Here is a 72,089-nt window from a genome sequence, read left to right as displayed (position 1 = left end):
ACTAATCCACAATCCAATCTGACCAGAAGTTGCAGCCAGTCATTCCCTGCTTTGCCACAGGTGGCGCTGTGGAGCTCCCCAAAGCCAGCAAGTTACTTGAACTGACGAAAATGTCCCCTTTTCCGCTCTAATCGCTGTTAACCACCCCATAAAAAGTTACACCTTGTTGGAATCGGTATAACCGGGGTTTTAACAACGTATTGACTGCTGAACAACCGTTCTGGCCCTGAAAAACTAAATTTGGAATGTCAAATTTCCACATTATGATAAAAATTACTCGAATTTTAAAATAATAAAAATCTATATATTTTCAAAGTTTGTTTGTGATATTTCAGCTTCTACCTTAATCCCATGTGCATGTCCAAATCTTTATTTCACTCGCTGTAAAATATGAATCAGTGCTTTTATTTCCTGGTTTGTAGTCTGTGAGAATTCTACAATGTGATTGGCTGCTTGGTGACACCAGTGCTGCTGTATGCTGGAGACTCCCTATAGACTGCGCTATAATCAAATCAACATCGAGAAAGCTAAAGTTTTTGCCACAGTGATTGCGAGGTCTTTGTGGGCAGTATTCTTCGAGGTCAGCGGCGATTGCTGTTGCTTTCACCGTTGACCGCAGATTCTGGGTCTATATAGGGCAGATACAGGCCACTCAGCCCAACAGGTTCACGCCCACGCAAGTCTCATAAGAAATAGGAGCAGGAGTAGGCCATACGGCCCCTCGAGCCTGCTCCGCCATTCAGTACAATGATGGCTGATCTGATCATGGACTCAGCTCCACTTCCCCGCCTGTTCCCCATAACCTCTCATCCTACTTCATCCAACACCATCTGAACCTGCTACTGCAAGCCAATTAGAACCCTTGGTTTTCAGAAACCACAGGGCTGTGATCAGCTAGCCTCACGAAACAAACAAGAGTTGTAAGCAGGGGTGGCTAACCCTCCAGAATGGCCCTGGTGTCTCCAGGGATTGAAGATTAATCTTCAGGACATGGGCTGGGAGAAACTCTGGAGAAACAACAGAGTTTTTGTTTTAAGAAATGTTTTTGTTCTCATTTTCTTTGAACACTTTTTATTCTTTTAGTTCTAACAATATTGGAGAGATGGAAAAGGCTGTTTGACTGACAGTCCAGAACCATCCAATCGAGGAACAAAGTGTCTTTTTGCTCTCCGATCGACACAGGAAGGCGGGGCACCGTGAGGATGGGTTGCTGCTGCCTCTTGAACAAGGGCTCAGGGAGAGAAGACGTGCAATTTAAGGAATCGATTGCCTTCTCCCCACAACCACCTGTGGCTCCAGGCATGGGAGGAAGTGAGCAAAATAAACCAGGCGACATCAGTCGGCCACTGCAATCTGCGTTGTAACCAATGAGAAATAAATGGTCAGCGCAGCGGTGAAGTCAAGTGTAGGGTATTTATTTCCTCTAGAATAAGGGGCCGCCCATTTAGAACTGAGATGAGAAATTTCTTCTCTCAGAGGGTTGTAAATCTGTAGAATTCTCTGCCCCAGAGAGTCATTGAATATATTTAAGGTGGAGATAGATAGATTTTTGAACGATAAGGCAGTCAGGGGTTATGGGGAGTGGGCAGGGAAGTGGAGTTGAGGCCAAGATCAGATCAGCCATGATCTTATTGAATGGCGGAACAGACTCGAGGGGCCGAATGGCCGACTCCTGCTCCTATTTCTTATTTTCTTATGTTGTTCTTATAATAATTGTGGTGTGTTAACAAACTTGAATATAAGTTAGATCGCGTGTAGCAATCAGCCTCGACGCCGCTGAAAGCCTTGTACATACCCTTGTCACGCCCCGAATTGACTGTTCCAACTCCCTCCTTGCTGGCCTCCTCTTTCCATAAACTCCAAATTGTCCAAAGCACTTGCTCGTGTCCTGTCTTGCACTGACAGGCTATGAAGGCTTATGATAAATGTCAGGTTCATCATGCAACAGAGAATCAAACTGAATGCTTAAAGTGCAGAGGACAGAGTGGAAAACAAGGGGCCAAGAGAGTGTATGAGAATAGATTAGCGGGTAACATAAAAGGGAACATTAAAGTCTTTTATAAAGATAGAAAGTAAACGGATCATCCAAGGGAAGGGTGGGGCCAATTAGGGACTATAACGAAAATTGTCTTGTCATAGTTGAGGCACTGAATGAGTACTTTACATCTGCGGTGAGGATGCTCACAGGTTTGTAGAGCTCTTGCCCGATACACTCGCGGCCTTCTGCCGGAGGGACTGGAATGCATCATCACCCCCGGAAACCAAATTTGAACTTGATCCATTAATGTTAAAAGTTTAATTTGTTTAATTTGTCAGTTTTAGTGCCCCTGTAAAAAGGGGGCACTTGAATTATGGTTTGACAAAATCGTGTACAGCTGTTGCATTGTGAGTGGCTTAGCCAGTCACGTGGTGTTCACAAGACTCAATAAAACCCCAGCCAGTTGGGTCGAGGTCATTCGCGATGAGGTATGCAGTTATGAGCCGAGTGGATGAACTGGTAATGTGTCGTGTGATTGTTAAACCTTTGTTAATAAACCAACTAGTTCTTAATAGCAATGTGTTGCTAGGAATTCTTAAGCAAAGAACCCATGAAGCTGCCAATGCCACAGTAAAGGAGGAGACAGTAGAGAAATTGGGTAGGATAAAAGTAGATAGAGAGGGTGTACTTAAAAGGTCGGCAGTGCTCAAAGTAGAAAAGTCACCTGGTCCGGCTGGGCTGCATCCTAGGTTTCTGAGGGAAGTAAGTGTAAAATTAACGGAGACTCTGGTCACAATCTTCCAACCCTCCTTTGATATGGGAGTGGTGCCAGAGGATTGGAGGGTTGCAAATGTTATTCAAAAATGGGAGAGGCATAAACCACGCAACTACAGGCCAGTCAGCCTAACATCGGAGGTGGGAAAACAGATTGTCAGTTGGAAAAACATAAGTTAATCAATGGCAGCCAGCATGGATTTGTTGAAGACAAATCGTGTTTGACTAACTTGATTGAGTTCTGGGATGAAGAGAAGGTTGATGTGGGTAATGCAGTTAATATTGCAAATATGGACTTTCAAAAGGCGTTTGAAATAACAGATTTGTTAGCAAAATTGAAGCCTATGGGATTAAAGTCTTGGCTCAGAGGCAGAAAGCAGAGGGTGGTGCTGAATAGTAGCTTTTCCAGACTGGAGGGAAATGTCCCGGAGTGTTCCCCAGGACTCGATATTAAAACCATTACACTTTGATATATATTACTGACCTGGGTCTTGGTATACAGGGCATCATTTCAGATGATAGGGGAGATTTAATAGAAGCATTTAAACTCATGAAGGGCGGGGAAGTGGAGCTGAGGCCAGGATCAGATCAGCCATGATCTTATTGAATGGCGGAGCAGGCTCGAGGGGCCGAATGGCCTACTCCTGCTCCTATTTCTTATGTTAGAGTAAATGAGGAGAGACTGGCAGAAGGGTCGGTAACCAAAAAAATGGTTTTAAAAAAATTTTCTTTAATAAACACTTCTGTTTATTAGTTATAACCATATTGGAGGTGGGAACAAGCTGTTCGACTGACAGTGAAGAATCATCCATTTGAGTAAAGAAGGGTCTGTTCGCTCAAAGATCGGAGGCCAGGGAGGGGGGGGTTCAGAGGCTGGGGAGGAGGGGGGTCAGAGGCCGGGAGGGGGGGTCAGAGGCCGGGAAAGGGGGTCGGAGGCAGGGGAGGGAGGTCGGGAGATGGGGAGGGAGGTCGGAGGCCGGGGAGGGAGGTCGGGGGATGGGGAGGGAGGTCGGAGGCCGGGGAGGGAGGTCGAGGGATGGGGAGGGAGGTCGGGGGATGGGGAGGGAGGCCGGGGGCCGGGGAGGGAGGTCGGAGGCCAGGGACGGGGGGGGTGGGGGGGGGAGGGAGTTGGAGGCCGGGGAGGGAGGTCGGGGGCCGGGGAGGGGAGGTCTGGGGCTGGGGAGGGAGGCCGGGGGCCGGGGAGGGGGGGTTGGAGGCCGGGGAAGGGGGGGGGGGTTGGAGGCCGGGGAGGGGGGGTTGGAGGCTGGGGAGGGAGGTCGGGGGCCGGTGAGGGAGGTCGGGGGCCGGGGAGGTGGGGGGGGGGGTTGGAGGCCGGGGAGGGAGGTCGGGGGCCGGGGAGGGGAGGTTGGAGGCCGGGGAGGGAGGTTTGGGGCTGGGGAGGGAGGTCGGGGGCCGGGGAGGGAGGCCGGGGGCCGGGGAGGGAGATGGGAGGCCAAGGAGGGGTGGAGGGGAAATCGGAGGGTGGGCTGGGGTGCGGGGGGCGGGGGGGGGGGTTAACGCTGGCAATCGGGGGGGGGGAGGGGGAACAATTTAAATGTGGGATCAGGAGGGTCACTCCTGCTCCTCTCAGCTCCACAATCAGGTAAGGATATGTCAAAACCTGACCTTATGGGTTGCAGTTGATCCCACAGTCCGGTTTTACTGAATGCAGCCGGCCCGGCCAACCAATCGTACAGCGGGGGAGGGGGGGGGGGGTGGGGGCAGGGGGAGGGGGGGGGAGGGGGGGGCCCCAAACGGGCGTCAGCCTCTTGACTTACATGTGCCAGGGGCCTAATATGGCGAGTGGCGTACTTCCAGCCAGAAATGTGCGAGCACTTCCGGCTCAGTTTATTGGGGGCTTCGTAGATGGGATCACACCCGAGAAATAGAGGTCTGCACAGCCAGATGCAAGGCCAATGAACTCCTTCACGCCAAGCGAGCCCCAGGTGGGCAAAGGAAATGTTTCAAGGGCACCCTCAAAGCCTCCCTGATAAACTGCAACATCCCCACCGACACCTGGGAGTCCCTGGCCAAAGACCGCCCTGAGTGGAGGAAGTGCATCCGGGAGGGCGCTGAGCACCTCGAGTCTCGTCGCCGAGAGCCATCATCGTAGGCAGTACCTCGGAATCGAGGAAGACTTGCTTCCACTCTTAAAACGAGACCTTAGGTGGCCGAACAGTCCAATACGAGAACCACAGTCCCTGTCACAGGTGGGACAGATAGTCGTTGAGGGAAAGGGAGGGTGGGACTGGTTTGCCGCACGTTCCTTCCGCTGCCTGCGCTTGTTTTCTGCATGCTCTGGGCGACGAGACTCGAGGTGCTCAGCACCCTCCTGGATGCACTTCCTCCACTCAGGGCGATCTTTGGCCAGGGACTCCCAGACATCGGTGGTGATGTTGCACTGTATCAGGGAGGCTTTGAGGGTGTCCTTGAAACATTTCCTCTGCCCACCTGGGGCTCGCTTGCCGCGAAGGAGTTCCGAATAGAGCGCTTGCTTTGGGAGACCTGTATGGGACTGTTCAGTCACCAAAGAATTTACTTTTCGAGTGGAAGCAAGTCTTCCTCGATTCCGAGGGACTGCCTATGATGATGACAATGTGCCTGAGAACTTCACAACTGGCCCGAAGAGCAGCTGGCATTTCAATTCTGCCCTAATCTGCGAGACTGCCTCTGTGTCAGCTGGAAGCAGTCCAGTTGTAGCTTCTGCTTTGGCAATGTTTGGGGTTTTGGTGCCGTCTGCTGTCGTTGCAAGGGGCCTTCCAAGTGGCTGGCCATGAGGTAACAGTTGAATGGGTGCCTGTAAAAATAAAAAAAAAAGGGAAAGAGAGGAGGAGGAAGTAGTTACATTTCTTACGAGGTGAAGTGGCGGAGAGAGTTCCGTCACATGAAGCCACTCTCATTGAATCTGCTCTGCAGGATCCAGTAAAATCCTGCTGCCCAAGCCTACAGTGTTTAGACTGTGCCCAACACCCCAGAACAAAGGATGCAAGGTCACAGCGCTGGCAAGGCAAGCTCACAAGCTGTGTGCCTTTCTTCTGCGATCCAGGTTAAGTCAGAACCGCCGTCGACAGATCCAAGTCAAATTAGCACACCGCTCCCCGTAGTGAGAACCTTTTTTTTCCCTCCACACACAATGAGTTACTAGAGCTTGGGACACTTTGCTTCTGAGGCTCAGGCTGTCACATCGTTTCAAAGGGTATTTGTAGAAGTAGTTGAAAAGGAAGAATATAAAAGAGCAAGGGGGGGGGGGGGGGGAGAATGGCAGGGAAATGAGATGAGGCAGCTCTAGTTGATTGCTGTCCTGGGGCCAATATTCATTCGTCAACTAACATCACTGAAACACATTATCTGGCCATTATCACATTGCTGTTTGAGGGAGCTTGCTGTGCGCAAAATTGACTGCTGCGTTTTCTACCTTACAACAGTGACTGCGCTCCTAAAGTACTTCATTAGATGTAAAGAACTTTACGATGTTCTGAGATTTTGAAAGGTGCTATATAATGCTCTTTCTTCCCTTCCCTTCCCTTCTCTTCCTGTTTCTTTCTATTAGATCACGGCTGATCCGTATCTTAACTCTATTTGCCTGCCTTGGGTCCGTAACTTTTGCTTAACACAAATTTATCAATCTCACTTTTGAAATTTGCAATTGACCCTCCAGCCTCAACATCTTTTTGAGGGACAGAGTTCCAAAAACCCCACCCCCGAACGGCCTGGCTCTAATTTTAAGGTTATGCCCCCTTGTTGTGGACTCTCCCCCACTAAAGGAAATAGTTTCTCTCTCTCTTCCCTATCATACGACATTCTTCATTGCTGTAAATTCAGTGATTCTACTGGGGAGAAATTCGACTGCTTTGCACCTCCCGTTAGCACCTGCAGGGGGCAGTAACGGGCAGCTAAGGGCTTACCGACCGGACGTGGCAAAATCACCGACAGCCCCCAACCTCCCTGGCGGTTTTGTGCCGGTGCTAACACTTACCACCTCGCTCTCTTGCGCTCATGACGTCATCCGTTGTGTTACTGCCCCGGATGTGATATTCGGTCAGCGGCAGGTGACGTGGTCACCTCGGCCGGCTGCTTGGGGAGCGCTAGTTAAAGGCAGCGGCGGCCAGGTAGGGCAAACTTTATTACTCGCCCCGGACTGGTGCCTTCTGATGTCTTTTGCCCCCGCGATGGCTCAGCCCTGCACTCTCTCGGAGTGCTTGGGTCTGCTGTGCACGTAACACAGGTCCTGTGCTACCCCGCCCCGCCCCCCCGACAGAGCATGAAGATTGATTGAAACCAACACTGGCCCTTCCCTTTAAGCGAGGGAATGGGGAGAAATTACAACATGCTGTGGTGCAGAGGGACCTGGGGGTCCTTGTGCATGAATCCCAAAAGGTTAGTTTGCAGGTGCAGCAGGTAATCAGGAAGGCGAATGGAATGTTGGCCTTCATTGCGAGAGGGATGGAGTACAAAAGCAGGGAGGTCCTGCTGCAACTGTACAGGGTATTGGTGAGGCCGCACCTGGAGTACTGCGTGCAGTTTTGGTCACCTTTCTTAAGGAAGGATATACTAGCTTTGGAGGGGGTACAGAGACGATTCACTAGGCTGATTCCGGAGATGAGGGGGTTACCTTATGATGATAGATTGAGTAGACTGGGTCTTTACTCGTTGGAGTTCAGAAGGATGAGGGGTGATCTTATAGAAACATTTAAAATAATGAAAGGGATAGACAAGATAGAGGCAGAGAGGTTGTTTCCACTGGTCGGGGAGACTAGAACTAGGGGGCACAGCCTCAAAATACGGGGGAGCCAATTTAAAACCGAGTTGAGAAGGAATTTCTTCTCCCAGAGGGTTGTGAATCTGTGGAATTCTCTGCCCAGGGAAGCAGTTGAGGCTAGCTCATTGAATGTATTCAAGTCACAGATAGATAGATTTTTAACCAATAAGAGAATTAAGGGTTACGGGGAGCGGGCGGGTAAGTGGAGCTGAGTCCACGGCCAGATCAGCCATGATCTTGTTGAATGGTGGAGCAGGCTCGAGGGGCTAGATGGCCTACTCCTGTTCCTAATTCTTATATTCTTATGTTCTTTGTTGTAACAGCCTCTAAAGATGTTAGCGCTGCATGGAACATTGCTCAGCACTCTGCCGCTCTCCTCCCCTCGCACACTTTAGCGCTCTAAGGGAAGTGCTTAGCGCCTGATTTAGCCCTGCACTTCCCTCTTGGAGCGTTAAAGCTGAAGTCCCCGGGAGCAGAACATCGATGTCGGCCGCCGTTAATTTTGAGCTCCTTGAAAAGTTATTGCCCCGAAACAGGACTCGACTCAATTTCCCGCCCTCTATGTCTATTATTGATGCACTTTTAACATGTTCAGAAACATGGAAAATCATCAAGGACATGACGTCAGTGCCCAGAAAAGCTCCGGGTACTGAGAGCACCATCATTGCATGCGATCAAACGCTCCTTCTGAAGGCAGGCCCTCACTTTGAAGGCAGCATGTATGTAACCAAACATTTCCAACATTTGAATTGTTACTTGCTTTGTGAAACTTTAATCTCCGTCTTTGTCACAAAGTGTAAAGATAAAGTTTTGAGTGCCAGGGTGAAATTGATCTTCACATAGTTCTTCATGAAGATCACACTTTTCATGATAGCCTTTAGATGTTGCTGCTTCTAATTAAAAAACATTTCTATACCGGGGAATGATATTGGGGCTGAGAGGGTTAAATGATGAGACCAGGATGCATAAACGTGGCTTGTATTCCCTTGAGTTAGGAGATTGAAGGGAGATCTGATCGAGGTGTTTAAAGGATTCGATCGGGTAGATAAAGATAAACTATCACCTCTGGCGGGGGCAGCCCAGAACAAGGGTATATGATCTTAAAGCTCGAGACAGGCCATTCAGGTGCCACATCAAGAAGCACTTTTTCACATAAAGGATAGTAGATTTTTCCCAAAAAGACTGGGGAGCCGGGGGGGGGGGGGGGGGGGAGTGGGGAATTATTCTTTTTTATAGCCCTGTTCGCACCTCCGGGGAGTGGAGACTGTTGTAGGAGGTAGGCACCTTTAGAATATACCAGAATACTAGGCATTAGGCACCTGCTAGATATATCTAAACGCATATAAGTTTAAAGTGGCCACACATAAAATGGCTGCCCAGGCATGATGGGAAATCAGGTAGTCAAGCTGTGAACTGTTGAATGTTCAATGACCGAGCAATAACCCTGTGAGGCCCACTATAGGAATGCCTTGGATGCAGGATAAGAATAATGAGGAGAGAACCCATCTCCCGTATTCAAGGCCATAAACCAATTAATTCCCCAGGAAGAAAGAGATAAGAGAACCCATCTCCTGTAAACAAGGTTATAAACCAATTATTTCTCCAAGAAGAAAGAACTAGTGAGAGAACCTATATCAATCAGCCCAAGCTGACAAGAGACGAACACATGGTTCCTGAGACATAAGGGGAATTCTATTGGGTTAAAAGAACCTATATGTAATCTATAATCATTGTGATTGGCTTGTTTCCAGCCGTGATGGGCTGTGTAACTGTAGTAAACTGTTTGTAACTGTTGTGAAACATATAAAAGTGAATGTAACCCTTTGTTCTGTGGAGAGAAGCCTGGACTCAGTCTTGTGATTTCCTCCCCGCTAAGCGTAATAAAGGCCGCATTAGCATTGGAACCGACTCTGAGTGTTGAGTGATTCTTCTGAGAAAACACTAACGCTAACAATGGCGTAGTCGACGGGATTTCCCGGAGTCGCTGGACGTCCTTGGAAAAACCCGGGTGAGTATAAAAAAAAACGATTTTTAAGTATAAAGGGTGCGGAAGGTGGAAGCTGGTTGATCGACACGAGGAGACGGTCTAATATCTCAAACGCCTAGCCTGAGCCTGAATTAAGAGGACTTTTGTCCCACGTGACGGCCAGGAACCAAGTAGGCGTAGGGAACACACACTTAGACCGTGGGATCGTGATACCGAGAGACATCTTCCGGACCCAGTAGTGTAATTTGAAATACCCCGGGGGTAGTACAGCGGCTAACGGAATCCAAACCTGTGAACAGGGTCGGACCAACGGGCCGAGCGGTGGTAGGTAGTCGTTAAGGATACGTAGAGCACTTCGGGAATTGCTTAAACGCGTTTTTAAGAATTGTATAAGTTTGTGTAACAGCAGAACTTGTGACCTGACAGTAGCCAAGAGACAGTTTACTACAAGTCGCGCTAGAAAGAAAGCGGACCTCTGAGAGTAGATTCCTAACGGTACTAGTCCTACCCAGGAATGGCCATGAAAACAAGTAAACTCGAGTGGGGACCAGAAGGGTCGCTTACCCGCCACCTGGCGGAAAAACAAAAGAAGCTCATTGAAAAAATGATTAAAGCAGGGTGGAATCCTCAGGAACTAGTTATGTGAGGAATTATTTAGATAAAACCACGAATTCCCTGAAAGGTCATGGATCCAAAAATAGAGCCGGCCAAAACAAGAAGAGAGATTGTTGTAAATGTCTGATCGTTGAGTGAGAAGTGTCTGTGTGATTTTTGACTGCAGAATGAATTTTTTTATGTTTTCATGTTCCGAAAGCCTGGTTGGAAGAGGAATGCAAGTGTCTGTTTATTTTAGAAACAGAGTGAAAGTCTTTTTTTAACCCTTTGTAATGTTGTCCTGTATGTGGGAAGTTTTAAGACATTTAAGTTAGAAACACAGGTGTGGATTTATTCGGATGATAAGTTACGGAGCTAGGAAAATAAACAAATAAAGGATAGGTTTGTTGAGCAAAAGATTTATTTGACACGCTCACTTACTTGCCGAAAGAAAACATGCAATGATTGATTGGGTTGAAAGACATAAATTTAGTCTCGGAATGAGATAAAGAATGCTTTAAAAAAAAAGAGCTTCTAGCAAAAAAAAAAAAGTTTTAAATAAAGATTGAAATTACAAAGTTTGAATTGGGATTTTGAGATATTCAGAGAAGGCACAGAAAATACTGAGGTGGATTCCAAAAAAAAAAATTATTAAATTAAATCTGATCAGGTCAAACTTCTGGGCGAGTGGCGAGCTATCTGCGAAGGTGTAAAAGGGACTTTTGGAAAATGTTAAAAACAGCAAGCTTTAGTAACGACTTTGAAACTAGAGCATTTTGAGATAACGAAAGGCAGCCCTCAAACTCTCAAAGCTGGACTCCATTCCAGTTATGGAGAAAAAGAAAAAGATAAAGACGCCACTTTGAAAGTAAACAAATGATTTTAAATTAACAACTTTATGGAGTTACGAACCCTCCGTGTAAAATACAAAACCTAATTTGAAGAAAGAAAAAAAAGATGTAATGGACTAAATGGAAAAAGACATAACTTACTAAATACTAGTTGATGTTTGCTGTGAAAAAGATATTGGTTTAATTAGAAGAAAAAAAAATTGGAATAAGTAAAAAACACTCTACATGGATTCGAATTTTAAATTATGAAAAAGTTTCAATGCAGTTTGAAAAGATTTCCAAAATGGACAGTGTTTATCAAAAAAAGTCCCGAACAGTTTAAACAAGCAGGAGGGTTTTGAAGATAACGAGGAGAAAGAGAGAAATAAAAAAAAACAGAATTGAATTTCAGTAAACAAAATTGCTATTGTATGTGTGGTCTTGTTTTAAAACAATTTAAAAAAAAATTCTTTGGCAAGTACTTGAATTAGAAGTTAAGAAAACATTGGAGTTTACTCTAATGATTTATGCTGTTTTTAACGGAGCCAGTTTTGAAGGCACAAAGACTTTTTTTCAGATGATTACGTGAAGTCACGTAATGACATCGGGTCTTCTTACAAACCTGGAAAGGAGTTAACCCTTTCCATTGACAGCCGTTTTATACTGAACATTATTAATTTGGATTTCTTAATAGGAAAAAAAAGACTCACCTAACAGAGGAAACAAAAATAAAATCAGAACTAGCTTATGTAATAATACTTGCCTGATACAATAAAGAAATAGATACTCAATAAAACAAATTGAAGAGTTAAAAGCTAAGATAAACAGGCTGGAAGAGATAACGGGACTAGACGGATAGTGCAGTGTGCAGCCATAGCACCATCACCTCTGGCAATAGAGCCAATGTACCCCACGGTGGGTAGGTGTAGTCCACAAACCCAATCTAACGGTAAAGCAGACAGCGATGTTTGGAGGAATAGCTTTGGCCTTGGTCATAATAGGAGTTTGGGTAATATTTAAGTGGGTAAAGACATGGGCGCACGCCCTACAGATTCAGCTCGAAATGGTTCGATTATAACCTTGTGCTTCCGATTTTGCAGGGTGACAGGGACACTCGTAGAGCAAAAAACTTAACCCCTGGTGACGACCAGGCCGTCTGTTTAAAATTACAGATAATACTTACCGGAATGGGAATACGAAAGGCGCTACTCGTAATAGTCCTGCAACATGCACGTACCCTGGGCAACACCGACGGACAGCAGAGCACGCTGGAAATAAACAACTACATGAACTACGGACGGAATGTGCATCCCAGCAGCCAAGGACTGGAGCAAGGACAGGACTTATTTTAATGCATGGTTACAAGTGAATCCTAATAAGAATCCTAATAAGAATAAGAGTATGTGTACAGTGCTCCATGGGTATAAGGAGCAGATGCATTAAACGGAGGGATGTCAAAGGGCCTGATGAATGTACTTTCGGCATAATTTGCACGCCTCCGGGACAATCCCAGCAATCAGTCATCCGCAAGAAGGGAATGGGGCTGTGAGGGTATTACGAGGAGGCGGGGGCGGCTGCAATATCATTGTATGTATGTTTCTCACCCCCTCCGACACCGCGCCCCATAAGAATCACTACATTGCCCGAGGAACTGCCTTGCCCCATAACTACGAAGGGACCAGAGAATGGGATTGTAATGTACAACGAGGGGGAACTGTTGTATGATAATGTTAAACATGAAATTGTGCCTGTTCTGATCAATATTTCAGGCATCCAGATGCCGGAATACTGTACAGAACAGTCAAGGAAGATGTACAATGTATTAAGTAAAGTTGTAATGCAGCAGGCTGCCGATGCAATGGGTGCCAGTAGGTTCCGGGGACAGGGGTTAGCCCCCAGGATGAAGAGGGAAATAGTTAATGATGTTGCTACCGTTTTCAATACAGGGACCTCCGTAGTGAACTCGATAGACATACAAGGATTAAATGAGAGGGTGGAACAGTTCAGAGGGGTGATGAAGGGGTTATAGGAGAGGGTGGAGCAAAACCAGGAAGACCAAGCCAACCTAGGAAAGGAGGGTGCCAAAATCCAGCTGGATGGCATCTCAGTCCTGGAAGCTCACGCCAGTACCATCAATCTCCTCATTGATAGAGAACAGGAAGATACAGGGAAAGCAAAGACAGGGGCAACTCTGTCACGCTTATGGTCTGTGGATGGTGGGACAGATCCGCCACAATCTCGATCAGATCCAACGCGGGGAAGTACCCGAATGGATAGACAGTTCACATTTAGCTCAGTTGGCTAACCAAAGGGGGACACTGGATAATTGTACTCTGAAGGGACTGACCAGAGTATACCCAGCAATTCCAGATTGCCAGATGGGTAGGACTACCGGGATAGGGATAGTCCTGATGATCCCAAAGCCACGCCGGACTCAGGGCCGTTCCCCCTATACCAACGAGAGAATATCGGAATAATACGGGAAAATGTCTCCATACGCTACTACCTGACCACCACCTCTGCTGTTCGTCGAAACAACATACTTACCGGGATTTCCCTAGCAGATTGCAAGCAAAAGGGGGAAATCACAGTATGCCCTCACCCGGTGGGCCGAGGGGAGCTAGACGAGTGCGGGTTTAACCGAACCGACGGGTGTGTACTAGAAATAGTGCCCGCACACATGCACTTCGCGAGGGCAGGCTACGGAGGGAAGGGAAGATACTGCGTCTCTACTACTGAGCGTTCATTCCAGTATAATGACCTGCAGTGCCCTATACCACAGCCAAACTTTTGCTTTACACCACTACGACCTGTCGCGATCGGGCAAGCGCATATCACCCAGGTTAGGCGCCGGAAGTCCGAAGTTATTGAGGTAACCGATAGTCAGAGTAGGAATCGCAGGATAGCGCAGATGAATACGTGGCTTGAGCAGTGGTGCAACAGGGAGGGATTCAAATTCCTGGGGCATTGGAACCGGTTCTGGGGGAGGTGGGACCAGTACAAACCGGACGGTCTGCACCTGGGCAGGACCGGAACCAATGTCCTAGGGGGAGTGTTTGCTAGTGCTGTTGGGGAGGATTTAAACTGATATGGCAGGGGGATGGGAACCAATGCAGGGAGACAGAGGGAAACAAAAAGGAGGCAAAAGCAAAAGACAGAAAGGAGATGAGGAAAAGTGGAGGGCAGAGAAACCCAAGGCAAAGAACAAAAAGGGCCACTGTACAGCAAAATTCTAAAAGGACAAAGGGTGTTAAAAGAACAAGCCTGAAGGCTTTGTGTCTTAATGCAAGGAGTATCCGCAATAAAGTGGATGAATTAACTGTGCAAATAGATGTTAACAAATATGATGTGATTGGGATTACGGAGACGTGGCTCCAGGATGATCAGGGCTGGGAACTCAACATCCAGGGGTATTCAACATTCAGGAAAGATAGAATAAAAGGAAAAGGAGGTGGGGTAGCATTGCTGGTTAAGGAGCAAATTAAGGCAATAGTTCGGAAGGACATTAGCTTGGATGATGTGGAATCTATATGGGTAGAGCGGCAGAATATCAAAGGACAAAAAACGTTAGTGGGAGTTGTGTACAGACCTCCAAACAGTAGTAGTGATGTTGGGGAGGGCATCAAACATGAAATTAGGGGTGCGTGCAATAAAGGTGCAGCAGTTATAATGGGTGACTTTAATATGCACATAGATTGGGTTAACCAAACTGGAAGCAATACGGTAGAGGAGGATTTCCTGGAGTGCATAAGGGATGGTTTTTTAGACCAATATGTCGAGGAACCAACTAGGGGGGAGGCCATCTTAGACTGGGTGTTGTGTAATGAGAGAGGATTAATTAGCAATCTCGTTGTGCGAGGCCCCTTGGGGAAGAGTGACCATAATATGGTGGAATTCTGCATTAGGATGGAGAATGAAACAGTTAATTCAGAGACCATGGTCCAGAACTTAAAGAAGGGTAACTTTGAAGGTATGAGGCGTGAATTGGCTAGGATAGATTGGCGAATGATACTGAAGGGGTTGACTGTGGATGGGCAATGGCAGACATTTAGAGACCGCATGGATGAACTACAACAATTGTACATTCCTGTCTGTCGTAAAAATAAAAAAGGGAAGGTGGCTCAACCGTGGCTATCAAGGGAAATCAGGGATAGCATTAAAGCCAAGGAAGTGGCATACAAATTGGCCAGAAATAGCAGCGAACCCGGGGACTGGGAGAAATTTAGAACTCAGCAGAGGAGGACAAAGGGTTTGATTAGGGCAGGGAAAATGGAGTACGAGAAGAAACTTGCAGGGAACATTAAGACGGATTGCAAAAGTTTCTATAGATATGTAAAGAGAAAAAGGTTAGTAAAGACAAACGTAGGTCCCCTGCAGTCAGAATCAGGGGAAGTCATAACAGGGAACAAAGAAATGGCAGACCAATTGAACAAGTACTTTGGTTCGGTATTCACTGAGGAGGACACAAACAACCTTCCGGATATAAAAGGGGTCGGAGGGTCTAGTAAGGAGGAGGAACTGAGGGAAATCCTTATTAGTCGGGAAATTGTGTTGGGAAAATTGATGGGATTGAAGGCCGATAAATCCCCAGGGCCTGATGGACTGCATCCCAGAGTACTTAAGGAGGTGGCCTTGGAAATAGTGGATGCATTGACAGTCATTTTCCAACATTCCATTGACTCTGGATCAGTTCCTATGGAGTGGAGGGTAGCCAATGTAACCCCACTTTTTAAAAAAGGAGGGAGAGAGAAAACAGGGAATTACAGACCGGTCAGCCTGACATCGGTAGCGGGTAAAATGATGGAATCAATTATTAAGGATGTCATAGCAGTGCATTTGGAAAGAGGTAATAGGATAGGTCCAAGTCAGCATGGATTTGTGAAAGGGAAATCATGCTTGACAAATCTTCTGGAATTTTTTGAGGATGTTTCCAGTAGAGTGGACAAGAGAGAACCAGTTGATGTGGTATATTTGGACTTTCAGAAGGCTTTCGACAAGGTCCCACACAAGAGATTAATGTGCAAAGTTAAAGCACATGGGATTGGGGGTAGTGTGCTGACATGGATTGAGAACTGGTTGTCAGACAGGAAGCAAAGAGTAGGAGTAAATGGGTACTTTTCAGAATGGCAGGCAGTGACTAGTGGGGTACCGCAAGGTTCTGTGCTGGGGCCCCAGCTGTTTACACTGTACATTAATGATTTAGACGAGGGGATTAAATGTAGTATCTCCAAATTTGCGGATGACACTAAGTTGGGTGGCAGTGTGAGCTGCAAGGAGGATTCTATGAGGCTGCAGAGCGACTTGGATAGGTTAGGTGAGTGGGCAAATGCATGGCAGATGAAGTATAATGTGGATAAATGTGAGGTTATCCACTTTGGTGGTAAAAACAGAGAGACAGACTATTATCTGAATGGTGACAGATTAGGAAAAGGGGAGGTGCAAAGAGACCTGGGTGTCATGGTACATCAGTCATTGAAGGTTGGCATGCAGGTACAGCAGGCGGTTAAGAAAGCAAATGGCATGTTGGCCTTCATAGCGAGGGGATTTGAGTACAAGGGCAGGGAGGTGTTGCTACAATTGTACAGGGCCTTGGTGAGGCCACACCTGGAGTATTGTGTACAGTTTTGGTCTCCTAACCTGAGGAAGGACATTCTTGCTATTGAGGGAGTGCAGCGAAGGTTCACCAGACTGATTCCCGGGATGGCGGGACTGACCTATCAAGAAAGACTGGATCAACTGGGCTTGTATTCACTGGAGTTCAGAAGAATGAGAGGGGACCTCATAGAAACGTTTAAAATTCTGACGGGGTTAGACAGGTTAGATGCAGGAAGAATGTTCCCAATGTTGGGGAAGTCCAGAACCAGGGGACACAGTCTAAGGATAAGGGGGAAGCCATTTAGGACCGAGATGAGGAGGAATTTCTTCACCCAGAGAGTGGTGAACCTGTGGAATTCTCTACCACAGAAAGTTGTTGAGGCCAATTCACTAAATATATTCAAAAAGGAGTTAGATGAAGTCCTTACTACTAGGGGAATCAAGGGGTATGGTGAGAAAGCAGGAATGGGGTACTGAAGTTGCATGTTCAGCCATGAACTCATTGAATGGCGGTGCAGGCTAGAAGGGCCGAATGGCCTACTCCTGCACCTATTTTCTATGTTTCTATGTTTCTATGATCATTTACAGGATTATGACGAACCAGATCAGGTCCTTATCCCACATCTAACCAAAGTATTACGAGAGTTGAGGCTCAGAGTGGGTCAATCCATAAAGCTCTACCACCAACTACAAACTAAAATCAAAGTACTGGAAGAAGATACCGAGGTAGACTTACAAAGTCAGAGTTGGTGGAGAAAGGTCTGGGACTGGGGAATAAATGTGAACATCCACCCATGGATTCGAATAATTTCACATATACTGGTCGGGATACAATTGATCTTCGCAATAACATGGGGCATAATGGCCTGCCAGGCATGCAGACACCACGCACAATGAAGACGGACAAATCACCGTTCCCCGGATAATAAACAAGCCTGTTTTATAAGGGGGCAGGAGGATTTGGCCTTTGTCAATTCGATTTAAGCAACCGGGACTCCTGAAACAGCGTGACTGGCCAGCACGTTGAGGCAGGGAGTACCGGGCCGTGCACAAAATCTAATAAAGGTTGAATGGTCGGTTAAAAGGGGACTAGGACTAGTCCCTTTACCAAAAGGGGGAGTTGTTGTAGGAGGTAGGCACCTTTAGAATATACCAGAATACTAGGCATTAGGCACCTGCTAGATATATCTAAACGCATATAAGTTTAAAGTGACCACACATAAAATGGCTGCCCAGGCATGATGGGAAATCAGGTAGTCAAGCTGTGAACTGTTGAATGTTCAATGACCGAGCAATAACCCTGTGAGGCCCACTATAGGAATGCCTTGGATGCAGGATAAGAATAATGAGGAGAGAACCCATCTCCCGTATTCAAGGCCATAAACCAATTAATTCCCCAGGAAGAAAGAGATAAGAGAACCCATCTCCTGTAAACAAGGTTATAAACCAATTATTTCTCCAAGAAGAAAGAACTAGTGAGAGAACCTATATCAATCAGCCCAAGCTGACAAGAGACGAACACATGGTTCCTGAGACATAAGGGGAATTCTATTGGGTTAAAAGAACCTATATGTAATCTATAATCGTTGTGATTGGCTTGTGTCCAGCCGTGATGGGCTGTGTAACTGTAGTAAACTGTTTGTAACTGTTGTGAAACATATAAAAGTGAATGTAACCCTTTGTTCTGTGGAGAGAAGCCTGGACTCAGTCTTGTGATTTCCTCCCCGCTAAGCGTAATAAAGGCCGCATCAGCATTGGAACCGACTCTGAGTGTTGAGTGATTCTTCTGAGAAAACACTAATGCTAACAGAGACCCTGCAAGATTTAGCCCGGGGGAGGGGGTTGCAACCACCTCCTGGGAGATTGCCCAGTGGTTTGTAGAGACGCGACCCCGCCCTGCAGTTAGTGCCCCGGTTTATCGCGCAACCGTTGATGACGTCATCGGCGTGCGCGCCGACCCCTTACCGCCCTGCGGGGCAGATTGCCCCATGAGGCGTGAGGCTGGTGCCAGCAGATGTCAAGGCCAGCTTCGCCGGGTCTCAAATCTGACCCACCTCCGCTCCCGGGACGGTGCTTAAAGGGCAGTGCCCCGGGCCACCATCTTTGTAGGCCGGCCGACTCTCGGGTTGGCTCGACAATGCCGGCCCCAGCGTAGTCCGCACTGTCATTGTGCAGCCTGTCTCTCTGTCTTGGAGGCCGGGCTACAGACCCGGTCCCACGCTGCCCCTGGTGGTCCAGTGGAGACCATCAGAGGCCGAGCAGAGCGCGCAGCGGCCCTCCCCTTTAAGCGATCTGCAGCCCCCGCCCCGACCTCCCCCCCTCCCCCCTGACCTCCCCTCTGTAGTGTATCTGCTTCATGGGGGGTTCTTGAATTCACAGCTACACATTTGCTGTAAAGAACGGGCTGGTTTATTAGCAAAGGTTTAACAATCAAACTGCACCCCGACCAGTTCATCCACCAGGCTCACAACTGCCCGCCTCATTGTGGAGAACCTGAACTCAACTAGCCGGGGTTTTATTGAGTCTTGTGAACATTACGTGGCCGGCTGTGCCACTCACGGTGCAACAGCTCCACCGGCCTGTGAGCATGCTCACATGTGCGTACACCCTCCAATGATGCAGCCCCCCGAACTCCCCTCCAACAATCCTCACCAATGATGCAGCCTCCTCGATCTCCCCTCCAACAATCCTCATCAATGAACCAGCCCCCCCCTGACCTCCCCCTACCCCCACCCCCCCACCTCCCTCTGTGGCCCAGTCCCACAGGCTTACCCGCCCGACTATCAGCCAGCCTGCCTGTCCATCCGACGGGCTGTGGGCAGGAAACTGAGAATGAGAATGCTAATCAGGCCCTGCCGTTAGATTTGATAGGACCTGAGGGAATCCTGTTCTTCCAGGTTTCCCAACTGCTTTTCCAGCCCCCTCCCCACCCCCTCCGACCCTTGCACCTCCAAATTAAAATTCCAACCAATGGGCAGAGCTTGTGTGAGGTTTCTGTGGCTCCTGCTGCTCAGAATAACATTGTTTCTCCCTCCCTTTGGGGCTGGGCGTTAGAGAGTAATGTGACAAGGATGGCCCTTGTTCTTGCTCCTGTTTTTGATTGTGTCGGCGTGTTTGCCATTAAATCTTGTGTCTTTACACGAGGGTCATGAATTTAACATTTATTCAAAGCCTGCTGCTTCAGAATCATAAACCTTTGTCTCTTTTCTTTTCAAATTTGTATTGACTTATGTAAAATCTTAGGATGCAGCAAATCTTTTGCTGTGACTGGGGAAAGAACTGCTCTTGTTGCTATAAACATGTTCTCGAGGGGTCAGTCGTGGCTCAGTGGGCAGCACTCTCGCCTCTAAGACAGAAGGTTGTGGGTTCAAGTCCCACTCCAGGGATTTTGAGCACAAAATCTTGACTGACACTCCAGTGCAGTGCTGAGGGAGTGTGGCACTGTCTTTCACATTAAACTGAGGCTCTGTGGGCGAGCTCTGAGAGTTCTCACAGGTGGATGTAAAAGATCCCATGGCACTATTTGAAGAAGAGCAGTGGAGTTATGCCTGGTGTTCTGACCAATTCCTCAACCAACATCACAAAAACAGATTATCTGAACATTATCAATTTGCTGTTTGTGGGAGCTTGCTGTGTGCAAATTGGCTGCTGCGTTTCCTACACCATCATCATCATAGGCAGTCCCTTGGAACCGAGGAAGACTTGCTTCCACTCTCAAAGTGAGGTCTCAAGTGACTGAACAGTCCAATACAGGAATTACAGTCTCTGTCACAGGTGGGACAGACAGTGGTTGAAGGAAAGGGTGGGGAGTCTGGTTTGCTGCACGCTCCTTCCGCTGCCTGCGCTTGTTTTCTGCATTCTCTCGGCGACGAGACTCGAGGTGCTCAGCGCCCTCCCGGATGCACTTCCTCCACTTAGGGCGGTCTTTGGCCAGGGACTCCCAGGTGTCGGTGGGGATGTTGCACTTTATCAGGGAGGCTTTGAGGGTGTCCTTGTAACGTTTCCTCTGCCCACCTTTGGCTCGTTTGCCGTGAAGGAGTTCCGAATAGAGTGCATTACAACAGTGACAACGCTTCAAAACAAAAGGTACATTGGCTGTAAAACGCTTGGGGATATCTGGTGGTTGTGAAAGGCGCTATATAAATGCAAGTCTTGCTTTTAACATTCCTCCCTCAACCAGCACCGGCAAGGAACAGATTAATTGACCATCTATCTCATTAATAATAAATAAAAACAGAAAGTGCTGGAAATACCAGGTCAGGGAACACCTGTGGAGAGAGAAACAGAGTTAATATTTCAGGTCAATGATCTTTCATCAGAACTGGGAAAAAAAAATCTGAGATGTAACAGAATTTAAGCAAGTGCAGAGGCAGGGAAAAGGGGGGAGGGGAGGAGAGCACAAAAGGGAAGGTCTGTGATAGGGTGGCAGGCAGGAGAGATTAAATGACAAAAGGGATGATGGTGCGAGGCGAAAGGGAGTGGTAATGGGACAAGTGAAGAAACAAAAGATGAGTCTAGAGGAGCTGTAAATGGCAACAGCAGAACCATTTACCATCAGCGGCTGACGGAGATAATGAGAACAGAGGCCATGCTCTGAAATTGTGGAACTCGATGTTGAGCCCAGAAGGCTGTAAAGTGCCTAACCGAAAGATGAGGTGCTGTTCCTCGATCTTGCGTTGAGCTTCGTTGGAACAGTGAGGAGGCCGAGGACAGAGATATCAGAGTGGGAGTGGGGCGGGGAATTAAAGTGACAGGCGACCGAAAGCTCGGGGTCACGCTTACGGACCGAACGGAGGTGTTCCGCAAAGCGGTCGCCCAATCTACGCTCGGTCTCCCCAATGTAGAAGAGGCCACATTGTGAGCAGCGAATACAGTATACTGAATTGCAAGAAGTACAATTAAATCGCTGGGAGGAATGTTTGGGGCCCTGGACAGTGGGAAGGGAGGAGGTCTCTTCTATAAATCAGGAGCAAAACACTGCGGATGCTGGAATCTGAAATAAAAACAGAAAATGCTGGAACTCTCAGTGGATCAGGCAGCATCTGTGGAGAGAAAAACAGATTTAATCATAGAATCCTAGAAGTTTACAGCACGGAAGGAGGCCATTTTGGCCCATCGTGTCCGCGCCGGCCAACAAGAGGCTATCCAGCCTAACCCCACTTTCCAGCTCTCGGTCTGTAGCCCTGCAGGTTACGGCACTTCAAGTGCACATCCAAGTACTTTTTAAATGTGGTGAGGGTTTCTGCCTCTACCGCCCTTTCAGGCCGTGAGTTCCAGACCCCCACCACCCTCTGGGTGAAGAAATTTCCCCTCAAATCCCCTCTAAACCTTCTACCAATTACTTTACATTTATGCCTCTAGTTGTTCCACTCCAGCGGGGAGCTTGTTGATAGTGAGATGGAGCATTGCAGCGAGGAAGATCGAGAAGAGGGTTGGTGCAATGGCGCAGCCCTGCTTGACCCCGGTCCGGACGTGGATTGGGTCTGTGGTGGATCCATTGGTCAGGATCACGGCCTGCATGTCGTCATGGAGCAGGCGGAGTATGGTGAACAACTTTTGGGGGCAGCCGAAACGGAGGAGGACGCTCCATAGTCCCTCGCGGTTGACAGTGTCAAAGGCCTTTGTAAGGTCAAAGGCCATGTACAAGGGTTGGTGCTGTTCCTTGCATTTCTCTTGTAGTTGTCGCGCGGTGAAGCTCATGTCTGATGTACCCCTTACTGCAGGAATCCGCATTGCGACTCTGGGAGGAGCTCTTCAGCCACAGGGAGAAGGCGATTGAGGAGGATTCTTGCGATGACTTTCCCAGTGGCCGACAGCAGGGAGATTCCTCTGCAGTTACCGCAGTTGGACTTGTCCCCTTTCTTGAAAATGGTCACGATTACGGCATCTCCTGGCATGCTCTCCTCCTTCCAGATAAGAGAGATGAGGTCATGCATTCATGCCAATACTGCTTCTCCGCCATACTTTAGTGCCTCAGCGGGGATTCCATCTGCTCCTGATGCCTTGTTGTTCTTGAGCTGATGGATGACTGTTTGTACCTTGTGCAGGGCTGGGGTTTTGCTGAGATGGTAGTGGGTAGCATGTTGCGGGATGGAGTCGAGGACACTTGTGTCAAAGGCAGAGTCTCGGTTAAGGGTGGGGCCTCGGGTGTTTAGGCTCTAGGTGGCCTTGACTGCGCTGAAGAATCCTCGCACCTCATGGTTGTCGGCCAGTTGTTGTATCTCCTGTGCTTTCTCCACCCACCATCTATTCTTTAGGTCCCGGGTTTTTTGTTGGACCTAAGCCTTCACTGCCTGTAGAGGTGTTTTGCTGCTCCCGAGTTGGGTTATTGTTTTAAGTTCAGAAATGCCCTGCGCTTGCAATTTATTAGCTCCTGGATCTCCTGGTCATTCTCGTCAAACCAATCTTGGTGTTTCCTGGTTGAGTGACCGAGCTTCTCTTCGCAGGTGCTGGTTACGGTGGCCTGGAGGGCAGACCAGGTGCTGTGGGCACTCTGTGTCTTGGGATTATCGAGGGTCGCCAGGTTAGCAGTGAGGCGCTGGCTGTATAGGGCTCTCTTAGCTGGGTCTTTGAGTGCCCCGTCGTTGACTTTTCTGTGGCACTGTTTCTGTTGTCATCGCTGCTTTGAGGCTATATTGATGTTGATGATGGATTGGATTAGGCGGTGGTCCGTCCAGCAGTTGTCAGCTCCTGTCATGGCGCGGGTGATGCGCACGTCCTTGCGATCCCTCGCTCGGACCATGACGTAGTTGAGCAGGTGCCAGTGTTTGGAGCGAGGGTGTTGCCATGATGCCTTGTACTTGTCCCTATGGCGGAACAAGGTGTTGGTGATGATAAAGTTGTGTTCTAGATATTTTGTCAGGAGCAGGGTACCCCTGGAGTTGGTTTTCCCTACCCCCTCTCTGCCGATCACGCCACCCCAGAGGTCTGTGTCCTTACCGACCCTGGCGTTGAAGTCACCAGGGAGGATCAGTTTGTCGTCCGTAGGGACTTGGGACAGGGATTGTTCGAGGATGGAGTAGAATTCCTTTTTGGTCTCATCTGTTGCGTCGAGTGTTGGGACATACCCGCTGATAACTGTGGCGCACTGGTTCCGGGCTAAGGTGAGACGGACAGCCATGAGGTGATCACTTATCCCACAGGGGAGTCTCTGAGGTGGTTGACCAGCTCGTACTTGATGGCGAAGCCAACTCCTTGGAGGCAGCGTTCTTCTTCTGGTTTGCCTTTCCAGAAGAAGGTGTAATCATCACCTTGTTCTTTGAGCTGGCCTTCCTCCGACTGCCAGGTCTCGCTTAGGGCAGCGATGTCGACGTTGAAGTGTCTGAGTTCCCAGGCAACGATGGCGGCACGACATTCCGGTCTGTCACTGTTGGGGTTGTCCAGGAGGGTGCTGATGCTCCAGGTCCCAAACTTAATTTTGAAGGGTGGAAGATGCCTGTGCGTGAGTTCTTTTAACGTGGGGTGGCCGTTGCACACCAGCCACCACACGGGGCTTAGCAGAGCAAGTTCTTGGTCCAATGGCAAGGGGGGCCCGAGACAACTGGAGGCATCTATGAGCCTAGATACCTACGGTGGGATGTGGGCCGTAAGCTCGGCGCTGAGCAGTGCCTTCAGAAGAGCTGGTGAGGGACCCGAGGTGTGCAGAGTGAGGGTGGGACCTTGTTTGCTTTTGTTGGCTGCACCCCGCTTCTTGGTGAGCCGCTGGAGAGGACAAGAAGGCGGCCGACATTACCCACACCCACGTGCCAGGAGTTTCAGGCGGGCCGAAGGGAGTTCAAACCTGAGAGGTCCGTGAGCGGCCAGAGCTTCTTCCTGACCAGGGGATCTGGCTGGTGGGCTTCACGGGCACCTGGTGTAGATGGTGGGCGCGAGGAGGGAGATTGGGGGAGAGAGGGCCTGGGATGGTCTCGGCTGGACACGGGTGGAGATGGTCAGCGGAGCTCCCTGGGGAGCTGCCATCCCGGGTGCTATATCAGTGCATGGGTTTGAATGGCGGAATAATGATCAGATGCCATTGGAGACAAAGAGAAAAAAAACATAAGCTCGGGGGCTGGTAGGGGGTGGAAGGGAGCCAAAGATGTCTCTTCTATGTTGGTTATGGGATGTTACGAGTGTAGATCTTTGTTCCAAACAATCCCTGCACTTCAAAGTATTAAATTTGAGAAAGAAAGACTTACATTTATTTCGCGTCTTTCACAACCATTGGACATCTCAAAGTGCTTCCCAGCAAATGAAGTGTTGTAATGTGGGAAATGCAGCAGCCAATTTATGCACAGCAAGCTCCAATAAACAGCAATGTGATAATGTCCAGATGAATTGTTTTTGTTATGTTGATTGAGGGATAAATATTGGCCAGTCTTGAGGGCCTGGTCTTCAAACACTCTTCCTCAGGCGGCCGAAGGCTACACTGGCGCACTGGAGAGTGGTGTTGGTAATACCGTAGTAATACCCGTCCTCCTGTACGGCTCAGAGACGTGGACCATGTACAGTCGCTGGAGAAATACCACCCCAGCGATGTCTTCGCAAGATCCTGCAAATCCCCTGGGAGCACAGAAGCACAAACATTAGCGTCTTCGTCCAGGCCAACAACCCCAGCATCGAAGCACTGACCACACTTGATCAGCTCCGCTGGGCAGGCCACATCGTCCGCATGCCAGACACGAGACTCCCAAAGCAAGCGCTCTACTCGGAACGCGTCCACGGCAAACGAGCCAAAGGCGGGCAGAAGAAACGTTACAAGGACACCCTCAAAGCCTTCCTGATAAAATGCGACATCTTCACTGACACCTGGGAGTCCCTGGCCATAGACCGCCCGAAGTGGAGGAAGTGCATTCGGGAGGGCGCTGAGCTCCTCGAGAGCATGCAGGAATCAAGTGCAGGCAGCGGAAGGAGCGTGCGGCAAACCAGGCTCCCCACCCACCCTTTCCCTCAACGACTATCTGTCCCACCTGTGACAGGGACTGTGGTTCTCGTATTGGACTGTACAGTCACCTAAGAACTCATGCTAAGAGTGGAAGCAAGTCTTCCTCGATTCCGAGAGACTGCCTATGACGATGATGAAGTATTGGCCAGGACACCAGGGGTAACTCCCCTGCTCTTCTTCGAAATAGTACCATGGGATCGTTTACGTCCACCTGAGAGAGCGGACAGGGGCCTCGGTTTAACGTCTCATCCGAAAGACGGCACCTCCGACAGTGCGGCGCTCCCTCAGCACTGCACTGGGAGTGTCAGCCTGGATTTATGTGCTCCAGTCTCTGGAGTGGGACTTGAACCCACAACCTTCGGACTCCGAGGCGAGGGTGCTGCCCACTGAGCCACGGCTGACACTTTGAGAGGGAAACATGCACGCTATGGCAGGTGGATTTAATATGGATAAATGAAAGGAGATGAAAAGTAAATATGGCAGAGGTGGAAAAGGAAAAGAATTTGGGAGCGATGGTCGATCATCGGGTGTAAGTTACTCCTCAAAATAATAAAATGTAGGTTGTTCTTGGATTTATTTAGCATGCAATCAGGCAGGCTCTTACCTTCAAGGCCTCGCTTCTAATGATCGAACAAAGGAAACTTTTCTGCCTGTAAGAGTAACTGCTGAAAATACTCACTGGGTCAGGCAGCATATGTGGAGAGAGAAACAGAGTTAACGTTTCGGTCGATGACAGTTAAGGGAGTCAAGGGTTATGGGGAGCGGGCAGGAAAGTGGAGCTGAGTCCATGATCAGATCAGCCAATAAACATCCGCTTAACAACCAATACTTACCACATAAAGCCTTGTGGTTTTTAGACAGATAATTCAAACACATTACATTACAGTTCTCAGCTCAGTATACAGGTAGATCAGAACTTAATCGAATTCAAAGTATCTGTTCCAACGCCCACTTTTTATACCCTTTCTACGTGGCAAACCATTCGTTACTGCAGCATTACCCAACACAACACCATTCAACAACAACAACTTGTATTTATATAGCGTAGTGAAACGTCCCAAGGCACTTCACAGGAGTATTATGAGATAAAAATTTGCATTGAGCCGCATAAGTCGAAATTAGCACAGGTGACCAAAGTTGGTCAAAGAGATAGGTTTTAAGGAGCGTCTTGAAGGAGGAAAGAGAGATCGAGAGGTGGAGAGGTTTAGGCAGGGAGTTCCAGAGCTTGGGGCCTAGGCAACAGAAGGCATGGCCACCGATGGTTGAGCAGTTAAGGGAGTCAAGGGTTATGGGGAGTGGGCAGGGAAGTGGAGCTGAGTCCATGATCAGATCAGCCATGATCTTATTGAATGTCGGAGCAGGCTAGAGGGGCCAAATGACCTACTCCTGCTCCTATTTCTTATGTTCTTATGTAGTTCATTAGAATAACTGGAATGTCTATTAATTAGATTTATTTCAAAACTGACCATTCCTTTAAGGTTACTTTTAATTCAACAGTTCAGTGGTCACGGAATCTAATTTGACTTATACTTCCTCACTCAACAGGCCAAAGCTAAAGTATTATATTCCTACAACATGAAGCAAAATCAATAGCAGGATAACATTAACAGACTTTGAGACAGCCTGATTAACCCTTTCCTTCCAATACGCTGAATGGTCAATGTGATCAGTCATCAATAAGGGAAAATCAGGTTTCGATGGAGTGGAACGATATCTGGAGGGCATTGAATTACTGTCAGACCAAATAATACTGATATTGTGCAGATAATTGGAGAGGCCACTTCTGTGATCAGTTATGGTAACTGTAATGTTTTTGCTTAATGAGTTCTTTGCTTAAGAATTCATAGCAACACATTGCTATTAAGAACTAGTTGGTTTATTAACAAAGGTTTAACAATCACACTACACATTGCCAGTTTATCCACTAGGCTCACAACTGCATACCTCATCGTGGATGACCTAGACCCAACTGGCTGGGGTTTTATTGAGTCTTGTGAACATCACGTGACTGGCTAAGCCACTCACAATGCAACAGCTCTACAAACCTGTGAGCATACTCACAGGGGCATATATTCCAGTAACGTCACTCAAAAAGGGATTGTTTTGTGAGCTGAAGGAGTCCATTTTGCAAACAATTCGATTTTAGATTAAGCCCTACAAGTTAAAAGGCCTGCAGAGCTTTGCAGTCTCTACACAGAGGTCATCAACAATCTGCTGTCTCAGCCAAGCTACACATGGTTACATTCAGGCCTGTTCCTGATATGTCCTCACAATACAGTATAAATGCACACGAGGCCCATACTTGAGAGAAGGTCACTCTGTGACCAGTTACCTTTATTACCAAGACCTCAAGTGATGAAGGTGGGTGGAGCTTCCCCTTTTATACTTGAAAGTCCAGGTTAGGAGTGTCTCCTACAAGTTCACCACCTAGTGGTCATTGTTCTCACAGTGTACAACTTAGGTCAGCTTATACATGGGTTACAATGATAGTTGAATACATGACATCACCTCCCCCCCAAAGTCTGATTGGGATCACAGGTTAAGTGTCGCTGGTGGTTTACGCTCCCTTGTAGAACACCTGAGTTGGGGCTCCGGTTGTTGGGCGCTGGCCTGAGTGTCTGCTGTTTGCGGTGCCTCAGGTCTGTCCGGACTGCCCACAGTGACTGGGCTCTCCTCCACTTGGTTCCGGTGTTCGGTCACCTGTGGTAGAGTAAACTCTACATCGTGTTCTTCCTCTGCTTCTTCTATGGGGTTGCTGAACCTCCTCTTAGTTTGATCCACGTGTTTGCGGCAGATTTGACCATTGGTAAGTTTAACTACCAAAACCCTATTCCCCTCTTTGGCAAACTACAGTGCCTGCAAGCCATTTGGGCCCTGCAGCGTAATTAAGGACAAAAACAGGGTCATTGACATCAATACATCGCTCCCTCGCATTCCCGTCGTGGTAGTCACATTGTGACTGGCGCCTGCTCTCCACAATTTCTTTCATGGTGGGGTGTATAAGGGATAACCTGGTTTTGAGCGTCCTTTTCATTAGCAGCTCTGCGGGTGGAACCCCTGTGAGCGAGTGCGGTTGGGATCTATTGGCCAACAGGAGGCGTGATAAGCGGCTTTGTAGGGAACCCCCTTGGATTCTGAGCATCTCCTGTTTGATTATCAGCACTGCTCGTTCCGCCGGCTTGAACAGTGCCATTCTGACATGGTTGATTCCATTGCCTGCCATGAAGTCCTGGAATTCAGTGCTTGTGAAGCACGGGCCATTGTCGCTGACCAAGACATCCGGTAGACCTTGGGCGGCGAACATTGCCCATAAACTTTCTACCGTGGCAGAGGATGTGCTTCAATTTAAAATGGCACACTCAAAAACATTTTTCCCATGAAAGTACCTGCGTAGTCCACATGGATGCGTGACCATGGCTTGACAGGCCAGGACCAGGGGCTAAGGGGACTTCCCTGGGTGAGTTGCCCAGCTGAGCACACGTGTTGCACCTGCGAACACAAAGTTCCAGGTCTGCATCTATCCCTGGCCACCAAACGTGTGATCTGGCAATTGCCATAATCATGACAATGCCCGGGTGCTCATTGTGAAGTTCTCGGATAAACACCTCTCTGCCCTTCTGGGGCATGACTACTCGGTTTCCCCACAGTAGGCAATCGGCCTGAATCAAGAGTTCATCCTTGCGCATATGAAACGGTTTAAACTCCTCAGGGCATGCCCCATACATGGCTGCCCAGTCCCCATTCAGGACACATTTCTTAACTAAAGACAGTAGCAGGTCTTTATTTGTCCAGACTTTAATCTGACGGGCTGTCACAGGTGAGCCTTCGCTTTCGAAAGCTTCAACAGCCATGACCATCTCAGCATCGTGCTCAATTGCCCCCTCAGTGGTGGCTAGTGGGGGCCTGCCCAGTGCATCGGCACAATTTTCAGTGCCTGGTCTGTGACGAATTGTGTAGTCATAGGTGGCTAACAGAAGTGCCCACCTCTGTATGCGGGCCGTTGCATTCGCATTTATGGCCTTGTTGTCAGCCAAAAGGGACGTTAGGGGTTTGTGATCTGTTTCCAGCTCAAATTTCCTGCCAGACTGGTACTGGTGCATTTTTTTTACTGCATATACACATGCTAGTGCTTTCTTTTCTACCATCCCGTAGCCCCTTTCTGCCTGGGACAGACTTCTGGAGGCATAAGCTACCGGCTGTAACTGACCATTGGCATTCATATGCTGCAACACACACCCGACCCTATAGGACGACGCATAGCACGTTAAAACAAGTTTCTTACACGAGTCATATAACGTTAACAGTTTGTTGGAGCATAACAAGTTGTGTGCTCTATCAAAAGCACTTTCCTGGCTGTCCCCCCAGACCCAATCGTGACCTTTGTGTAGGAGCATGTGTAGCGGCTCTAACAGTGTGCTCAATTTGGGAAGAAAGTTACCAAAATAGATCAGGAGCCCCAGGAATGAACGCAGCTCCGTCGTGTTACGGGGTCTGGGTGCTTTCTGGATCGCTTCCGTTTTGGACGCAGTAGGTCTGATCCCGTCTGCTGCTACCCTCCTCCCCAGGAATTCTACCTCTGGAGATAAGAAGACGCACTTCACCTTTTTCAGTCGCAGCCCTACCCAGTCCAGTCTGCGTTGCACCTCCTCCAGGTTGTGGAGGTGTTCTTCAGTATCGCGACCCGTGATGAGGATGTCGTCTTGAAAAACCACCGTCCTTGGAATCAACTTGAGGAGGCTTTCCATATTTCATTGAAAGATCGCGGCAGCTAAACAAATCCGGAACGGACATCTGTTATACTCAAACAACCACTTGTGTGTCGTGATGGTGGTCAGCTTCTTCGACTCACTCGCCAGCTCCTGGATCATGTAAGCTGAGGTCAGGTCCAATTTTGAAAAATGTTTGCCACCGGATAGCGTCGCAAAGAGGTCCTCCGCTCTCGGTAGCGGGTACTGGTCTTGGAGTGACACCCGATTGATGGTGGCCTTGTAATCACCACATATCCTGACTGACCCATCCACCTTGAGCACCGGCACGATCGGGCTCGCCCAGTCACTGAATTCGACTGGCGAGATGATGCCTTCCCTCAGCAGGCGGTCCAATTCGCCTTCTATCTTTTCCCACATCACGTACGGCACCCCTCTGGCCTTGTGGTGTACTGGCCTGGCGTCCGGGTTTATGTGAATCACTACCTTGGCCCCCATGAAAGTGCCAATGCCGTGCTGAAATAGTGAGTCAAATTTGTCCAGGACCTGTGAGCATAATACTCGCTCCACAGAAGAAATTGCATTGACATCACCCCATTTCCAGTTCATGACAGCAAGCCAACTCTTCTCCAGTAGTGCGGGACCATCCCCCGGGACAATCCAGAGTGGCAACCTGTTCTCCGAATCTTTGTGGGTCATGACTACCGTAGCGCTGCCTAGCACCGGAATGATCTCCTTTATATATGTCTGTAGCTGTGCGTTAATCGGCAATAATTTTGGCCTCCTGGCCTTGGACATCCACAACCTTTTGAACTGTTTGATACTCATCAGGGACTGGCTGGCCCCCGTGTCTCGCTCCATTAATACTGGGATGCCATTAAGGAGCACTTTCATCATTACTGGTGGTGTCCTGGTGTATGAACTGTATATGTGCTCCACATGAACTCGCTGAACTTCAGCTTCCAGCGATTTCCCCCAGTATTCATTTGGCCTCGTAGGGCTTATATCGGGCCCGTCCTCCTCGTACATCAACCTGGCTGCAGGCTTCCTGCGCCAAGTGACCGCTGACGTTGCAGTTTCTGCAGGTATATTGCTGATACCTGCAAGCTCTGGCTGGGTGTTTGCCTCCACACCTCCAGCATGAGCTGGAGGCCCCGTTGTTGAAACAAAAGGTCCATTACCAGTCAATCGTCTCTGACTGTCTTTGTAACTGTCCTTAAGCGTACTATTAACAGGTGTTGATGGTCCCATTACTGGCCGCATTGTCCATTGCGATGGCATGAATCGCCGTTCAGCTAGCCATTGTCTCTGTTGAATTCCCCCTTTGGGTTCGACTACATGCTGGGGCATGTCCGATTGCCCTTGTGCCTAGAGAACTGTGTGTCGCGTTAACAATGTTGACTCCCTGGTCGTTTGTCGCATTTGAGCCAAGATTTTTGTCAAACATCATTCTGGTCTCTTCCTCCCCTGAGATAAATGTCTGGGCTATCAGAGCCTCCGCTTCCAAGGTCAAGTCTTTGGTCTCAATCAGTTTCTTGAAAACCCCAGCGTGCCCGATGCCCTCAATAAAAAAGTCTCGCAGCATCTCCGCTCTGCAGGCATCTGGGAACTTACATAGGCTCACCAGTCGCCGGAGGTCTGCCACGAAGTCTGGAACGCTTTGCCCTTCTCGCCGCCGGTGCATATAAAACCGGTGTCTCACCATGTGCATGCTGCTCGCCGGTTTCAGGTGTTCCCCGATCAACTTACTGAGCTCTTCGCATGTCTTGTCTGCCGGCTTCTCTGGCGCTAGAAGGTCCTTCATCAGGGAGTACGTTCTGGATCCACAAACCGTCAGGAGATGAGCCCTGCGTTTGTCGGCCGAATCCTGTCCCAACCATTCCTTAGTGACAATAATGTCGTCCCATACATCACCAACACAGCACCTCTCTTCTGTGCGGCTAGGCCATGCTTGCATGGTTTAAATCCCAGTTTCTCGTCGCCAATGATGTATTCTTACTATACAGTATAAATGCACACGAGGCCCATACTTGAGAGAAGGTCACTCTGTGACCAGTTACCTTTATTACCAAGACCTCAAGTGATGAAGATGGGTGGAGCTTCCCCTTTTATGCCTGAAAGTTCAGGTTAGGAGTGTCTCCCACAAATTCACCTCCTTGTGGTCAATGTTCTCAAGGTGTTCAACTTAGGTCAGCTTATACATGGGTTACAATGACAGTTGAGTACATGACAGTTCCTGTAAGGCTCGAGGCTAACTTATCTGTAGCAAGCCCAAAATTTGCTTTGCGGGGACTTAAATCCCCACGTGCCTTGGGACCGGAGACATGAGAGAGAGAGAGAGAGCCTTGGGTGATAGATGTTTAGAGAGCCTGGGACAGAGTAATAAAGACTGCTGGGAACTGGTGTGAAGTGCTTCAAGATCATGTGAAATAATGCCGTTAGAAAGATATAAAAATGGTGAAGTTGTAACGTGAGGTCGGATGAAGCGTGTGAGAGAGAGAGGAGAGAAGGTTGAGTTCAACTGGCTGCAGCGTGCGTTCTTCGATAGCAAAGCACCTTTTAACCCTTAATAAACCAGCAAGTGTTTGACTCCAGGGTGCAGCACCCTTATTTCTGGTAAATGGAGAAATACTGCAGCCTCTGACTATTTTATTACGAAAAGACGTTCCAAGAAGAAGATGACTTGTAATCCACTGGACATTTGTAAACATGTGTGGACAGAAACGTGTCTCGGGCGTTAGCGCTACGTAAGAACATAAGAAATAGGAGCAGGAGTCGGCCATTCGGCCCCTCGAGCCTGCTCCGCCATTCAATACGATCCTGGCTGATCCGATCTTGGCCTCAACTCCACTTTCCTGCCCGCTCCCCATAACCCTTGACTCCCTTATCGTTCAGGGGAGGAAGAGACCAGAATGATGGGCTGTATCGTATCAGACGCTCGCTAGATCCCTCCGTCCAATATTTAGTTCCACTGGGCCAGTCTTTCGGCTTCAATGTTGGCGATTTTCTCGGCGTTACAGCTGATTTTTTTGCCCGGCGAGAGTATGCACGCAAGTTTTTTCCTTGGTATCTGAAGTCGCCCGCCGGGAGCAGACCGCCAACGTGCAACGCCGAGAACCGCCAGGGCGTAAGTTTCGGCTCAACTGCCGACGTCCAGATCACCGAGAGACCCGCCCTGTAAAAGCTGCTTTTACAGGCCGGTAAGGGAGGGACCCTGCAAAGAAACGTAAGTGAAAGGTTATTCAATTATTTACTTAAAATTTTACCATGGCAATTAGGCTTAAAACTGTCTTGGGAATGCTTTGTATGTGTTTTTTTTAAATAATAATTTTTTCTTTAAGTTTTTCCCCCTCTATAGGCCCAACCGCAGCCTCGGCCTAAATTTTTGTACTTACCGTCCATTCCGGTAACGACGGGCCATTTGGTTAACTTTCCACTTACCCACTGAGAGACCGCCGAGAACCAGCGATCAGTTCCACACACCTCTACCCTCAAAATGGAAATTCTGGCCCGTTTTTTAGCGATCCTTCTCAGCGGGCAATCGGGCGTTGAGGGCCTTTCTGGAAAGTCTGGCCCATTGACTTTCGCAGGACTGAATATCGGGCTTCAAATAAGATGAGCAAACTGACATTCCATCTTTCGCAACAAGATTAAGCCACACAAGTTCACAGAAATACAAATGGGTTTCGTTAAACAACTAGTGTTTTTTTTGTTTGTGTTAGCTTGGTTGGAGCTTGACTATCTTTGCAAGGCTTCACTCAATCCTCATTGTGGAACAGGCTGCCGAAAGTGGCCGATTGACGTCCTTGGGATACTTTGTAACTTTTTTTATTAATCCAGTAAAATCGCATTCGGAAAACACAAGGGATTGGGATGGTTTTCAGGGTTGCTGGTTCCGTTTCTGGGATCTGTTCCGTACTGAGCTGCTTGGCAGATGTCCCAGGTGAAAGTGCATCTCGGGCCTGAAGGGCCAGAAGAGGACACTTTCACAGAAAACAGTCTTTTGCTCCACACTGATGATACCAATAAACCTAAGGATGCAAGTGTTTCCAATTTTTGAACCCAATTACTGATTTAGTTATACATTGTACCTGTGATGCTTAAGGGAACATTGTTAGGAATTGGGAGAAATGTTTGTGCCTTCACTAACAGTGTTTTGAATAAAATAGATTTTAAATTAAAGATGAGTCAGGTAAACCCATTTCGGCTGAAATTTATTTGGCGAAATGCATACGCACTTGATTGGGGAAATCATATCTAGGAAAGACTTGCATTAATATAGCGTCTTTCATGACCACCGGACGTCTCAAAGCGCTTTACAGCCAATACAGTAGTTTTTGAACTGTAGTCACTGTTGTAATGTGGGAAACATGGCAGCCAATTTGCGCACAGCAAGCTCCCACAAACAGCAATGTGATAATGACCAGATAATCTGTTTTTGTGATGTTGATTGAGGGATAAATGTTGGCCAGGACACCGGGGATAACTCCCCTGCTCTTCTTCGAAATAGTGGCATTGGATTTTTTACGTCCACCTGAGAGAGCAGACAGGGCCTCGGTTTATCGTCTCATCTGACAGACGGCACCTCCGACAGTGCAGCACTCCCTCAGCACTGCACTGATTTGGGACTTGAACCCACAACCTTCTGGCTCAGAGTCGAGTGTGCTGCCCACTGCGCCACAGCTGACACTAAAAATGAGTTTAATTGTATCACGATCTTTACATTAAATTGATTGCAGCAGGTTTATGAATCCGCAGGACGTATTTGACCACCTTGAGAGTAACATCAAGAGGGAAGGGGATTTGGAGCATTACGAAGTTGCAGTTACGGGATGATGTTTGTCTTATGTCGCTGATGTTATGTATGTAACTATGTAATACTTGCCACCAGAGGGCGCGACTGTTGGAGTCGTAATTGTAGTGTATGTGGCACCTTTAGTAATGACTCCACGAGGCAGGGTATGGTGCTTAAACTCTGCAGACCTGCAGTCCTTTATTAGCAGCTCCTGAATACTGACAACAAGCTGCATGTTCCTTTTTATACTGGGTTACCTGCCGTGTGCAGGCAACCCCCGGGTCTCCAGCAACAGCACCCTCTAGTGTACCGGTATGGTGTGTACAGTACAAGGGTACATTCAATGTTGCATGACAGTGTTACAGACATCACACAGTGAACAGGCATGCCTACACAACAATACTCCCCCTGAGTATTTTTCATATCCTAGTTGTCATGACCAGGGGAGGTGGGCTATGGGAGGTTGTGGTGAGGTTGTGTGACCCCTGTGCTTGAGGTTGGCCTCGTACGTTTCCCCTCCCTCACACACAGACCATGTGGGTGACACTGTTGTGGGGTCCCTAGGGGAGGCAGCCACAGCAGCAGTGGGTGGTGTGTATAAACTGTGATGTGGGTAGTTGTGGGGTGGTGGGCATGGCCACAAGACTGGGGATGAGGGTCAGGTCATCCCAGGGTTTGCCAGGGAAGCTGGAGGGTATTGGCCTCATGCTCCTGGTGTTGGCCCTGGTGACAAGGGGCTGTAGGGCTGGTCTGGTGCAGGTTGCCATTGGTGGTGGTTGGGCTGCCCATTGACCACTGTCCCTGTAGTGGGTCTGCTCTCACTGGCTGTGTGTGTGTCCTGCAAGGGGCATCACATTCGTTCCAAAGGTCCAGGGTACATGATCAGGTAGCCTGCTGGACCTGGGGTCTCCCACAGGGGGATTCCATTGGCATTAGCATGGTCCCTTAAGGACCCAATGTTCTTTGACAGTGTCCTACCCATGACACCTTGGCTCTGATCACACATAGTCGAGCCTGCATTATACATTCTAGCACTTGTATCACTTTTGGGTGTCCTGGTTTCAACAGACATGGTTACATTAGGCATTTCACAATCTCTATCATTATTATTAAGCATAATAAACTTGTTCTTAACCTTACTGACACCTGCATTCATCTCATTAGTCACATTAGTTAAACCAGCATCACAGTCCATGGTTACATTGCATAATTTTTCATACTTGCACCCTTTAATTGCATCTTTAGCTTTAAAGTCCGTGTACTCAAATAGTTGGAACTTCCCCTTTAAATTTTTTTGGTTACCGGTCTCCTTTAAGGAAGCTTTCAAATCCGATTGGCCGCTCGATGTCATATGATGCTCCTCCATGTTGACTCTCATTTTGAATGCAGGTCTGTTGCTTGGTGTGCTGCAGCCATTTTGCAGTGCTCTTTTCTTCCACGTTCTTGTGGTGCTGCAGTCATTCTGTGGTCTTGCTGCAGGCAGGCGGTGGTGCTCTTTTCTTCCACAGCACCACTTCGCCTGATGTGGACCTGGTTCATCCAATTCCTGCCCAGCAGCCTGGGACCGTCACCGGCTACAATCCACAGGTGGAGTTTGTGCAACACGCTGCCCTGGGAGACCTGGACGTCTACACTGCCAACGATTGGATTTTACCTTTGGTATAGGTGAGCAGCTTTGCCTGGACAGGAGATAGTTTCGGTCAAGTGGCAGGATTCCTCCAAATTTTTTCAAAGGTCTTTTGGCTCATCACAGACTGGCTCGCCCCTGTGTCGATCTCCATGGAGACTGGGACCCCGTCGATGTCCACTTCCATCATCCACGGAGAACTTCCGGTGGAGCAGGTAAAGATTCCATACTCCTCACCCAGGGTTAGAGCAGCTACATCTTCATCTGTGTCGGAGCCCCGGTGATTAGCCAACTCATCAGAGACACAGTGAGTACAGCCTTTTCTGCACATTCTCTGAAGGTGCCCTTTTTCTTTGCAGCCTTTGCATGCATAGTCTTTGTAGCGGCACTGGTGGGCCCTGTGGTTTCCTCCACAGCGCCAGCACGGGGCCATTCGGTTTGCCCCATGTGGCGGACTCAGGGTTGCAGGACTCGGGGCAGCATTTCTGCCTTTAGAAGTGTCCATGCGGTGCACTGCGCTCGCCGGTTTAGAGTCCTGGGTCAGTATTTGCCTGGAGTCACTGGCCGAAACCATGTAGGCCTGGCTCACTTGAATTGCTTTCTGCAGGGTGACCGTGATGTCAGCCGAGAGCAATTTGTGTAGGAGGCCTTCGTGGCCGATTCCGATGACAAATATGTCCCTTAGTGCTTCATTAAGGTGGTCGCCAAACTCACACGGTGCAGCTAGTCTTCTTAAGTGTGCAGCATACTTGGCAATTTCTTGGCCCTCAGGTCGGCGGTAAGTGTAGAACCGGTGCCTGGCTGTGAGGATGCTTTCTTTCGGTTTTAGTTGTTCCTGTATGATTGTTACAAGTTTCTCATGGCTCTTGGTGGTTGTCTTCTCTGGGGTTAGTAAGTCCCTGATGAGACCATAGATGGTGTGCCCACAACTGCTAAGCAGGATGACCCTGCGTTTGTTCGGTAGTGTGGCCGGTGTGTCCCCGTCCAGGTCGTTGACTATAAAGAAGTGTTCCAATCTTTCCACAAAAGTGTCCCAATCCTCCCCCTCCGTAAATTGCTGAAAGTTGCTGAGGTTAGACATGTTGAGCGTGTAGTTCGTGATCCCATATTCCCGTCGCTAGTTGTGGTGTATGTAGGCACCTTTAGTAATGACTCCACGAGGCAGGGTATGGTGCTTAAACTCTGCAGACCTGCAGTCCTTTATTAGCAGCTCCTGAGTGCTGACAACAAGCTGCGCGTTCCTTTTTATTCTGGGTTACCTGCCGTGTGCAGGCAACCCCGGGTCTCCAGCAACAGCACCCTCTAGTGTACCGGTATGGTGTGTACAGTACAAGGGTACATTCAATGTTGCATGACAGTGTTACAGACATCACATAGTGAGCAGGCATGCCTACACAACAATAATGGTCACCTGCACCCACGTGCAGGGCCAGTATAAAAGGTTGGCTGCCATGTTGTTTAGGCACTCTGGAGTTGTAATAAAGAAGACTAAAGTCACACTAAGTTTAGCTCACAGTACTCAGCCTCGTGGAGTTCATCTATACACAACAGCTGAGATCTTGGATTTAAGTCAATTTAAATTTAAGTCACTATGTCTTTAAATGTATGTGCATTCGGTCATCATCAGAGGCAGTCTCTTGGAATCGAGGAAGACTTGCTTCCTTTCTTAAAATGAGTCCTTAGGTGGCTGAACTGTCCAATATGAGAGCCATAGTCCCTGTCACAGTTGGGACAGACAGTGGTTGAAGGAAAGGATGGGTGTGACTGGTTTGCCGCACGCCCCTTCCGCTGCCTGCGCCTGTTTTCTGCACGCTCTCGGCGACGAGACTCGAGGTGCTCAGCGCCCTCCCGGATGCTCTTCCTCCACTTAGGGCGGTCTTTGGCCAGGGTCTCCCAGGTGTCGGTGGGGATTTTGCACTTTATCAGGGAGGCTTTGAGGGTGTCCTTTTAACGTTTCCTCTGCCCACCTGGGCTCGCTTGCCGTGAAGGAGTTCCGAGTAGAGCGCTTGCTTTGGCAGTCTCGTGTCTGGCATGCGGACAATGTGGCCCGCCCAGTACGTACAGTAAGCGTGAAGTGGTGTCCTGGTGACTGATTTCACCAACAAGTCTTTTGCAAGTTTCGCTCAGCCAAGGTAGCAATTAACCCCTGACTTCTATTCTCCCAAGTCAGGAAAGGATTTAAGGTCCTGAGGTCCGCTGTGGTGCAATAGTTGAGGGCCACTGGTGGTGACCTTGGGAGCCACAGGCAAGCGCCCTGGTGTGAGGCTCGAGTTGTTGATGATACGATCAGGATAGAGTTAAACACACACTGATAACTATCGGAGGGATTGAAATTAAATTAGAGAGGCACATAGAATTTGAAATGAAGGATTCAAGGTTGGGTTCACTTGAGTTAACATTGAAATTGGGACAGCTGAGGGCTGGGGAGAAATGTTTATTCAAATTGTCTACAAGATGAATTACGTTAAAAGGAGAGTTGGTGGATCATAGAAACATAGAAAATAGGTGCAGGAGTAGGCCATTCGGCCCTTCTAGCCTGCACCGCCATTCAATGAGTTCATGGCTGAACATGCAACTTCAGTACCCCATTCCTGCTTTCTCGCCATACCCCTTGATCCCCCGAGTAGTAAGGACTTCATCTAACTCCTTTTTGAATATATTTAGTGAATTGGCCTCAACAACTTTCTGTGGTAGAGAATTCCACAGGTTCACCACAGGTGAAGAAGTTCCTCCTCATCTCGGTCCTAAATGGCTTACCCCTTATCCTTAGACTGTGTCCCCTGGTTCTGGACTTCCCCAACATTGGGAACATTCTTCCTGCATCTAACCTGTCTAACCCCATCAGAATTTTAAACGTTTCGATGAGATCACCTCTCATTCTTCTGAACTCCAGTGACTACAAGCCCAGTTGATCCAGTCTTTCTTGATAGGTCAGTCCCGCCATCCCGGGAATCAGTCTGGTGAACCTTCGCTGCACTCCCTCAATAGCAAGAATGTCCTTCCTCAGGTTAGGAGACCAAAACTGTACACAATACTCCAGGTGTGGCCTCACCAAGGCCCTGTACAACTGTAGCAACACCTCCCTGCCCCTGTACTGAAATCCCCTCGCTATGAAGGCCAACATGCCATTTGCTTTCTTAACTGCCTGCTGCACCTGCATGCCAACCTTCAATGACTAATGTACCATGACACCCAGGTCTCTTTGCACCTCCCCTTTTCCTAATCTGTCACCATTCTGATAATAGTCTGTCTCTCTGTTTTTACCACCAAAGTGGATAACCTCACATTTATCCACATTATACTTCATCTGCCATGCATTTGCCCACTCACCTAACCTATCCAAGTCGCTCTGCAGCCTCATGGCATCCTCCTCGCAGCTCGCACTGTCACCCAACTTAGTGTCATCCGCAAATTTGGAGATGCTACATTTAATCCCCTCGTCTAAATCATTAATGTACAGTGTAAACAGCTGGGGCCCCAGCACAGAACCTTGCAGTGCCCCACTAGTCACTGCCTGCCATTCTGAAAAGTCCCCATTTACTCCTACTCTTTGCTTTCTGTCTGACAACCAGTTCTCAATCCACCAGTACACTACCCCCAATCCCATGTGCTTTAACTTTGCACATTAATCTCTTGTGTGAGACCTTGTCGAAAACCTTCTGAAAGTCCAAATATACCACATCAACTGGTTTTCCCTTGTCCACTCTACTGGAAACATCCTCAAAAAATTCCAGAAGATTTGTCAAGCATGATTTCCCTTTCACAAATCCATGCTGACTTGGACCTATCATGTCACCTCTTTCCAGATGCACTGCTATGACATCTTTAATAATTGATTCCATCATTTTACCCACGACCGATGTCAGGCTGACCGGTCTATAATTCCCTGTTATCTCTCTCCCTCCTTTTTTAAAAAGTGGGGTTACATTGGCTACCCTCCACTCCATAGGAACTGATCCAGAGTCAATGGAATGTTGGAAAATGACTGTCAATGCATCCGCTATTTCCAAGGCCATCTCCTTAAGTACTCTGGGATGCAGTCCATCAGGCCCTGGGGATTTATCGGCCTTCAATCCCATCAATTTCCCCAACACAATTTCCCGACTAATAAGGATTTCCCTCAGTTCCTCCTCCTTACTAGATCCTCCGACCCCTTTTATATCCGGAAGGTTGTTTGTGTCCTCCTTAGTGAATACCGAACCAAAGTACTTGTTCAATTGGTCCGCCATTTCTTTGTTCCCTGTTATGACTTCCCCTGATTCTGACTGCAGGGGACCTACGTTTGTCTTTACTAACCTTTTTCTCTTTACATATCTATAGAAACTTTTGAATCCGTCTTAATGTTCCCTGCAAGCTTCTTCTCGTACTCCATTTTCCCTGCCCTAATCAAACCCTTATTCGTCCTCTGCTGAGTTCTAAATTTCTCCCAGTCCCCGGGTTCGCTGCTATTTCTGGAATTTGTATGCCACTTCCTTGGCTTTAATACTATCCCTGATTTCCCTTGATAGCCATGGTTAAGCCACCTTCCCTTTTTTATTTTTACGCCAGACAGGAATGTTCATCCATGCGGTCTCTAAATGTCTGCCATTGCCCATCCACAGTCAACCCCTTAAATATCATTCGCCAATCTATCCGAGCCAATTCACGCCTCATACCTTCAAAGATCCCTTCTTTAAGTTCTGGACCATGGTCTCTGAATTAACTGTTTCATTCTCCATCCTAATGCAGAATTCCACCATATTATGGTCACTCTTCCCCAAGGGGCCTCGCACAACGAGATTGCTAATTAATCCTCTCTCATTACACAACACCCAGTCTAAGATGGCCTCCCCCCTAGTTAGTTCCTCGACATATTGGTCTAAAAAACCATCCCTTATGCACTCCAGGAAATCCTCCTCCACCGTATTGCTTCCAGTTTGGTTAGCCCAATCTATGTGCATATTAAAGTCACCCATTATAACTGCTGCACCTTTATTGCATGCACCCCTAATTTCCTGATCGTTTAAGTACAGGGGAGGATTTCTTGATATATAGTAGCATTTGGGGGAGTTTGGTTTGAACTGTAGCTTTCTGCACAGTGCATTATGATTTTCTTTGTCTGGATCATGAAGAACATAAGGACTAGGAGTAGGCCTTACAGCCCCTCGAGCCAGCTCTCCCATTCAGTAAGATCATGGCTGATCTTTTACATCAGTTCCACTTTCCTTCCCTATCCCCATATCTCTTGATTTTCTTAGAGAGCAAAAAAATGGCCTTCGTGTCCAAAAAATATTAATATTAACTAAATGAAATACTTGGATATACTTGCCTTGGAGACGGTGCAACTAGATTGATTCCTGGGGGTGAGATGAGAGATTGTGTAGAATGGGCCTATACTCTCTGGAGTTTAGAAGAATGAGAGGTGATCTCATTGAAACATACAAGATTGTGAAGAGGATTGTCAGGGTAGATGCTGAGAGGTTGTTTCCCACTGACTGGAGAGTCTAGAACCAGGGGTCACAGTCTCAGGATAAGGGGTCGGCCATTTAAGACAGAAATGAGGAGGAATTTCTTCACTCAGAGGGTGGTGAATCTTTGGAATTCTCTGCCCCAGAGGGCTGTGGATGCTGAGTCTCTGAATATATTCAAGGCTGGGATAGATTTTTGGAGTCTGGGGGGAATCAAGGGATACGGAGATCGGGCGGGAAAGTGGAGTTGAGGTCGATGATCAGCCATGATCTTATTGAATTGCGGAGCAGGCTCGAGGGGTCGTGTGGTCTCCTCCTGCTCCTATTATGTTCTTATGAAACTTAGACTGAAAGAGCAAATGGCTTAAGAGAGAGAGATATGTGATGCTGACACGGTGAAGTGTGGATCTTGAACATTCTCAAGATCGTCGAATAGGGTGAGGTCAGAGGTCAAGCTGGACAATGAGCATTCGATGCGAGGCCATGAGGGGAGGGTGTGAAAAACAAACTGTGTAGAAGAGAGGACATGCCCTGGGGAAATCCTCAGTCATTCACCCCCATCCATCTTTGTCTCATCATTGCCCTTCAGATGGTACACACTCCAGGGACTTGAGCACACAATCCAGGCTGACACTCCCAGGGCAGTGCTGAGGGAGTGCTGCGCTGTCGGAGGTGCCGTCTTTCAGATGAGTCGTTAAACCGAGGTCCCGTCTGCTCTCTCAGGTGGACGTAAAAGATCCCGTGGCACTATTTCGAAGAAGAGCAGGGGAGTTCTCCCCAGTGTCCTGGGCCAATATTTATCCCTCAATCAACATCACAAAAATAGATTATCCGGTCATCATCCCATTGCTGTTTGTGGGAGCTTGCTGAGCGCAAATTGGCTGCTGCGTTTCCTACATTACAACAGTGATTACATTGTGCAGTCATTGGCTGTAAAGCGCTTTGAGACGTCTGGTGGTCGTGAAAGGCGCTATATAAATGCAATTCTTTCTTTCTTGAGGCACAGGACCTCCAGTCCCCAGCAGGGCAATGAGTGAATGACTACATCTTTATCTCTCAGGATGAGGCAATGAAAATTTTAATTTTAATTGAAAGAGATAGGGGTTGAGTCTGCCAACTACAGTAGAGATAGAGCTATTGCTGCCAGTGTCAGCTGTGGCTCAGTGGGTAGCACACTCACTTCTTGGTCAGAAAGTTGTGGGTTCAAGTCTCACTTCAGACTTAAGTGCAAAATCTAGGCTGACACTCCAGTGCAGTGCTGAGGGAGTGCTGTGCTGTCGTTTGGATAAGATGTTTAACTGAGGCCCACCTGTTTAGGAAAGCAAAGGGAGAACATGAAAAAAATATTGGCAAGGTAAACCCAAGGATGTTTTATATAAACATTAAGAGTAAGAGGATAACTAAAGAAATAGTAGGGCCTATTAGAGACCCTGAAGGTGATCTATGTGCAGAGGTGGAAGACATGGGTAAGGTTCTTAATGAATACTTTGCATCTGTTTTCACAAAAGAGAGGGGCGATGCAGACTTTGCAATTTTGGAGGAGGAATGTGAAATATTAAATGAAATAAACATAGTGAGAGAGGAGGTAGTAAGGGGTTTAGCATTTTTGAAAGTGGATAAATCCCCAGGCCCAGATGAAATGTATCCCAGGCTGTTGAGAAACAAGAGAGGAAATAGCAGAGGCTCTGACCTTCATTTTCCAATCCTCTCTGGCTACAGGTGTGGTGCCGGAGGACTGGAGGACTACTTATGTTGTACCTTTGTTTAAAAAGGGAAAAAGGGATAGACCGAGTAATTGCAGGCCCGTCAGCCTAATCTCAGTGGTGGGAAAAATTATTGGGAACAATTCTGAGGGACAGGAAAATTCTTGATGTAGAAAGACACAGATTAATCAAGGACAGTCAGCATGGATTTGTTAATGGAAGGTCGTGTCTGACTAACTTGATTGAATTTTTTGAGGCGGTAACAAGGAGGGTCGATGAGGGTGATGCATTTGATGTAGTCTACATTGATTTTAGCAAGGCTTTTGATAAGACTGGTCACGAATGTAAAAGCCCATGGAAACCAGGGCAAAGTGGCAAATTGGAACCAAAATTGGCTCAGAGGCAGGAAGCAAAGAGTAATGGTCGATGGATGTTTTTGTGACTGGAAGGCTGTTTCCAGTGGGGTTCCACAGGGCTCAGTACTGGGTCCCTTGCTTGTTGGGTACTTATTAATGATTTCGACTTGAATGTAGGGAGTATGATTAAGAAGTTTGCAGATGATACAAAAATTAGCCGTGTGGTTGATAATGAAGAAGAAAGCTGTAGACTGCAGGAAAATATCAATACCGGGGATAATTCCCCTGCTCTTCAAAAATGTGCCATGGGATCTTTTATGTCCACCTGAGAGGGCAGATGGGGCCTTGGTTTAATGCTGAAAGACAGCACTTCTGACAGTGCAGCACTCCCTCAGCACTGCACTGGGTGTGTCAGCCTAGATTTGTGTACCCAAGTACCTGGAGTAGGACTTGAACCCACAACCTTCAGACTCTGAGGTAAGGGTGCTACTCACTGAGCCACATCAGTGACTGCACCTCAAAGCGCTTTGGGCCATCCTGAGGTTGTGAAAGACGCCATATAAATGCAAGTCTTTCTTTTTACGTAAGAAGGAAAAATGAAGCTCCTGTGTGGAAAATGAAATCAAAGTACTTTGTGCATGCTGTGCCCATCGGCGACCCCTGACCTCTGAGAGGAGATCTGGCCATGTTTGTTGCATTGACTGGAATCGTTGGGAGAACAAGTTCCCCTTCTCTACTTAATGCCACTGTGAGAAGTTTGACATTTGCCAAAAGTAAAGCCTTCCATCTGAGTGAGGTAATTAGAGCCTTAACTATGACTCAATGGGCTGCCCAGTGAAAGGTCAGAAAGGGTCGGCTCCACTTACGATTCCACTCTGGTTTCTGTAATCAGTAACTGCAGCATCATCATTCACAACACCGCTGGAATTTTAGTTTATTAATCACTCCCGTTAACCAGAGCGAAAGATCGACATTAGTCAGACAAGCTTGGCTCCCAGTGGCCTGAACATTGGAATTGTGGCTGTCTCAATCACAGCAGATAAGAGGATTCTATGTCCTTGGTATTAACCCACCGCCCCACTATGGGTGGGAGGAAGTTGGGGTTTAAACCTTTAAAAAGCGCAAAGCGCAGCCCTAACCCGACGCGCTATTACGGCGGTGGATAGCGAGATGTGCGAGTGTCCCGTCTTGGAGAGGCGGGGCACTTCATCAGCATATTTAAATCAGTCTCCCACAGTGCAACTGGGAGCCTGATTTACATTTAAATGCTGCCGGCTGTAATGTATTTGCTTCATGGGTTCTTTGCTTAAGAATTCATAGCAACACATTGCTCTTAAGAACTAGTTGGTTTATTAGCAAAGGTTTAACAATCACACTGCACATTACCAGTTCATCCACCAGGCTCACAACCACCTGCCCCATCGTGGATCCCCCGAACCCAACTGGCTGGGGTTTTATTGAGCCTTGTGAACATCACGTGACTGGCTAAGCCACTCCCAGCTCCACAGCTCTACAATTATTTTGTTGTTACTTAAATCAAATGCCCCTTTTGACAAGGGCACTAGAACCCACAAATTAACAATTTAAGACTGTAACGAAAACCTTTAATCAAATTAGAATTCGGTTGCCGGGGGTGATGATGCACTCCAGTCCCTCCGGCGCCCACCTCTCGCGGAAGGCCGCGAGCGTACCGGTGGACACCGCGTGCTCCATCTCCAGGGACATCCTGGCTCGGATGTAACCGTGGAAGAGAGGCAGACAGTCGGGCTGAACGACCGCCTCGACTGCCCGCTGCCTGGACTGGTTGATGGCCCCCTTGGCCATGCCCAGGAGCAGTCCTACGAGGAGGCCCTCGGACCTACCTGCTCCCCTCCGCACCGGGTGCCCAAAGATCAGGAGTGTGGGACTGAAGCGCAACCAGAATTTGACGAGCAGCTCAACTCTCTGAAAACCTGTGAGCATCTCGCAGGTGCACACAATACAGGGGCTGGGGTTTCCCAGGGCTTGGGATCTTGCTGTGCACAAAACGTAGCAACCGTGTTTGTCTCAATAAGAACGGTGAGGACATTTCAGAATTGTCCGTGAAGTGCTTTGAGATGCCGCGAGTATGTGAAAGTGGCTATATAAAAGCAAGTCGTTTTTTTCTCTTTTAAGGCTGAGAGAGGAGGGTTGTCTCGTAGACTCGAGGCCCAGGGAAGGACTGAGTTAATGGCGGTGATGTGGTACTGAATCTTGAATTGAACACGGTGAGGAGTCGGGGAACAAGGTGTAGGAGTTGATAGGAATACAATTGAACAAATCATTAACTGCAGTGGCACAGGTCAGCAAAGCAATTATAAATGATAACTAAGCACTGGGATTTATTTCTGGGGATAATTCAAAAGTAGTGAAGCTGTGTTGAACTTGAACTTGGTAGATTGAACAGGTTGGAGCTTTTTTCTTCAAGAAAAGGGAAGACTTCGAGGTGACCTGATAGAGGTTGTTAAAATTAAGAATGGGTTGGAGAGGGTAGATATGGAGAGAGTGTTTCCACTTGTGGGAGAATCTCAAACTAGGGGCCATAAATACAAGATAGTTACTAATAAATCCAATGTGGAATCAAGGAGAACTGTCTTTGCTCAGAGAGTGGTGAGAATGTGGAACTCGCTACCATACAAAGTGTTTGAAGCAAATCGCTTCGCTGCTTTCGCAGGGAACTAGACGAGTACATGACAGAAAAGGGAACATAAAGATATACTGAAAGGCCGAGATGAGTAGATGGAATGGGAGGGCGCTCGTGTGGTGTATAAACACCGGCCCAGACTAGATGGGCCGAATGGACTGTTTCTGCGCTGTACATTCGAAGGATTGGATTCTCGGTTCGTTGCTGCCCCTGAAGTGCCCCGGAGGGGAGGCAACGGTGGTGGAAAGCACTTCCGGGCGGGGGGGCCAGCTTCCAGCGGCCCGCTGGGACATTCTGTGCCGGGTTTGCGGGGGCGCGGAGCAGTACCGCCCGGGAGAGGCGAGCCGGTGTGCAACACCCCCTGGTTGAGACAACGGCTCGAAATTTGAAACTGGTCTGATCCGTAGCGCCCCCTGGTGGGCTGGCCTGGGAAAGCGGGCGGTCTGAGCGAAGCGGAGGGAAGGATTGTGACCTCGGGTAAATGTGGTTGTTTTTTGTTTTTTTTATCTTTGCGATTTATGTCGTTTAGCGTCAGTAAAGTATTGGGAATGTTTTTGGTGGGTTTTTTTTTCCCACGGAAACCTCTCTCTCGAGACACTCCGAGGCCGGCTGTTTAGCTCAGGATTTTCAGTCGCTCAGCCCGGCCTAGCGCCCTGAGAAATGTGTGGGACACCTCCCTTAGCGCTCCGCCCCACACTCGGGGCCCAGCTGGTGAATTTTGAGGCTGCAGACGCAAACTATTTGCCGGCGCTAGATTTACCGCCCCGCCCGGGTTAACCCCGCAACAGAGGCGGGACCGAATTTCCCACCCCCTCCATGTAACATCCGCAGCTTTGTCACAAGAGAGTAAACATGCAGCACTGACCCACGTAGAATCGATAAATTAGACCGATATACGGGGTTTCTGACTTTCTCCTCACCGGTCCAGCTCTGGATTCCAAACGAAGGGGTAGAAATTGCGCCCCCCCCCCCCCCCACCCCCCTCCCCGACCGAAACCGGATGCTCCCACCCTGTTCGATGTTTTTACCCCAGCTGCGGTTCAGGTCGACTCTTTCGCGGAATTCTGCTCTTTGTTTTTTTTCTGTTTTGATCCGGAAGTCGGTGTAACTGGGGGCGGTGACCACACGAGAGGGGCAAAGACACGGCGGTGACAGCAACTCGGGGGCGGTGCAGAGTCACCGCCGCGGTGACGTCATCACGGCGCAGCGCCTTTTAAACTTCGGCCCACTGGGCCACCAGGGAGGGTTTCGGCCAGGCCAGCGGCCTGGCACCCAAGAGGAGGTGACAGGTTGTCGGTTGGCAGTCCGGCCGAACCCGGGCGCGTAATTGTCGGCTCGACCTGGCAGTTGGCCGACAAAGAAAAACATGGCGGCAGCAGCAGTGCGCCCTCCCCTTTAAGAGAAGCCGCACTATAGGGGAGTCAAGGGATATGGGGAGCGGGCAGGGAAGTGGAGCTGAGTCCATGATCGGATCAGCCATGAACTTAATGAATGGCGGAGCAGGATCGAGGGGCCAAATGGCCGACTTCTGCTCCTATTTCTTATGTTCTTATGTTCTCTGTTTAATGTTTCATCTGAAAGACGGCACTTGGAGTGTAAGCCTAGGTCATTGTGCTCAAGTCTAGAGGGAGACTGCATTGTACAGAGAGAGAGAGAGAGAGAGAGAGAGTGCTAGGCAAAGGGAGAGAGAGAGAGACAGAGAGTACTGGGCAGAGAGAGAAATACAGTACTGTACAGAGAGAGGGCGAGAGAGAGACAGTACTGGGCAGAGAGAGAGAGAGAGAGAGAGAGTGTACTGGGCAGAGGGAGAGAGAGAGAGTGAGAGTACTGGGCAGAGAGAGAGTTACAGTATTGTACAGAGAGAGAGAGAGATTGTACTGGGCAGAGAGAGGGGGAGAGAGCGAGAGAGAGAGAGAGACAGACAGTACTGGGCAGAGGAGGGGGGGAGAGAGAGAGAGAGAAACAGTACTGGGCAGAGAGAGAGAGAACTGGGCAGAGGGAGAGAGAGAGAGAGAGTACTGGGCAGAGAGAGAGAGATACAGTATTGTACAGAGAGAGAGTACTGGGCAGAGAGAGGGGGAGAGAGAGAGGGAGAGAGAGATAGAGACAGTAATGGGCAGAGGAGGGGGAGAGAGAGAGAGAGAGACAGTACTGGGCAGAGAGAGAGAGGGAGAGACAGTACTGGACAGAGAGAGAGAGAGAGACAGTATTGTACAGAGAAAGAGAGAGAGAGAGAGACAGTACTGGGCAGAGAGAGACAGTACTGTACAGAGATAGAGAGACACACAGTACTGTACAGAGAGAGAGAGAGAGACAGTACTGTACAGAGAGAGAGAGAGAGACAGTACTGGGCAGAGAGAGAGAGAGAGAGAGAGAGAGGGAGAGAGAGCGAGGGAGCGAGACAGTACTGTACAGAGAGAGGGAGAGCACTGGGCAGAGAGACACTACAAGTGTTGTCCAATTAAAATTACGGACTAGTCCCGGGTGTGGTTATGGTGACACAGTTTTAGCCATGTGCACTAATTTTAGTCAAATACATTTGACCGACAATACAGGCAAATGTACTCATGTGTATTTTTACTTAACAAACCTCTACCACAGTTTAGTGTGAAACCACACAGTCTTTCTCTTTGCCAAAGTTGTAATTCTGCCTTGCATTTTGCAGACGACGCACTGCAATGCATCTTCTAGCTTTTTGTCCAGCAGTTGTGAGTGGTAATGTGACTTCATCAGCGTGATTATTGAGAATGTTGTCTCGCACAATGAGACTCACAAACCCTTCCCCCCACTCCCCATCCCCACCCTCCCCCTGCTCCCCATCCAACCCCTCCCCCGCTCTCCATCCCCACCCTCCCCCGCTCTCCCTTCAGGTCACGGTTGGATGCTCCTGACCCGTTGCCCTGGTTAGCCCTGTTGGAGCTGCTCATCACAGTTAGGGTGGCTTTGTTCTACTGGCCTGGAGCGGCTGTTCTGATTGGTTGGGCTGACCATGGTTGCCAGGTCCTTTCTCCATGATGAAGTCTGTTTTTTTCATCGATGTTACACATTGTTTTACCAACGAACCAATAAGCAGTAAGGAAAGTGAAGCACACACAACGATCCCAAAACACTCGTGCACTCTGCTTTGTGTTTTACCATTTTACCAACTAAAGCACAAAAAAGGTTAACGTTCACAGGGGCATTCAGATCACATGACCAATGCCTATTGCTCATTTTTTATTCACTAATCAGAAATACAATTAGCCACATTGTCAGCCGTGGGCAGCACTCTCGCCTCTGAGTCAGCAGGTTGTGGTTTCAGAGACTCCAGGGACTTGAACACACAATCGAGGCTGACACTCCCAGTGCAGTGCTGAGGGAGTGCCGCACTGTCGGATGAGACATTAAACCGAGGCCCCGTCTGCCCTCTCAGGTGAATGTAGAAGAGTTCACGGCCACCATTGGAAGAAGAGCAGGGGAGTTATCCCCGGTGTCCTGGGGCCAATATTTATCCCTCAATCAACATAACAAAAACAGATGGTCTGGTCATTATCACATTGCTGTTTGTGGGAGCCTGCTGTGCGCAGATTGGCTGCCACATTTCCCACATTACAACAGTGACTTACACTTTGTTGTAAAGCACTTTGGGATGTCCTGAGGTTAAGAAAGGTCCTGTAGAAATCCATAAATTAATTCATTCTTTCTTTCTTTCTCTCTTTATTGATTCATTGATTCAATGATTCAATAATTGATTCATTCATTGATTCATCGATTCACTCACTCATTCTCTTTCTTTATTTTCTTTTCTTTTCTTTTCTTTTCTTTCTCTCTTTCTCTCTCTCTTTCTCTCTTTCTTTCTCAGTTGGATTCCCAGTTGGCCACAGTAGCTGTGGCTAGCGCTGACATACTGGCCGACACTGGGTCGGGAGAGAGAGAGAGAGAGAGAGAGACTGTGAGCAATGGTGGAGTCAAGCCCGTGAACGTTTTTCTTTGGAAAGATTTTCATGCAAGAGGTGTCTCCATAATTTTTTCATGTGAAGACATTCTTGCATTGTCATTAAAATCAGGCTCGGGGGGGGGGGGGGGGAGGGAATGAGCTTGGTGCTGCTGCATACATTTGCCTAATTATAAAGCTGCAGTCACTACATGCTCCACATGAGGCGGCAAACTGCCCTGTAATGAGCCTCTTAATTTCAGTTTATTTGCAAAGAAGGAATATCTGATAGCGCGGGGAGTCTTTTTCTCACATGCTGCCTCTAGAATCCACTTGACCCCTGAGCATTCCTTCCTGTGATTTCTGACAGTGGCCCGTGGATAATGTAGGGGTGTCAATCTTCCAGGATTGACCCGGAGCCTCCAGGAATGAAATATTAAGCTCCCGAGCGCTGCTGCAATCACAGCGGCATTGGGAAAAAACAATGAGTTTATGCTCCATTTTCTTTGAACGCTTTTGTTTATTAGCTATGTCAGCAGTGACACAGCAGCATCAGCTGTGGTTCAGTGTGTAGCTCTCTCGCCTCTGGGTCAGAAGGCTGAGTTCCACTCCAGGGACTTGAGCACATAAATCTAGGCTGACACTCCCAGTGCAGTGCTGAAAGAGTGCAGCACTGTCGGAGGTGCCGTCTTTCGGATGAGACGTTAAACCGAGGCCCTGTCAGCTCTCTCAGGTGGACATGAAAGATCCCAGGGCACTATTTCGAAGAAGAGCAGGGGAGTTATCCCCGATGTCCTGGCCAATATTTATCCCTCAATCGACATAACAAAAAAACAGATTATCTGGCCACTATCACATTGCTGTGTGTGGGAGCTTGCTGTCTGCCGCGTTTCCCACGTTACAACAGTGACTACACTCCAAAAGTACTTCATTGGCTGTAAAGTGCTTTGGGACGTCTAGTGGTCGTGAAAGGCGCTATATAAATCCAAGTCTTTTCTTTCTATAGAAATATTGACGATGAGAAGGAAATGCTGTCAAAGATCATCCAATCGGGTAATGAAGAGACTGCCCACTATCCAATTGGCCATGGCACCGAGGGGCGCTGCCTGGATGGACGTGTCAGCCGACCAATGACGGGAGCGTGGGGGCGGGGCGGTTGGAGGTCATGTGATGACACCTCCAGGAATGCGGCCAATTAGAGTTAGCAACACGAGGACAGCGCTGTGAGGAAGAGCCAGAAGTCCTGCGGATTGGCTGCTCTCAGGATGGCGCTTTGACCAAAACGTGTCAAAGGTCACCACTATTATTTAAGAAGGGGGATAGAACACGTCCAGGGAATTATAGGCCAGTCAGTTTAACATCGGTGGCAGGAAAAAAATGGAATCCCTACTAAAGGAGAAAATAGAAGAACATCTTAAAACCAAAAATATAATCATGAATGGATTTCAAAAGTATTGCTTGACCAACCTCATTGAATTTTTTGAAGAGGTAGCAGAGAGAGTAGACAAGGGTAATGCAATAGATGTAATTTATCTAGAAAATCAAAAGACTTGCGATAAGGTACCCCGTAATAGACTGATGAACAAGGTCAGAGAATGCAGAGTCAGGGGACAAGTAGCAGAATGGATAGTGTCATGTATTCAACTGTCATTGTAACCCATGTATAAGCTGACCGAAGTTGGACACCTTGAGAACATTGACCACAGGGGGCGAACTTGTGGGAGACACTCCTAACCTGGACTTTCAGGTATAAAAGGGGAAGCTCCACCCACCGTCGCTCTCTTGAGAGGTCTTGGTAATAAAGGTAACTGGTCACAGAGTGATCTTCTCTCAAGTATGGGCCTCGTGTGCATTTATACTGTATAGTAAGGACATATTATTGGCGACAACAAACTGGGATTTAAACCACGCAAGCATGGCCACTAGCAGCACAGAAGAGAGGTACTGTGTTGGTGATGATTGGGACGACTTTATTGAGAGACTACAGCAAAGTTTTGTCACTAAGGAATGGTTGAGACAGGATTCGGCCGACAAACGCAGGGCTCATCTCCTGACGGTTTGTGGATCCAGAACGTACTCCCTGATGAAGGACCTTTGAGCGCCAGAGAAACCGGTGGACAAGACGTTCGAAGAGCTCAGTAAGTTGATCGGGGAACACCTTAAACCAGCGAGCAGCATGCACATGGCGAGACACCGGTTTTACACGCACCGGCAGCGAGAAGGGCAAAGCGTTCCTGACTTCATGGCAGATCTCCGGCGACTGGCGAGCCTATGTAAGTTCCCAGATGCATGCAGAGCGATTATATGTGACGATTACAAGGCCACCATCAATCGGGTGTCACTCCAAGACCAGTACCCGCTACCGAGAGCGGAGGACCTCTTTGCGACGCTATCCGGTGGCAAACTTTTTTCAAAATTGGACCTGACCTCAGCTTACATGATCCAGGAGCTGGCGAGTGAGTCGAAGAAACTGACCACCATCACGACACACAGGCGTTGTTTGAATAGAACAGATGTCCGTTCGGGATTTGTTGGCCGCCGCGAAATATGGAAAGCCTCCTCAACTCGATTCCAAGGACGGTGGTTTTTCAAGACGACATCCTCATCACGGGTCGCGATACTGAAGAACACCTCCACAACCTGGAGGAGGTGCTACACAGACTGGACCGGATAGGGCTGTGACTGAAAAAGGCGAAGTGCGTCTTCTTATCTCCAGAGGTAGAATTCCTGGGGAGGAGGGTAGCAGCAGACAGGATCAGACCTACTGAGTCCAAAACGGAAACGATCCAGAGAGCACCCAGACCCCGTAACACGACGGAGCTGCGTTTATTCCTGGGGCTCCTGAACTATTTTGGCAACTTTCTTTCCAAATTGAGCACGCTGCTAGAGCCGCTACATGTGCTCCTACGCAAAGGTCACTATTGGGTCTGGGGGGACAGCCAGGAAAGGGCTTTTGATAGAGCACGCAATTTGTTATGCTCCAACAAACTGTTAACGCTATATGACCCGAGTAAGAAACTTGTTTTAACATGCAATGCGTCGTCCTATGGTGTCGGGTGTGTGTTGCAGCATGTCAATGCCAATAGTCAGTTACAGCCGGTAGCTTATGCCGCCAGAAGTCTGTCCCAGGCAGAAAGGGGCTACGGGATGGTAGAAAAGGAAGCACTAGCATGTGTATATGAAGTAAAAAAAAATGCACCGTAACCTGTTGGGCAGGAAATTTGAGCTGGAGACAGATCACAAACCCCGAACGTCCCTTTTTGGCTGACAACACAGTCATAAATGCGAATGCATTGGCCTGCATGCAGAGGTGGGCACTTACGTTAGCTGCCTATGACGACACAATTCGGCACAGACCGGGCACTGGAAACTGCGCCGATGCACTCAGCAGGCTCCCACTAGCCACCACTGAGGGGGCAATTGAGCACGATGCTGAGATGGTCATGGCTGTTGAAGCTTTCGAAAGTGAAGGCTCACCTGTGACAGCCCGTCAGATTAAAGTCTGGACAAATAAAGACCCGCTACTGTCTTTAGTTAAGAAATGTGTCCTGAATGGCGACTGGGCAGCCACGTATGGGGCATGCCCTGAGGAGTTTAAACCGTTTCATATGCGCAAGGATGAATCTCGATTCAGGCCGATTGCCTACTGTGGGGAAACCGAGTAGTCATGCCCCAGAAGGGCAGAGAGATGTTCATCAGAGAACTCCACAATGAGCACCTGGGCACTGTCATGATGAAGGCAATTGCCAGGTCACACGTTTGGTGGCCAGGGATAGATGCAGACCTGGAACTTTGTGTTCACATGTGCAACACGTGTGCCCAGCTGGGCAATGCGCCCAGGGAAGCCCCCCTTAGCCCCTGGTCCTGGCCCGCCAAGCCATGGTCACGCATCCATGTGGACTACGCAGTTCCTTTCATGTGAAAAATGTTTTTGGTTGTAGTAGACGCCGACTCCAAATGGATTAAGTGTGTCATTTTAAATTCAAGCACATCCTCTGCCATGATAGAAAGTCTATGGGCAATGTTCGCCGCCCACGGTCTACCGGACGTCTTGGTCAGCGACAATGGCCCGTGCTTCACAAGCACTGAATTCCAGGACTTCATGGCAGGAAATGATATCAACCATGTCAGAACGGCACTGTTCAAGCCGGCCTCAAACGGCCAGGCGGAACGAGCAGTGCAGATAATCAAACAGGGGATGCTCAGAATCCAAGGGGTTCCCTACAAAGCCGCTTATCACGCCTCCTGTTGGCCAATAGATCCTGACCACTCTCACTCACAGGGGTTCCACCCGCAGAGCTGCTAATGAAAAGGATGCTCAAAGCCGGGTTATCCCTTATACACCGTACTATGAAAGAAATTGTTAAGAGCAGGCGCCAGTCACAATGTGACTACCATGTCAGGAATGCGAGGGCGCGATGTATTGATGTCAATGACCCTGTTTTTGTCCTTAATTACGCTGCAGGGCCCAATGGCTTGCTGGCACTGTGATTGCCAAAGAGGGGAATAGGGTTTTGGTAGTTAAACTTACCAATGGACAAATCTGCCGTAAACACGTGGATCAAACTAAAAGGAGGTTCAGCAACCCCATAGAAGAAGCAGAGGAACAACACGACGTAGAGTTTACTCCACCACAGGTGACCGAACACAGGAACCAAGGGGAGGAGAGCCCAGTCACTGTGGGCAGTCCGGACAGGCCTGAGGCACCGCAAACAGCAGACACTCAGGCCAGCGCCCAACAACCGGAGCCCCAACTCAGGCGCTCTATAAGGGAGCGGAAACCACCAGAGAGACTTAACCTGTGATCCCAATAAGACTTTGGGGGGGGAGGTGATGTCATGTATTCAACTGTCATTGTAACCCATGTATAAACTGACCTAAGTTGTACACCTTGAGAACACTGACCACAAGGGAGTGAACCTGTGGGAGACACTCCTAACCTGAACTTTCTGGTATAAAAGGGGAAGCTCCACCCACCGTCGCTCTCTTGAGGTCTTGGTAATAAAGGTAACTGGTCACAGAGTGATCTTCTCTCAAGTATGGGCCTCGTGTGCATTTATACTGTATAGTAAGGACATATTAGATAGCTTGCTGGCTTCAAGACAAAAAGCAGAGAGTAGGGGTAAAGGGTAACTATTCACAGTGACAGAAGGTGGGGAATGGTGTTCCACAAGGATCAGTGCTGGGACCACTGTTGTTCACAGTTTATATTAACGATTTAGAACTAAAATCATCGGACATAAAAGATCCCATGGTGCTATTTTGAAGAAGAGCAGGGTAGTTATCCCTGGTGTCCTGGCCAATATTTATCGCTCAATCACTTTCACAAAAACAGATTATCTGATCATTATCACATAGCTTTTTGTGGGGGCTTGCTGTGTGCAAATTGGCTGCCGCGTTTCCCGCATTACAACAGGGACTACACTCCAAAAAGCATTTCATTGGCTGTAAAGTGCTTCAGGACATCCTGAGGATGTGAAAAATGCTATAGAAATGAAATGACTTACTGTTTCTTTGTTTCGTTGCTGTTCAGTGCTCGCTGGATAATGCATGTCAACTGAATGAGGAATTGGGCTCAGTGGGAACACTTCCAAATAACTACCTCTGCCTCCATGTTGGAATGGCCTGCCAATGCTTCTTCTCCAAACAGTCTCCAACTCTCGAGGACAATTAGAGACTCAAGGTGCTCAGCGCCCTCCCGGATGCACTTCCTCCACTTAGGGCGGTCTTTGGCCAGGGACTTCCAGGTGCCAGTGGGGATGTCGCACTTTATCAGGGAGGCTTTGAGGGTGTCCTTGAAACATTTCTGTTGTGTCTCAAATAAAGCAATGTGACTGAGTACTATAGACCTGAGTAAGTGTGACCTTAGTCTCTTTATTCTGACTCCAGAGTGCCGGCACAGCATGGGAGGCCTGTTTATATGCAGCGCTCCCAAGGGATGCTGGGATCCCTTGGGACTCCAACAGATGCGCCCTCTGGTGGTGGTAGAATGCTAGTTACAAGGTGTTGCATACATAACAGTTTCCTCTGCCCACCTTTGGCTCGTTTGCCATGAAGGAGTTCCGAGTAGAGCGCTTGCTTTGGGAGCCTCTTGTCGGGCATGAGAACAATGTCCGGGAACTGCTGGAGGAGCCCATGACCAACCTGTCTACTGTTCTGGTGCGTCGACAGTCTCACACCAGTGATGGAGCATGTGGTCACCTCAGTGGATGCTGTGCTCAGGCCCTCCTGCTAGGGGTCTGGGACACCAGCAGTAGCATCTCTCAGGGAGGCTCACACTGGGGCCCTCCGGGCATTGAGCCCAACCATCTATCCCACCTTGGGCAGGCTGAGAGCCCAAGTAGATAAGGGCCTCAGTGAGCTCATGGATGTCCTCCCTTGCAGTCCAGTGGGACTGCTGAGTGGCAGCCCGATAGCAGGGTCATCATGCACCCCAGGCCAGCTTCCTACCTCCCACCCACTGTAATCCTCAGCTCCTCCAAAACTCTGCTGCCCATGTCCTAACTCGCACTGAGTCCCACTCCCATCACCCCCTGTGCTCGCTGACCTACATTGGCTTCCGGTCCGGCAACACCTCAATTTTACAATTCTTATCCTTGCTTTCAAATCCTTCCATGGCCTTGCCCATCCTTATCTCTGTTATCTCCTCCAGCCCCACAACCCCCCCGAGATATTTGCACTCCTCTAATTCTGCCCTCTTGAGCATCCCTGATTATAATCGCTCAACCATCGGGGGCCGTGCCTTCTGTTGCCTGGGCCCCAAGCTCTGGAACTCCCTCCCTAAACCTCTCTGCCTCTCTACCTCTCTTTCCTCCTTCAAGACGCTCCTTAAAACCTACTTCTTTGACCAAGTTTCTGGTCACCTACCCTAATATCTCCTTATGTGTCAATTTGTTTTGTTAATGTTCTTGTGAAGCGCCTTGGGATGTTGGGATTGATGGTGCGAAATAGATGGGTTCTGGTAAATGGGGCTGAATAATAATCCTGTCAATATGATCACAGCTTATGCAAAATGCCGCTTGACTGAGCAGAAATGGAAAACAAAATAAGTGAGAGATGTGTGAGGAGTTATGATTCTTTAAGGTGATGCCTGGGCTCCGCGGTGGGTATTGATCTGAAAGCGATGTGCTGCACTTGGGGTGATGGCTTGGTCACACCCGGCCAGCTGCTGGTCCAGGGGGATGTGGCCGATTGCACTGACAATGGCTCCTCAAAGTTCAGGGTTCAAACCGATCTGTCAGGGTAATGAAAGCAGAGGAAACAAATCACAGATCGTCCCAGAGCGACAGAGCAGAGACTGACCCCGATCCAGGTCACAAACAAATCCACAAAGAGCCAGCTGGCACGAGGAACACAGGGACATTTTGGGCTGGATTCTCGGCTCGTTGCTGCCCTGTTAGTGTTCGGAGAGGCGGCAATGGCGGCGGAGAGCATTTCCGGGCGGGCGGCCAGCTTCAGGTGCCCTGCCGGGACATTCGGTGCCGGGTTCTCGGGGGCGCGGAGCAGTACCGCCCGGGAGAGGCGAGCCGGTGTGCAACGCCCCCTGGTTGTGACACCGGCTCGAAATTTGAATCTCGCCCGTTCCGTAGCGCCCCGCAGCGCCCCCTAGTGGGCCCGTCTGGGAAAGCGGCCGGTCCTAGCTGTACCGGCCGCAGTGAGGGAAGGAATGTTGACCCGAGGTAAGTGTGATTGTATTTTATTTTGAAATTTTTGAGATTTATGTTGCTGTGGCGTCAGTACTGTATCGGGGATGTTTTTGGTGTTTTTTTTTTGCCAATTGTCTTTTTCCCGCACCCCTCTCTCAGGGCGCTCCGAGGCCGGCTGTGTAGCTTGGACGATTCAGTTGCTCAGCCGGCCTAGTGCCTTGCGAGAGGTGTACAACGCAACGCCTCCCTTAGTGCCCCGCCCCACACTCGGGGCCCAGCTGGTGAATTTTGCGGCTGGAGACGCAAACCATTCCCCACCGCAAAACTTACCGCCCCGCCCGGGTTAACGCCACAACACAGGCACGAGCGAATTTCACCCCCAAGGACCAAGGGACACAGGGACATGCAACTAGACCATGACTGATCTGTACCATATCTTCTCACCTTGGTTCCGTATCCCTCAATACCCAACAAAAATTTATCAATCTCCATTTTGAAATTTTCAATTGACGCCCCCCCCCCTCCCCATCTCAACAGCTTTTGGGTGGAGAGAGTTCCAGATTCCCACCGCCCTTTGTGTGAAGAAGTGCTTCCTGACATCACCCCTGAACAGCCTGGTTTTAATGTTAAGGTTATGTCCCCTTGTTCTGGACTCCCCCCACCGGAGGAAATAGTTTCTCTCTGTCTACCCTGTCGAATCCTTTAATTATCTTCAACACCTCAATTAGATCATCCCTTATTCTTCTATACTAATCCTCCCTCTCCCAGTGAACAGGAATTGGAATTTTTCATTTTAATAATATTACAATAATTTGCATTGATATAGCACCTTAAATGCAGTAACATGACTCGAGGCTCTGAGGCTTATGAGGTCCATGTGCCGACCATGGAGAAAAGCAGACCACAAGACCTATGCTACAACCAGAGTTATCATCACACACACCAGTGGAGCATGAAGCAGTGCCTCACCTGTCCGGATAGATCATGGACATCCAAACAACACAACTCCCCATCGCAAGGTTTCTAGAACAACAGTCACCTGCTGGACGCTCCATGACTTGGTCCTGGAACGAGGCCTCCGAATGCTGCTCCATGAACATGTTGGCAATCCCACAGCAAAGGAAGAGGATGCAAGTGCTAATGGGGAATTAGCAATGCCGTCAGGAAGGCATTGATTCAAATGCAAATTAGATCGATCTGTTGCAGAAAATAACATTTTGGCACACATGATACGAGTAACGTGAGATGTGACGTGTGGTGAGTGTAGCGTGCTTGGGAGGAAAGGGTGACTCTGGACCGATGGTTCCCAAAGCTCTCCACCTCGAGGGCTTTCCTCATGCCTGGATCTGTTGTAGACTAATTGTTGTATCATACGATTATCAGGATGATAAAAGATGAACTAGGTGTCAGCTGTTGCTCAGTGGGTAGCACACTCGCCTGTCAGAAGGTTGTGGGTTCGAGTCCCACTCCAGGGACTTAAGCACATAAATCTAGACTGACACTCCAGCGCAGTGCTGAGGGAGGTGCCGTCTTTTGGATGAGACATTAAACCGAGGCCCCGCCTGCTCTCTCAGTACCATGGGATCTTTTAAATCAACTATTTCGAAGAAGAGCAGGGGAGTTATCCCAGTGTCCTGGGCCAATATTTATTCCTCAATCAACGTAACAAAAACAGGTTATCTGGTCATTATCACATTGCTGTTTGTGGGAGCTTGCTGTGCGCAAGTTGGCTGCCGCTTTTCTCGCATTACAACAGTGACTGTACTCCAAAATGCACTTCATTGGCTGTAAAGCGCTTTGAGATGTCCGGTGGTTGTGAAAGGCGCTATATAAATGCAAGTCTTTCTTTCTTCTTCTTTTCTAGATGGACCTTTGTCCAGCAATTCTTATGTTCTTATGATTCCAGGTGCCTGCTTTAGTGTGCCACTAAAGGGTCAATCCACATTTGTAAGTGACTGTAAGCCCAACCCACCTTCTCCTACACTTTCATGCTCTGCTCTTTAAAACCCATCCAATGCCATTGTATGTTGGCTCTTGCCACGGTGTAGCCAATTGCAAATAAATACTTAGAACAACGGTTAAGCCAAGTGTAGGGTGTCTATTTCCTCTATAATGTTGCATGAGAGCATTGGCAGCTTGAGTTGGCACAGTGCACTTGCGTTTTGGTACTTGCGTTTTGATTGAGATAAAAATAAGATAGTCACCAATAAATCCAATAAGGAATTCAGGTGAAACTTCTTTACCCAGAGAGTGGTGAGAATGTGGAACTCGCTGCCACAGGGAGTGGTTGAGGCGAATAGCATACATGCATTCAAGGGGAAGCTGGATAAACACATGATGGAGAAAGGGATAAAACCATAAGAAATAGGAGCAGGAGTCGGCCATTCTGCCCCTCGAGCCTGCTCCGCCATTCAATAAGATCATGGCTGATCTGATCTTGGCCTCAACTCCACTTCCCTGCCCACTCCCCATAAATCTTGACTCCCTTATCGTTCAAAGATCATCTATCTCCACCTTAAATATATTCAATGGTCCAGCCTCCACAGCTCTCTGGGTCAGAGAATTCCACAGATTCATGATCCCCAGAGAGAAGAAATTCCTCCTCATCTCCGTTTTAAATGGGCGGCCCCTTATTCTGAGACTATGCCCCCTAGATCTAGATTCCCCCACGAGGGGAAACACCCTCTCTGCATCTACCCTGTCAAGCCCCCTCAGAAGCTTAGACCGTTTCAGTAAGCTCAGAGTAGAAGTATATGTTGGGATAGATGAAGAGGGATGGGAGGAGTCTGGTATGGAGCATAAATACCGGCAGAGACTTGTTGGGCCGAATGGTCTGTTTCTGTGTGTATCCCATGTAGATGTGTCACACTAAATTCAACGCTCCTTCCAAGTGCTTCCCTGGTTGAAGGGGTATGTGTGTTAGTTGGCCCGCTAGGCCTCTGGTGGAACAGAAGCCTCTTGGGCCTTGCATTGTGAGGACCCTGTGGGTGAGTCAGCCTTGCATTTATATAGCAGCTTTAACGTAGTAAAGCATCTCGAGGTGCCAACTCAAGCTGCCAATGTTCTCATAAGAACATAAGAAATAGGAACAGGAGGAGGCCATCTTGGCCCCTCGAGCCTGCTCTGCCATTCAATAAGATCATGGCTGATCTGATCATGAATTCAGCTCCACTTCCCTGCCCTCTCCCCATAAACCCTTTGTTCCCTTATCGCTCAAAAATCTGTCCTAAATATATTCAATGTCCCAGCCTCCACAGCTCTCTGGTGCGGAGAATGCCACAGATTTACAACCCTCTGAGCGAAGAAATTCCTCATCTCAGTTCTAAACAGGCGGCCCCTTATTCTAGAGGAAATAAATACCCTACACTTGACTTCACTGCTGCGCTGACCATTTATTTCCCATTGGGTACAACGCAGATTGCAGAGGCCGACTGATGTCGCCTGGTTTATTTTGCTCACTTCCTCCCATGCCTGGAGCCACAGGTGGTTGTGGGGAGAAGGCAATCGATTCCTTAAATTGCACGTCTTCTCTCCCTGAGCCCTTGTTCAAGAGGCAGCAGCAACCCATCTGTCAAGTATTCTTTTGGCTCTAAGAGCGGTTTGGCGAGTAATCAGTTAGCTACGGCTTGTGATGCTGTCTCGGGCTGATTTGGAAGATTCAACGCTGCTCTTTTCCCATTGGGCCACAGACCATAAAAACAAACCCAAAACGACGGCAAAAATCACTAGAGGCAGCAGGCAAGAATTCTCCCCAAAGGCTCTCCCAAGTCCCGATTGACAGTAGTTTCCAGCCCTCTGCCTGTGCACATTATCAGCCTCTGTTAGGATTTGTTCGGCGTGGACCGCTGTGAGTTCCCTGATAATTCTTCAGAGGCTAATTGGGATTATTGACAAAAAGTGTCTGAGAATGGGGGGCCCAGCAATGGAAGGGGGGGGAACCTGTCAGCCTCTGATAACAGACTGCCAGCTGACTGGTGCAGAGGCACAAACAGATGAAGGAGCAAGGGTGGTGTGGTGCAGGGGCAGAGGGGAGGTGATGGATGGGATCGATACAAGGCTGCTGAGTTACATCACTCACCCTGCATGCAGAGCGCAGGGACCGCTGCGAAAGACTCTTCCTCCACACCGTGTCGACAGGACAGAATTAGCCTCGCTTCACAGGCGAGGCTGAGATGACCTCGCTGTGCTGAGCCGACTCGGAGTTTGTTATAAAAGCGCTCCATCGATTCTTTGCTCCCCACCCCGCGCTCTCTGAACCGTTTACAAGTTCCCAGATAGAAACTGCTGAAAACAGTTTATAATGTCCTATTACAATGGCGGAGCGCCCTGTTTAGACTGGTTAGGGCTTCGGCTCTGGGATTGACACATCCATTGCACGGAGATAACAGCCAAGCTGTCAGCCTGCCACTCGCTATTTCATGACCCGTGGGACTTGCCAGCAGCTAAATTGACCTGCCAACCGACCAAACATTGGTTTTACCGTACATGCTCTCATATAAGACCACCCCCCCTGACATCCAGCTTATTGCAAAAGAGCAAGGGGGAGGGGGACTAATTGGACACTAATGTATTTGCTTCATGGGTTCGTTGTTTAAGAATTCATTGCAACACGTTGCTATTAAGAACTAGTTGGTTTTGTTGTGTATCTGTAAAGCATGCAGTCCCATGTTCCGCCACCAGGGAGCTCATCCCCTGAAGTCCCAAGGGATCCCAGCATCCCTTGGGAGCACTGTATACAAGCCGGCCCCGAAGACCTGTTCCTCACTCTAATAAGAAATTCCAAAGACTGAGGTTACTGTTAGTTTAACCTCCCTGTATGCAGCCTCATCTGTGTTAGGAACACAATAACTGGCGACGAGAATACGAATCCAACGCAAAGATGCAGCAAACTATGGGCATCCTGGAGAAGTTCTCGGAGGGTGAGGACTGGGAAGCCTATGTCGAACGGCTAGAGCAGTATTTTGTAGCCAACAAGCTGGACGGAGAAGGAAGCGCTGCAAAAAGGAGAGCGGTCCTCCTCACGGTCTGCGGGGCACCGACCTACAGCCTCATGGAGAATCTTCTGGCTCCGGTGAAACCCACAGATAAGTCGTATGAGGAGCTGTGTACACTGGTTCGGGAGAGGGGACAGAGTGTAGTGTAACAAAATTTGCAGATGACACAAAGATTAGTGGAAAAGCGGGTTGTGTAGAGGACACAGAGAGGCTGCAAAGAGATTTAGATAGGTGAAGCGAATGGGCTAAGGTTTGGCAGGTGGAATACAATGTCAGAAAATGTGAGGTCATCCACCTTAGAAAAAAAAAACAGTAAAAGGGAATATTATTTGAATGGGGAGAAATTACAACATGCTGTGTTGCAGAGGGGCCTGGGGGTCCTTGTACATGAATCCCAAAAAGTTAGTTTGCAGGTGCAGCAGGTAATCAGGAAGGTGAATGGAATGTTGGGCTTCATTGCGAAAGGGATGGAGTACAAAAGCAGGGAGGTGTTGCTGCAACTGTACAGGGTATTGGTGAGGCCGCACCTGGAATACTGCGTGCAGTTTTGGTCACCTTACTTAAGGAAGGATATACTGGCTTTGGAGGGGTTACAGAGATGATTCATTAGGCTGAAACCAGAGATGATATAGATGATAGATTGAGTAGACTGGGTCTTTACTCGTTGGAGTTCAGAAAGATGAGGGGTGATCTTATAGAAACATTTAAAATAATGAAAGGGATAGACAAGATAGAGGCAGAGAGGTTGTTTCCACTGGTCGGGGAGACTAGAACTAGGGGGCACAGCCTCAAAATACGGGGGAGTCAATTTAAAACCGAGTTGAGGAGGAATTTCTTCTCCCAGAGGGTTGTGAATCTGTGGAATTCTCTGCCCAAGGAAGCAGTTGAGGCTAGCTCATTGAATGTATTCAAATCACGGATAGATAGATTTTTAACCAATAAGGGAATTAAGGGTTACGGGGAGCGGGCGGGTAAGTGGAGCTGAGTCCACAGCCAGATCAGCCATGATCTTGTTGAATGGCGGAGCAGGCTCGAGGGGCTAGGTGGCCTACTCCTGTTCCTAATTCTTATGTTCTTATGTTCTTATGTTCTAGCTTAACCCGAGGGAGAGCGTGCTGATGGCGAGGTATCGGTTCTACACGTGCCAGCGATCTGAAGGTCAGGAAGTGGCGAGCTACGTCGCCGAGCTATGGCGACTTGCGGGACAATGTGAGTTTGATGGCTACCTGGAGCACCTGTTCATTGGCCACGAGACCATCCTACGAAAACCTTTGACTGTAGAGACACCGACCCTCAGTAAGGCCATTGCAATAGCACAGGCGTTTATGTCCACCAGTGATAACACCAAACAAATCTCTCAGCACACAAGTGCTAGCAATTTTCATAAATTAACTGGAACTGTGTTTGCAAGCAAAAATGTACAGGGCAGAACCCACGAGTCTGCAACTGCCAGCAGGCCTCAGGTGACCCAAATGACTCAGAATCTGCAACAAAGGATGAATGCAAGGCAATTCACGCCTTGATGGCGTTGTGGAGGCTTCCATTCAGCCTATTCATGCCACTTCAAAGGGTATGTTTGCAAGAGCTGTGGAACAATGGGACACCTCCAATGAGCTTGCCAATGAGCTGCAAGCTCTGCAAAACCTGCTAACCACCACGTGCAGAGAAGATCGGTCCATGGTGGATCAAAGCAATTTCGAGCCTCAGAGAGAGGAAGCAGATGCTGAAGTACATTGAGTGCACACATTTTCGATGAAATGTTCACCTATAATGCAAAACATAAAATTGAATGGCTTACCCGTAGCCATGGAACTGGACACTGGCGCTAGCCAATCCATCATGAGCCCCATCCACACGAAACTGCGAATGTACACCAAAGAGCTTATCACTGTCCTGGGCAGCGCCATGGTCAAGGTCACCTACGAGGGCATGGTGCACGAACTGGCACTCTGGGTTGTCCCGGGCGATGGCCCCACACTGCTTGGAAGGAGCTGGCTGGGCAAAATCCGCTGGAACTGGGGTGACATCCGAGCGCTATCACATGTCGATGAGGCCTCATGTACCCAGGTTCTAAACAAATTTCCTTCCCTTTTTGAGCCAGGCATTGGCAACTTTTCCGGGGCGAAGGTGCGGATCCACTTGGTCCCAGAGGCACGACCCATTCACCACAAGGTGCGAGCGGTACCTCACATGATGAGGGAGAGAGTGGAACGCGAGGGCATCATCTCCCCAGTGGAATTCAGCGAGTGGGCCAGCCCGATTGTTCCAGTACTCAAAAGTGATGGCACGGTCAGGATTTGCGGCGATTGTAAAGTAAGTATTAATCGTTTCTCGCTACAGGACCAATATCTGCTACCGAAGGCAGATGACCTATTTGCGACGCTGGCAGGAGTTCACCAAGCTCGACCTGACTTCGGCCTACATGACACAGGAGCTGGAGGAGTCTTCGAAGGGACTGTTCATCTACAACAGATGCCCGTTTGGAATCTGGTCGGCTGCAGCGATCTTCCAGGGAAACATGGAGAGCCTACTCAAGTCGGTACCACGCACGGTGGTTTTTCAGGACGACATATTGGTCACGGGTCAGGATGGCGCCAAGCACCTACAAAATCTGGAGGAGGTCCTCCAGCGACTGGATTGCGTAGGGCTGCGGCTGAAGAGGTCGAAATGCGTCTTCCTGGCAACAGAAGTGGAATTTTTGGGGAGAAAGATCGCGGCGGACGGCATTCGGCCCACAGAAGCCAAAACAGAGGCTATCAGGAACTCGCCCAGACCACAGAACGTCATGTAGCTGTGGTCAATCCTGGGACTCCTCAACTATTTTGGTAACTTCCTACCGGGGTTAAGCACCCTTTTAGAGCCCCTGCACGTGTTATTGCGCAAAGGTGAGAACTGGGTATGGGGAAAAACAACAAGTAATTGCTTTTGAGAAAGCCAGAAACATTTTATGCTCCAACAAGCTGCTTGTATTGTATAACCCGTGTAAAAGACTTGTACTAGCATGTGACACGTCGTCGTACGGAGTCGGGTGTGTATTACAACAAGCTAACGTTGCGGGGAAGTTGCAACCTGTCGCCTATGCCTCCAGGAGCTTGTCTAAGGCCGAGAGGGCCTACAGCATGATTGAGAAAGAGGCATTAGCATGTGTGTTCGGGGTAAAGAAAATGCATCAGTACCTGTTTGGCCTCAACTTTGAGCTGGAAACCGCTCACAAGCCCCTCACATCCCTGTTCGCTGAAAACAAGGGGATAAATACTAATGCCTCAGCCCGCATACAAGGTGGGCACTCGCGCTATCAGTGTATAACTATACCATCCGCCACAGGCCAGGCACCGAGAACTGTGCGGATGCTCAGTCGGCTACCATTGCCCATCACAGGGGTGGAAATGGCGCAGCCTGCAAACTTGTTGATGGTGGCGCAGCCCGCAGACTTGTTGATGGTCATGGAAGCGTTTGAAAATGATAAATCACCTGTCACGGCCCGCCAGATTAGGACATGGATCAGCCAAGATCCTCTGCTGTCCCTAGTAAAAAACTCTGTACTGCATGGGAGCTGGGCCAGCATCCCCGTTGAAATGCAAGAACTTATCAAGCCGTTCCAGCGGCGAAAGGACGAGCTGTCCATTCAGGCCGACTGCCTGTTGTGGGGTAACCACGTAGTGCTACCAAAAAAGGGCAGGGAGACGTTCATCTCTGATCTTCACAGCACACACCCAGGTATAATAATGATGCAAGCAATAGCCAGATCCCACGTGTGGTGGCCCGGTATCGACTCTGACTTAGAGTCCTGTGTACGGCAATGCAGCGTATGTGCTCAGTTGAGCAACGCGCCCAGAGAGGCACCACTAAGTTTGTGGTCCTGGCCCTCCAGACCATGGTCAAGGATCCATGTCGACTATGCGGGCCTGTTTCTCGGTAAAATGTTCCTGGTGATGGTGGATGCTTTTTCAAAATGGATTGAATGTGAAATAATGTCGGGAAGCACCACCACCGCCACCATTGAAAGCCTGAGGGCCATGTTTGCCACCCATGGCCTGCCTGACATACTGGTCAGTGACAACGGGCCATGTTTTACCAGTGCCGAATTTAAAGAATTCATGACCCGCAATGGGATCAAACATGTCACCTCGGCCCCGTTTAAACCAGCCTCCAATGGGCAGTACAAACCATCAAACAGAGCCTTAAACGAGTCACAGAAGGCTCACTCCAAACTCGCCTGTCCCGAGTACTGCTCAGCTACTGCATGAGACCCCACTCGCTCACAGGGGTGCCCCTGGCTGAGCTACTCATGAAAAGGACATTTAAAACCAGACTCTCGCTGGTTCACCCCAACAGGTAGAGAGCAGGCGACAGCAACAAAATGTAAATGATGGTCGCGCCACTGTGTCACGGGAAATTGATCTGAATGACCCTGTGTATGTGCTAAACTATGGACATGGTCCCAAGTGGATCGTGGGCACGATGATAGCTAAAGAAGGGAATAGGGTGATTGTAGTCAAACTAGACAATGGACAAATTTGCAGAAAGCACCTGGACCAAACGAGGCTGCAGTTCACAGACTGCCCTGAACAACCCACAGCAGACACCACCTTTCTCAAGCCCACAACACACACCCAAAGGATCAACGATACCACGCCGGACCAGGAAATCGAACCCAACAGCCCAGCAAGGCCAGGCTCACCCAGCAGCCCTACAGGGCCAACAACACGCCAGCGACATTTGTACCGAGGCGGTCCACCAGGGAAAGAAAGACTCCCGACCGCCTCACCTTGTAAATAGTTTTCACTTTGACTTTGGGGGGGGGGGGGGGAAGTGATGTTGTGTATCTGTAAAGCATGCACTCCCATGTTCCGCCACCAGGGAGCTCATCCCCTGAAGTCCCAAGGGATCCCAGTATCCCTTGGGAACACTGTACATAAGCCGGCCCCTAAGGCCTGTTCCTCACTCTGGAGTGTCTTATTAAAGACTGAGGTCACTGTTACTTTAACCTCCCTGTGTGCAGCCTCATCTGTGTTAGGAACACAATAGGTTTATTAGCAAAAGGTTTAACAATCACACTACACATTACCAGTTCATCCACCAGGCTCATAATCATCTGGCTCATCGTGGGTCCCATGAACTCAACTGGCTGGGGTTTTATTGAGTCTTGTGAACATCATGTGACCGTCTAAGCCACTCACAACTCAACAGCTCTACAACTATTTTTGTAAGAACTTTAAATCAAGTGGCCCCCTTTTGTGAGCGCACTAGAACCCACAAATGTCCAAATTAACATGAGAACTTAATTAAATTAAATTAAAATTCTCTTCCCGGGGGTGATGATGCACCCCTGTCCCTCCAGCGCCAACCTCTCGCGGAAGGCTGCGAGCATATCGGTGGACACCGCGTGCTCCATCTCCAGGGACACCCTGGCTCGGATGTAACCGCGGAAGAGAGGCAGGCTGTCGGGCTGAATGACCCCCTCGACCACTCGTTGCCTGGACCGGCTGATGGCCCCCTTGGCCTTGCCCAGGAGCAGTCCTACGAGGAGGCCTTCGGACCTACCCGCTCCCCTCCGCACAGGGTGTCCAAAGATCAGGAGCGTGGGACTGAAGTGCAACCTGAATTTGAGGAGCAGCCGCTTCAGATAATAAGTGGGGCTGCAACCTCGCACGTTCAATATATACATGGAACACGGACTCTTCCAGACCGCAGAAATTACAGGCGGCTGGGGGCATGTGAACTGACTTAAAAAAACGATTGCGCAGGACTGCTCCATGCAACACCCTCCAGGCCAAGTCCCCAATAAATAAAGGGAGGACTCCCGCTTAGTGAGCACTCCATTGGGGACCCCCGCCTCCTCTGGACGGCAAGATGGTGTCAACAGCTCTACAACTATTTTGTAGGAAACAATTAAATCAAGTGCCCCCTGATTAAAGGCGGGGACACATCAAACACTTTCAAGCAAGTGCCCCTTTGGTTTTTTTTTGTTCTTTTAGGGTTTTTTTTGAGGGCACTAGAACACAAATTATACTCGTGTCCTCTGGCTAAAAGGTGGGGGGGGAGGGGACACTAAAAACTGGCACAATAAACAAATTAAACTTTAAAACATAAAAAATCAAATTAAAATTTGGTTGCCGGGGGCGATGATACACTCCAGTCCCTCCGGCGCCCACCTCTCGCGGAAGGCCGCGAGCGTACCGGTGGACACCGTATGCTCCATCTCCAGGGACACGCTGGCTCGGATGTAACCGCGGATGAGAGGCAGGCAGTCGGGCTGAACGATCCCCTCGACCGCCTGCTGCCTGGACCGGCTGTTGGCCCCCTTGGCCAGGCCCAGGAGCAGTCCTACGAGGAGGCCTTCCGACCTGCCCGCTCCCCTCCGCACAGGGTGCCCAAAGATCAGGAGTGTGGGACTGAAGTGCAGCCAGAATTTGAGGAGCAGCCCCTTCAAATATTGGAACAGGAGCTGTAACCTGACACATTCCATAAAAACGTGGAACACGGACTCTTCCAGACCGCAGAAATTGCAGGCGGCCTGGGAGCCCATGAACCGACTTAAAAACTTATTGCATGAGACTGCTTCGTGCAACACCCTCCAGGCCAAGTCCCCAACAAATAGTGGGAGGTCTCCCGCGTAGAGTGCACTCCATTGGGGACCCCCGCCTCCTCCGGACGGCAAGATGGTGCGCCATGGCGTGTCCGGATGGCAGACGAGGATGGCAAGGTAGAGAGTGTGCAGGAGTAGCCCGTACAGAAATCCCATGTGCGCAGAACTGAAAGGCACGGAGGTGATTTCCCCAAGGAGGCCGGCTCTCGATGGAGGGTTCGGGGCTTGGCGCCGATGAGGAATTCCTTCCGGGCGGGGGTCAGTTCGGACGGAATCTCCCCATGTGCTTGAGCCTCCTCGACACACCTAACGGAGTCAGGGTCCAGCGCTGTTTTTAGCAACTCGATGGCATCGGCCGCGCGCCGGACGTCGGCCCAGGATAGGAGCCGTGCCAGCTTGGTCAAAGAGGTAGGTTTTAAGGAGCGTCTTAAAGGAGGAAAGAGAGGTAGCGAGGCAGAGAGGTTTAGGGACAACCACCAATGGGTGAGCGATTATACTCAATAACCTTAGCCATCGCCTATCCTGGGCTGATGTCCGGCTTGTGGCCAATGCCATCGAGACCTGCGAGCGTCCTCACAGGTGCATACATTATAGATCGCTCTTTCAAAGGGCTGGCACAGGCACGATGGGCCGAATGGCCTCCTCCTGTGCTGTGTGGTTCTATAGGCGATAATTTGAACAACAACAACAACTTGTATTTATATAGCGCCTTTAAGTAGTGAAAAGTCCCAAGGCGCTTCACAGGAGTATTATGAGACAAAAATCTTTGACACCGAACCACATAAGTAGAAATTAGCGCAGGTGACCAAAAGCTTGGTCAAAGAGGTAGGTTTTAAGGAGCGTTTTAAAGGAGGAAAGAGAAGTAGAGAGGCGGAGAGGTTTAGGGACAGCCACCAATGGGTGAGCGATTATACTCAATAACCTTAGCCGTCAGCTGCAACACTGGGTTTGTCCCCACCTTCAATATGTCTATAATCAATAAACAAAAGTGTTCAAAGCAAATTAAAAGAAAGCACCCAAGTTTTTATAATGCACCAATAATGCATTTAAAATACCCTCTCAGGTGGATGTAAAAGATCCCACGGCACTATTTTGAGGAAGAGCAGGGTAATTCTTCCACTATTTATCCCTCAATCAACATATTTTCTGGTCATTATCACATTGTTGTTTGTGGGAGCTTGCTGTGCGCAAATTGGCTGCCACGTATAATGGTGACGACACTTTCAAAAGTACTTCATTGAATGTAAAGCAACTTGGGACGTCTGGTGGTCGTGAAAGGCGCTATATAAATGCAAGTATTTCTTCCTGGTTAATAAAACGTCTGCCTTTATCGCCTGGAGGCCACACAGCATCAGAATAATCCCCTCCCCGGACCTCTCAGAATCTCATTCTCTACGTTGTGCTGGGATCTTGATTCAAGAGAGAACCTCGGAATGTCAGCAGACTGAGATGGAGGAGCTTTCTTCTGATCCAGTCCTCCCAACCATTCGATAATAGTCAATAGTTGTGAGTGCTAGCAACATGCTAATCACACTGCACTGCTCGAGATTTCTTTTTATATTCATTTCATTATGGTAACTGTTTACAGGTGCAGCTGCAGCAAGCAGTTAGGGAGGCAAATGGTTTGTTGGCCTTCATTGCAAGAGGATTTGAGTACAGGAGCAAGGATGTCTTACTACAGTTATACAGGGCCTTGGGGAGACCGCACCTGGTGTATTGTGTGCAGTTTTGGTCTACTTACCTAAGAAAGGATATACTTGCCATAGAGGGAGTGCAGCGAAGGTTCACCGGACTGATTCCTGATTCCAGGACTGAAGTATGAGGAGAGATTGGGTGGACTGGGCCTGTATTCACTAGAGTTTAGAAGAATGAGAGGGGATCTCATTGAAAGGTATAAAATTCTGATGGGGTTGGATAGACTGGATGCGGGGAGGATGTTTCCCCTGGCTGGGAAGTCTAGAACAAGGGGTCACAGTCTCAGGATACGGGGTAGGAAATTTAGGACCGAGATGAGGAGAAATGTTTTCTCTACCACAGAAGGCTGTGGAGGCCAAGTCACTGAATATATTTAAGAGGGAGTTAGATAGATTTCTCGACACAAAAGACATCAAGGGGTATGGGGAAAAAGCGGGAATATGGTGTTGAGATAGAGGATCTGCCATGATCATATTGAATGGTGGTGCAGACTCGAAGGGCCGAATGGCCTACTCC

The sequence above is a fragment of the Pristiophorus japonicus genome, chromosome 24 (genome assembly GCF_044704955.1).
Source record: "Pristiophorus japonicus isolate sPriJap1 chromosome 24, sPriJap1.hap1, whole genome shotgun sequence".
NCBI classification, from domain to species: Eukaryota; Metazoa; Chordata; class Chondrichthyes; family Pristiophoridae; genus Pristiophorus; species Pristiophorus japonicus.
Note: the sequence above shows the minus strand (reverse complement) of the source record.